Source organism: Eublepharis macularius, chromosome 5, assembly GCF_028583425.1.
Source record: "Eublepharis macularius isolate TG4126 chromosome 5, MPM_Emac_v1.0, whole genome shotgun sequence".
Taxonomy (NCBI): domain Eukaryota; kingdom Metazoa; phylum Chordata; class Lepidosauria; order Squamata; family Eublepharidae; genus Eublepharis; species Eublepharis macularius.
In genome coordinates this window covers 127900518-127955023 of record NC_072794.1, presented here as the reverse complement: position 1 = coordinate 127955023, position 54506 = coordinate 127900518, and the positions used below count along the sequence as shown (strand labels likewise).

Here is a 54506-nt window from a genome sequence, read left to right as displayed (position 1 = left end):
AGAGGTGGTCCAAAATGCTTTCCAATAGTCATCTGAAAATTCAATGCATCCCCTAGCTATTCCATGTCATTTCTTCTAGCATCATCCCTATATCCACATTCCCTCTCAGACAGGGGCATAGACTTTCTAATTTCCCCAGGGGCAGGGGTGGGGCTGGGGCCAGGCCAGAGGCATTGCTATATCCGGTCTTTAAAAGAACTGAGGCCCAGTGATATCATAGGGATGAGCCAATGACATCACAAGGAGGGGCTGCCATTGCCACCATCTATGGAGGTAGGGCCATGGGGAATTTAGGGAGGGGCTCCCCACAAATTTAGAGGGACCTGGGCATCCATGGGATTCCCCCCTTAACAATTCCCCTGGACTGGGGCCAAACCTAGGAAAAGGTGGGAGTTGGCCAGTGGTTACTGTGCTATCGCAGCAATCTCCTGCTGTGTCCTGTTTTTTAAATTCAATTTTAGGATAGTCACTTTAAGATCTACAAATATACATACCATGTGTATAGGACAAACTAGTGGTTACATATTTGACACTAAGAAAGGCAACACAGAAAAGCCTATAGGGGAACATTTTTAAAGTTTTCCTGTACATTCATTTACTGGAGTCTTGATTCTGCCTTATTCATAAGGGTGACTTACTACTGAAATTTACTAAATTGTGGCATCACAGATGCCTTCATTTGGTAAATGTGTGGTTGAAGTGTGAACCAGGACAGAATACAAAACAGTTGCTGTGCACTCAATTTCTGAGCAATGTACAGAGTTCAGAGTAGTAGCAATCTCCTTCTCATTTCAAACTCATATCCTATAAGTGAGTAGAAGCACATTTTGAGGCAATTTAGAACACTGCTAGTCACGACCCCAAAGAAAACACAGTTATACTACCTAGGATTGTATATACTTTGCTTTCTTAGCATACTGCTTAAAAACGCCATCTTAAAAACACAGACATTCAGAACACACTATTAATAAAATCACATAATTAAGTGCACATTCCTTGCCAATGTTCTCTCTGGGCTGCAAAAGGAAATTTTAAAAAGGCCTCTGATCAGCATCCCCCCCCCAAATCTTGTTCATGCAGATGGGCTTTCTCACTGCTTTAGAGAGACAGCACTCAAGATGCCACTTTAGGAATTGTCCTTTTCTGCAATAAATACCACCTCTCCATTTAAAAATGGAATGGAAATTGAAAGAGGATCTTAGGAGTGGCTGAAGTAGCCCCCCCCCACCATGAAAAAACTAACTGTTCTCCCACACCCAGCCCCCACCCCCACCCCCACAGCAAGCAAGCAAACAAACAAAGCTATTTCAACAAGGAAACATAGGGTCTACCCTTTCCCAGTCTTCCATTTCCAAAATACAATGTAATGATAAAGTAATTGAAAAGTAAAATAAAATAGAGACTCACCTTTTCCCTATTAAAAGGAACAGAAACTGCTCAACAGAGTAGCATTGATTGCAGAGAAAACGTGATGATGGGTGGTTGGAGCATGCTGGCCGGTGTGAGTGTGCATGAGAAAATAAACTTATACTTGCTTTAGTTTTAGAAAAGAAGTAAGAGTTCTTTACAGTAGGAATTCCATACTTTGAAAGGAAAGTGGGGAGATAGATTCCTATCTACCGATCTATTCTTGAGGAGGACGTCCTGAGATTAGCAATCTACACATCAAAGGATAGTTCAGGGCAGTAAAGGAGTAAACAGTAAACAGATGCCCTGACTTGTTTATCTTTCTAACTCTCTGGTTTCTCCCCCTCTGAAACCTGAGGAAAGGGACAGCGTTAGAAGTGGAGTCTTGTTGTTGTTATGCGCCGTCAAGTTGCCTCCAACCTATGGTGACCCTATGAATGAAAGGCCTCCAAAATGTCTGATCATTAACAGACTTGCTCAGATCCTGCAAACTGGAGAACATGGCTTCTTTTACTGAGTCAAGCCATCTCATTTTAGGTCTTCCTCTTTTCCTACTGCCGTCTACTTTTCCTAGCATTATTGACTTTTCCAGAGAATCTTGTTTTCTCATGATGTGACTGAAGTACAATAGCCTCAGTTTTGTCATTTTAGCTTCTAGGGAGAATTCAGGCTTGATTTGATCTAGTACCCACTTATTTGTCTTTCTGGCTGTCCATGGTATCCACAAAACTCTCCTCCAGCACCACATTTCAAATGAATCAATTTTCTTCCTGTCAGCTTTCTTCACTGTCCAACTTTCACATCTATACATAATAATGGGGAATACCACAGTTTGGATTATCTTGATTTTGGTTCCCAGGTGTCTTCTCTAGCTCCCTCACAGCTGCTCCTCCAAGTCTCAATCTTCTGATTTCTTCATTGCACTCTCCCTTTTAGTTGATGATTTGAGCCAAGGAATAGAAAATCTTGGACAATTTCAATTTCCTCATTCTCAGCTTTAAAATTGTGTAATTCTTCAGTAGTCATTACTTTTGTCTTCTTGATGTTCAGCTGTAATCCTGCTTTGGAGAACAAAATGGCTATTCCCTTGCAAAACAGCAAAATGGAGGAGGAAAAAATCCACAGGGAATACAATACTAATTTACAAAATTACAAAGCTGTATTCAGAGTGCAAAGGCTACAAAATTTCATCATTGTATTCAAATAAATAAATAACAATCTCTTGATGCAGTTTTCAGGCACACACATCAACAATACAATAATCTTTTACATAATCATACAGGGCAAGTTACAGTAGACACACACAATTCCCAACAGTCTTCTTGGAATAGTTATAACAATTCTTTCCAGGGCTCCCCTCAGCAGGTGAACGGTGAAGCCCAGCCGTGAAGCAAAGCTCCAACCCACGCTCAATCTGGGGCCGGCTATCTGTAGCAGATATCGGAATCCTTCATCAGGAGCATGTGGAATGCTTTACAGCAGAAAGGGAAATTTCCAGTGTGTTTAAATCTTACATGCCCAAAGCATAGCCTTGAAAATCTCTTATGCGTGTGTCAGATATCCGATATCTGCTACAGATAGCCGGCCCCAGATTGAGCGTGGGTTGGAGCTTTGCTTCACGGCTGGGCTTCACCGTTCACCTGCTGAGGGGAGCCCTGGAAAGAATTGTTATAACTATTCCAAGAAGACTGTTGGGAATTGTGTGTGTCTACTGTAACTTGCCCTGTATGATTATGTAAAAGATTATTGTATTGTTGATGTGTAATCCTGCTTTGGCATTTTCTCCTTTAACCTTTATCAGTAGTCGTTTAAGTCTTCCCTATTTTCTGCCAGTAATGTGGCGTCATCTGCATATCTCAGACTGTTAATTTTCCTTCCACCAATTTTCACTCCACCTTCTTCTAGCTCTAATCCAACTTTCCTTATGCTATGCTCTGCATAGAGGTTGAATAGGTAGGGAGAGAATCTGCATCCCTGTCTGACACCTTTGTCAATTGGAAACTATTCTGTTTCCCCATATTCTGTCCTGACAGTAGCCTCTTGTCCAGAGTAGAGGTTGTGCATCAAAACAATTATGTTGTGGCACTCCAATTTCTTTCAACAGTCTCCATAGCTATTCATGATCCACACAGACAAAAGCTTTGCTGTAATCTATAAAACACAGGCTGATTTAATTCTGAAATTCCCTGGTATGTCCCGTTAGCCACCGTAAATTTGCAGTGTGATCTCTGATGCCTCTTTCTTTTCTGAATCCAGCTTGAAATCTGGCATTTCTCAATCCATATATGGTAAGAGTCTTTGCTTTAGAATATTGAGCATCACTTTGCTTGCATGGGAAATTAACGAGATAGTTGCTGCACTCTTTGGCATCCCCTTCTGGAGGAACTGTAATGTAGGGTCAAACCACACAAGACAAAATACACTTGAATTACACACAAATTACACCCTAATACACTCGAATTACAAAATAAACTCAAATTCCCCGTTTAGTTAGGGTGTATTTTGTCTTGTGTGGTGAGACCCGTAGATTGAGCATTTCCAGTCTGTGGGCCATTGTTTTGTTTTACAAATGTAAATTGGAGCCTAATAATTATGTTGCTATTATGTCCAAGAGAGGCCTTGCAATCAGACTGTTGCTACATTGAAATTGAGCCAGCCAGGGTTGACTAAGCTACTTATTGTAGGCCATAGCCATAGGTATTTTAAGGCAGTGTATAAATTATTTTTTATATATATTTTTTTTTATAAATATAAGCAGAACAGAGAAAATAAAATAAAAACAATAGCACAATTATTACATCAAAAGAAAAAAAGGAAGAGTAAACATATAATAAACAATATAAATAACTCTGGGTTTATTTTTATATCCAGCATAAATCAATCCTTGAATGTGTTTGGTGTCTGTCAGAAAAGAAAATATAGTCTCCGTTATTTAGATTTTTGATCCTCCAAGCATCTTCCAATTGTAACATTTCCATATAATTAAACACATTTTTGGGAAGCTTGCCTTCTTTGGGTTTTTTACCTATCTTTTTAAAATATCCATGTCTCCAAACAGCATTATCTTCTTGCGAATTGAAAATTGATTGGAAAACATTTTCATAAACATTTTTCTCTTGCATTGTTTGGCATATATATTGTTGCTAGTGTGTAAATCTTGACTTCCAGGAGCCTGATTTTCAAAATCATGTATCTTCCGTCAGAGTCTCTTAATTCTTCTGTAACATTTATTTGTAAATTGTTTATATAAATTGCAACTCCTTTTAAAAAAATATAAATTCTTAATAAACACAGAAATACATAAGAGCAAAAAACAGGAACAAAGCCCTAAAGAATAGTGGAAATTGTAATATGATACAACAGGAAGGGTGGACAGTCCTGTGCTTCATCTGCCATTATAACGAAGTCCCTCATGTGAGTTTGTCACTGCTTGCCCACCGACCAAATCCGAGGGGGCTTGAGCCCCTCAGCCCCCCATGTAGTTCACCGGTTATCCGCCCCTCCCCGGCCAAATCCAGGGGGGGGGCTCGAGCCCCTCAGCCGCCCCCCCCCATGCTCTCAGACACGTGCGTTGGAAAGTAGAGGGATGCGGAAACGTGATTGTAAATTCAGCCACGTCCGAAGTGCCACTTTTCAACTCCTCCAGCTTGTAGCAACAGAAAAGCAGCTTTCAATCTGCTTCTGTCAAGAATCTGAACCTACGGATGATGCTCGTGCAGGAAAGCTGTTTGAAAGGTACATTTCAAAGCTTCCTGCACTTGACAATACGCGCGAGATTTCTCTCTCTCGCTCATCAAGCCATTCAGAAGCGCGGGACGAGAGCATTAGAATCGTAGCGTTTTTGGCTCGGCCCTTCTGACAGCCACGCGGCCAGCCCAGGACTGCGAGTCGTTTATTCCTCTGCCCCCCTGGAGTCGGCCCGTGGACTTGCTGAGCGGGGCGGCGAGTGGCCTCGGTGCTTCTGCGTCGCTCCCACGCCCAGCGGCCTCCTTGGGCGGGCACGCCCGCGGCTCGCCTCACTCGCTGCCTTGTTTTCTCTTGCGCCATCCTTATAGCGGGGCTGAGTGCAAATGAGCCCGGCCTCCCTGCGCTTGGGGCTGGCTGCGGGGTGGGACACGCCTTCTCCGGAGGAGAACAAAACAACCCCGCCGGGAGGGCTTGGCTAGCGAGGCCAGCTCTGGTAGGAGTCAGCCAGCCGGCGGTCGGTCACAGAGGCGCGCACAGCACCAGCCAGGTAAGCGGCCGCCCGGGGGCCCCGCCCTTCCCAGGCTGAGCCGGGGCTCGGGGACGGCGGCTGGGGCGCCAGGGACGGCGATGTCGCGTTGCCTGCCTCCTAGCAGGGGTGGAAGGGCACAGGGCCTTTCCCGCCCGCTCTGTCTGGAGAAAACTCTTCGGGGGCGCCCGCTCGAGTTTGAACCAAGCAGGCTTGATCTGAGCGCGCACAACTCTTGGTGCGTGCCGAGTGCCTCAGTTAATCAGCCGGAAACCTGGATCTCGATCCTTTACGTGGATCTTGGGACGGAAACAAGCCCGATGGGACTTCCTGACTCACAGATCAGAGGGGGTAGAATTGCAGCCCTGTTGGCCTCCCTTTGACAGTTGCTGACGGCTGTTTTTCTTATTATTTTAAAATGTGGACAATGGCAATTGTAGCCAAGCTATAACTCGGGCGGGGCTGGGGGAATACGTGCAGTAGTCACTGGTGGGATTAGGGAACTGGTATGATTTCAGTTTACTATGGAATAAAAAGATGCATGGCCCAGCACAAGCAGTTGTAGTAGTAAGTTGCTTATTCTTTCATACAAAACTGGATATTTCCTGTAAGCAGATTTGAATGTCCCATTTTTGAGTCATAGAAGAAAATGCAGCTCAAAAAACCCTTTAGAGCCATCATGATACTGTTTCAATGCTCCAAAGATAGCTTATTACTGAAGTTTGCCTCTCATTTTCCTCCCTGGCCTGGCATCAGAGCCAATGCACAGTGGCAGTTCCAAGTAATTTGCTGTACAGATGGCAACAGGTATTAGTCTGATGAAATCTTGTTGGCATTCCATGTTCAGCACCATGACAGTGTCTTGGGTAAGTGATCTGCATAAGAGAAGAATCTCTTCCTTTTCTTGATCAACACCCCGAGGCAAGCATTCTACACTTGTAATTATAAACTGCCAGATTTCTTCAATGACAGTTCCATCAGACATAAAACTACAGCCACACTTTCAAAAGAACTGAGCAGGCTGGGTACTGGGAGTATATAAGGCTTCTTTAATAACAAATGAGCCTAGCTGAGTGAGGAGACTTATGTGTATGGATGCAGTAAACTGCTGTTGCAAGGCATGCATGCAGAATGGGTACCATTCACTTCCTAATGAAGCTGGTAGTAAAATGCCCACTGATTTTAGCAAAGCTAAATTGTTCCTTTTGTGTTCTCTGCTGCTGTGCACTGTAGTTCAAAACCTGGATCTTCACAAGAGTGGGAATAAAACCTGGCATAATGTTGTACTCAGTTACAGCAGGCTTGCAGACCTGGTTTCCTGTGATTTCTTGATGCTTCCTTAGATTCAGAACTGGTAATGATGTTACATCCGGAGAAAAATAAACACATTTTAGCATATATACAGGCGCTACGGAGAATCATGGCATGCCAATTTACTGGGACGAGCTTGTGCTTCCCAGCAGAGTGTTTGTTTGCACAAAGTACAGAAGCTTGGATTAAAAATGCCTTAATTTACCCTGAAAGGGGGAAATCCATGTAGCATTTAAGTGTATTCCAGAAAGGTTTTACATCAGAGCAGGGTGTGGCACTACTGAGTGGAATTACTATTATCTTTCTTTGTCGAGTTGTAATACCTCCTTACTTAAGAATCTGACTGCTGTTTAGTACTAAAGAATGCCCATTTATGGTAAAGCATGCTATTACTCAGTGGTCTGATAATTACAGACTGTTGGTATTGCTACCCTAGTACACCAAGCATGGAACCTCTGACCACTCTATATATCTTGGCAAAACAGCTACAGAAAACTTTGCATTTCCTTTAAAACTAATTTTTCTACATGGATTGAGTCACCTCCTTATTTCTAACTGTGTTTCTATCTGTGGACAATTATATGCCTAGAAAGTGAGAACACTTGGATAGTGTGCAAAAAACCTTCCCAAGACAACAGTCTAAATCCACTCAAACCTAGTGCTTCTACCAACTCTGTAGTCATTGGATGCAATCATTCCTTTCCCAAATGGTTACTTAGGCCAAAACTACACATTATGATTTGTCACCTATAGGGACAGGGTTCGCCTGCTCTAACTGACACCAACAGTCAGAAGACTGGAGTGGAGGAGTGACTGGGGCCACTGTTCTGATAGAGACTGTGGTGTGGCAGGGTCCTCAGCTTTCCCCATGTGTGGTTTTTCTAACCCCAAACAGTCCAGGGAGGTGTTAATGGATCAAGAAAACTGTGTGTGTGAGGGGAGAATAAAATAGTGAATGAATAAATAAGCCCTGCCCTGGATAGGCCAGGAGAGTCAGATCTCAGAAGCTAAGCAGGGTCAGCCTTGGTTAGTAATTGGATGGGAGACTACCAACAAAGACCAGGTTTACAGAGGCAGGCAATGGCAAACCACCTCTGTTAGCCTCTTGCCATGAAAAACCCCACCGTGGGTCGCCACAAGTCAACTCTGACTTGAGGGCCAGATTTCATTTCATTTTCAAATAAGCCCCAGTTTCTCGTCTGTAATGTGAGAATATGAATAATTTGCTTTAGGTTTTGTGAAGAACCCCAAATTAAAGTCTGTAAGACAGCAAATTAAAGTATTTCTCATTTTATAAGTATAATAGTGTAGAGGGGGTATGCAGGGGGAGAGAAGGTGAAAAGGGACTGCCACACTAAACACACAATGGTGGCCTCCCTATGGCCAGAGGCAGCCTCCTATTTTAGGCTTTCACTTTGTTAAGGCTGCTTAAAGTTTATGCTTTGTGCCCTCTAGTAGGGGCAGCCATGTTAGTTTGTTTCAGTCAAAAGATCAATGAGTCTTGTGAAAACAGAGTTACCTTAAACTTGTAAGCCTTTAAGGTGCTGTGACCGTGTTCCTTCTGCCATATTTGTGTAGACTGCCTGATCCTCTAACTTTTATCTGTAACCTATGTTGCTTATATGACATACTGAATCCTATTAATGTTAATTGGACTAAACTGGTTAAATTTGATTACCTTAATGTGGTTATGGAAAGGATAGGAACACTCATTAGCTCTGGTTCTCTTAACAGCTGGTACTTTTCTGTGTTTACAAGAATCTACCATGTATGCTTATATTTACTGCTATTTTAACCCAGGTCAATGCTGAATTGTAGTTTATTTATTTGTATATGTTTATATATAAAGTTTCTTGTGGCCGTGTTTTGGTATTGTTGCAAAAAAAAAGTGCATGGATGCAACAGAAGCCACAACCTGGTCTGTGACTGCTGGCTGCAGCTTCATGACCTGTCACATGTTGCTTGCTTGTGGTATGAGTGCTTCTATTGCTTCCCCATCCTGAGAACTATTGCTGAGGAACAAGGGCTGCCTTTGAAAGCAGTATTATTGTTTCATTCATTAAGTGTGTGGGGGATGGGGAGAACTTAACATACAGTCACCACAACTTGATTCTGTGGTCCATGCAGCCCTACCAAGATGAGCTGTACTCCTCCAGTAGTGCCCAGTTCCAATTCCACTGTTCCTTCCTGAGACTTTCTATCCAGCAAAACTCTGCTCATGTTATTCAATAGAGTAGGATACTGGGTAGCTAAATCATCAGGCTGTTCTCTCATCCAGAAAAGCTGTGGCATCAATGGATTACATGCCATTTTTCATGGCCTAAGTAGATCATATCTCTGTAGGGTGACTTGCTTTTTATTCTGTGTAAGTCATTCACAACATGAGACAAAACTGAGTCATAGTTGACCAGATATTCAAAAGAACTTGCTACAATAAACAGGTCTGAAAATTGAGATCCTAACCAGCTCTTGAGCATCAGATCAGTTCTCCTCATTATCTTATTCCCTCTGCTCAATCTTCAAGGGGAAATTCTACCCCCTGTCCATATGTCAAAAGCATTCCTTGGCCATCTGTTTTAGGTTCCCTGATGCTACACCTAATTAAATTTTACAAAAATACTCTATATAGGTCTTCTTTTCATAATTATGGAAACTATTCTTTAGCCCTTTTCTGTGGTTTCCTAGGATCATTCTCTCTCTACCCGTCATATAGTTACTGGTTTTAATTTGGTGTCATTTTCCTGTTCATCAACACTATGAACCTGTATATAAAATTATATGACAAGCTAACAAACAATTTCAGGGAGTAGAACAAAAGTGGGCAAATTCATTCACACAGGCTTAGATGGGGCAGTAAGTAAAGCATTAGGCCTCTCTTTTCCTTATTTACCAAATATGGGGCAGAAAGGTCTTTTAATGCTCCTTCACACTATCTTAAAGAACACAGCAAACCTACCTTGGCGTTGTGCTGCAGCAGTCCACTTCCCTGATGGGTTTCATACTTGCAGTATTAGGCGCTAGGAGCTCAAGGGGACATCTTGGATGATGAAATGGGCAAGGACATTGCCAAGCAGACAAAAGCAGTGTGTATGGCACTGAGAGCTGACCTTTTGATCAGCTGCATAATAATGATGGACATGATGAAAATTCTACCTAGAAGGCAGGGTTTTTTTAGATCTTGAAAAATTACACATTGTACTTAGCATATTTACATGGGCACACACCCAGGACTAGCATTCAGCACTCAGCAGCACTACTGAAGCCTCGATAGAACACATGGATATGTATGATGGGGGGAAGAGTTGCATTGGAATGAAGCATTCCAGACTACCAGGCAGTAGTTGTAAAAGCACTGTTGGAGACTACACATTGGCTGAGCCTGCTAGAAACTAATCCAAGTGCTACTAAGGGAGCACTTTCAAGCTCATGCATTGCAATTAATTGCCACATAATCTTTAGCCATGTTACTGAGCATAGAAACTGCTTTAAACTTCTGGTCCAGCTAGCTCAATATGATGTATTCATAGAGTCAGTCCTGCTATTCAAGAGCCTTTAAGGATTTGCCAGGAACTGAACCTGGGATCTTCTGCATATAAAACTTGAGCTCTACCACTGTGTTGGAGACCATCACACTCACAAGCAAGGTTATAAAAGAGTGATTCCCGCCCCCCCCCACACACACCATTCTCCAGTGACGATTCATACAGAAAACAGCACTTACCCATTTCTAAATCATGTGTTCTGGTCATTCTTTATTGGAGAATTCAAGAACTGAAAGCAATGAATGAAAATCAAACATAAGCCTGCTCCCTAACACAGAGTAGGGAAAAGTCTGAGCACTTGCAATTTTTCACATTGTTTAAGGATATTGTGGGTAAGGTAGGAATGTCATATTTCCAGTTTATGAACAATTGCCCAGTATCCTATTTTATTTCTCTTGTTTTCTACCAGTTTTGTTGCAAAAAGGTTTTCAAGGATATAATTTTTAAAGTAAGATTTAATTTCTGACCTTCAGATTTAATAGTAGAAAAATTAGTCTTGCTTAGTCCATTTCCTGCTGAGACCATATCTCTGATGTGCGTGTTTGATTAATGGGTGGAAAGTTAATGCTACATCCGACTCACTGTTTTTGTTGCCCTTTTGTGGTTGTGCTTTCTTAATTGCACCAATATCCTGACCGTGTTTTCAGGTGTTTCCTATCTGTCAATTTCTGGGAAATTTAACATGTTTCTGCTCTCTGGTTACAGAGTCTTGACAACTATACATTATAAGAAAGAGTGTCACTGAAAGATTAACAGCTTGACAAATATAAAAACCATGCATCTATTATCTACACAGACCCTGAATCTGCTTCCTTAGTTTATGACATCTTAGTTTATGACATCTCTTCCCCCCATCATACATAGCCATTTGTCATACCAAACTGGTTTTAAGAATGAAACTTAATAAAGTCATTCATGTTTTTATTAAGAGGATGGATCACAAGGCTTTGCTTATGTGACCTTGTTTAGTTCCAGGATGTATAATTTATACAGGTGCCTCTCTGTCTCCATCCTCCAAGGGCAATATACTCAGAGACCTTGTGCAGATGCCAAACAAATGGTCCATGACCCAAACTATATGGCAGTATAAAACAGCTTTTGGGGAGAGGGTATAAATTGATGTCCTTGAAGCAGAAAGATGAAGCTTCCATCAAGGTCATTGTCTGACTGGCAGCAGCTCTCCAGGGTCTCATGCAGAGGTCTTTCACATGATCTGTGACCTGATCCTTTTAGGTGAAGATGCCAGGAATTGAACCTGGGACCTTTTGCATGCAAAGCTATCACTGCGCCAGGGCAATTCTCCAAGAAATAACTTCTGTTATTCTGGACTAATTTGAAGGCCTTGAAGGAAGCTTGATGTATAGTTGCTTTTCAACGTTTCCGTGTTTTATTATGTTAGTGTTATATCAGCTCAAGTGTCTGAGTTTCTCCGTGCATACTTCTTTTGTTTGTGTTTAAAGCCCTCATCCCAAATTTTGTCTACATGTTCCAGTTTTTAACTTAATTCTCTCAGCATATAACAGTTGCTGAATGAAGCCAATATCTAAGATTGATTACAAGTCTGGCTTGATTTTTCATATGTAATACTCTTATCAGTGCAATCCTAAGCAGAGATTGCACCCTACTAAGTCCTGTGGGGAGGGAGTGGAACTCTGCTTAGGTTTTCACTGTATAATTATTGAATATCCTCACTGTTCAATGCCTCACATGCAGAATTATTAGATCAATTATTTTTGTCTTTCACTTCTACATGGGCCGGTTTCCTGTATTAATTCTCAGAAAATCTGCAATAGTCCACTTACTTCCCTAATCATTCTGGTTAACAGTCTGTAGATGTATAACTTTAAAATTTAAACTTTGCAATCCTGAGCAGTTACACGCCCTTCTAAGTTCATTGACTTTAATAGATTTAGAAAGGTATAACTCTGTTACAGATGACACTGCAAGTTACATACATCTGATCCAGTTACATGCTTTTTTGCTGTTACTGAATTAGGCCTTTGAATTTAGTGATGCAATCAACATAGTGTAAAGACCTGGAAAATGAGGTCATATAGGTTCAAATGTGACTATGAACTTAAGTATCCTGGCCAGATAATTCTGTAATCTAGCAAACTGAGGGCTTCCCACTAACATGTCTCAATTCCCCATGTTCCCTTTGCTTCAATATCCAGCAACAATATTGATTCCATAGATTACTTGTGCTAGACATAAATTTTCAGTAGATGCCATCCCTTAATTTGTCTCTGGTCGGCAGTTTTTAGTGGCCTAAACCTCAAATACCCAGGGTTGAACATTGTTATTTGGCATGCCTCTAACTCCTGACAGCTATCAGCAGTTCACCCTTTACTTTTACAGTTCCTGGTTCTATCTTGAGCCTATGGTCTTCTTTAACCTGTTTAATATTGACAAGTCAACTTCTCTAATACATACAGTGGAATTATATCTGGCCCACACAGGGGCCCTGTTTTCTAGGCTAAACAAGTATACCTCTCGTCACTGGTATGCTTTTCTCAATTTGAGAAGGTCTTTGCAGAATATAGATCTAGTAATGTGGATCCTGTAATCCAGACACACAATGAACATGGCTCATTCCCATCTCTCCAATCCCCCCAAGCAGTCCTGTAGGCTTTATGCCGTTTATAGGATAAGACCACCCGTTGCCCATAAGCCCCTCCCAACATTAACTGAGTTTCTGTGACATTATGAGATAACCATAACCATTCTTAACTACACAGTATGAAGACATTTGATGCTAGAATGCTGATGTGCAAAGCAGCTTCTGAGAAGTAATAGAAAAGTCCATCTTAAAAATATCACAGAGTTCCCAAGAACAAGAGTTTACATGATAATGATAGGGAAAGAGTGGACAGGCAAGGAGTGGCAAAGGCAAATAGGTGTGTGGCTACTCTCAAATTAATATTAATCAAATAAATCCTTGGGTGCAGATCTCTAGTTTGTATTCCTTCTGCAAATACTAAGCCTAATATATCATGGGCATTATACAATGGCAATTTAGTGTTGATTCTTAATTTTGGGCAGTGTGTGTGGCATTTTCAGTGCCACCTTCCTGTGGTTTTCCTAATTTTTTTCTAATTAGGCACAGAATGCAGTTAGTGCTGGGTCAGCTCCACACTGGGTGGATTCAGTTTCAACTTGGGATCCCTGAAAACGTTGAACCTTGCTTCAACTCATAGTATGCTCTGTTTTGTGCATACTAATTACACATACATTCTCTGGCTAATAATGAATCTCCTCTCCATGATGAGTTTTGGTTAGACAAAGAAGGCTCACTTGGATTCTGTTTGCATCATGAATGTGTTCTGTGTAAAGTACACGTCAAGAATTTCCCACCTACCAAGTGCCTTTTACATGGCATATTTGTTATAATCCAGGCTGCTTCTCCAGAAAAATACTTTAGGGAGCTGGAGGATGCTCTGGGTTGCCAGTCAGCAGCTAGACCAGTCACAGTCTGAAGAGGAAATTCTGTCTAATGCAATTTACCATGAGAAGAGCTGTGCTTGAATGAAATGCTCTTTTTGGCACAACTATGGAAGATTGTAGGGGGGAAGCTGACCACCATGGTTCTGGAGTCGGTTTCTTCTGTGCCAATCTGTAGCAGTTGGGTTACTTTGGTATAGGTCCATAGTGGCTATTGTACATCTGAAACAAACTGTTCTTTAGGGACACTCCCTTCTCTTTGAAAGCCTGAGCTGGCCTCCCTCCTGCGTAATTTACTGGGCTCCTACCCCAACAGAAAAAAATGAGAGAGACTGAGCCACATCTCCTTTTAAGGAAATCCAAGATTCCCAGCTGGAATGGTTTGGCAGAGGGGGAGGGAATTCAGAGCACAGAAAGCTAATCTACAAGATACTGAGAAGGGGATGTTGTGGTGCAGGATGGCTGAGGAAAAGTGGGGATATTCTGATCACCAGATAGCAAATCCCCCAATCCTGAGTCCAGTCTACAGTTTTGAAGGGAAATTTCCTGAAATGGCTGAAATGCTCAGGCAAAACAATCACTTGGAGCTCTGCCAGTGCATTTCAGGCAGGGTTGGCAGTGCGCTATTGAGAAGGCATGCTTGTGAGTCAGTGTGGGCTACTGTGCTTGGGGCGATGTGACTGAAAACAACATTAGGCAGACAGTGAATGCATACATGGAGAGAGCTTCTGGGCCTTGAAGTTGAACAGAAGAGGGGGATCTCAATAGATGCAGTTTGTCACACTGGAATAGAGAATGCTGAATCTGTGAAGATTTTCTTTCCTACAGAAATATTCAGGGTCTGAGAGCTCTGTCCTTCTTGGTCCTGATTGCTGCAGATGCCCTGATTTACTTCATTTCAGACTTGCCTCACTCCTGCATGGCCTTGCTCCTTTTTTTTTCTTTTTTCTTTTGGAAGAGCATCTTGCCTTGACCACCCGCATAGTGGCCAGAATGCCAACCTTCTCCTAATATGGATGTATAAGGATAGAGATGTCTGCCTGTCACTCAGCTATTAAAGGCATGCAAGCCCTTCAAGGAAAGGAAGTGCCAGAGTTATTCACATAACCTTAGATGTTTTATGGTTTCTATTGGCTTTAGCTGTTGTATTTGAGTCAAATTGAGGTGACAAGAGATGAAGTTCTAGGACTACTAGACAAACTAAAAGCCAGTAAGTCTGCAGGTCCCAGTGGCATACATCCAAGGTTTCTTAAAGAACTCAGATATGGAATTGTTGATCTACTAACAAGTATATGTAACTTGTCACTAAAGTCGGCACTTCACTTTCCCTTCCATCCCCTCCCCATACTGTTTCCTCTTTTCCTTCTCCCAGCAGCCCCCATATTCCTGCCTTTCCCTGCTTCCTTTTATTCTTCCACCAACCCTCCTACCTTTTATCTTCTCTCCATCTTCAGCTATATTTATTATATACTTCATTTATATCCCACTTTTCTCTACAATGGGGGACCTAAATTAATTTACATCATTCTTCTCTCCTCCATCTTATCCTCACAAAAAACCTTGCATGATAGCTTAGGCTGAGTATATGTGACTGGACCAAGGGTATCCAGTGACCTTCCATGGCAGAGTGGGGGATTGGAGCCTGGTTCTCCCAGATCCTTCTCTGAAACTCTAACCATTACACACACTGGCTTTTGTGGGGTAGCTGCTGTTGAATAGTAGAAAACAGTTCATTCTGGGAGAGTCATGCAAGTCAGATGGTATCAAGTCATCTGGTATCTGCTGGTGGACCTGGCCCTGATAAGTCCTTCAATGGGCCCTCCCCCAGCTTTTTAATGACAGAAACCAAGGCTTGAAGACTGGCAATATTGTTGTGGTTGCCTAGTAGTAGCCACTGAGAGGGCTTTTACTTCTTAAAGCTGCAGGTGCTGCTTTTATTATGGGGGGGTATTTACCCACCCACCCCATATTTTTTAGACTTCAGATTTTTCTGCAAACCTGGGTCTTATCTCAAGTTTGTAGAAATATGTGTCTTGTTGGTCCATGGCCCTAATCTCCAGATTTAAGTATCCACATGAGGCCACATTGAGAATTAGATCTGTTGATTATAGTTGGATTGGTGTATGCATGCTTTAATTGTAGAACACACTCATTTGAAAGGTGCCGGAATCCTGCTGGGGGAAAAGTGGCAATTCTGTGTGTTACAATATCTCTTTCATAAAAAAAGGAATAAGGCAGGCTGCAGGTACTCTGCCTGGAGTCCCAGTTTGTGTGATTTTGTCCTCCTCACTTTTGGGGGAAGAAGAGAGAATGGAATTGTGCAAATAAAGCTTCTGAAGAGTGTCCCTTTTCCCCCCCTGAGGGACATAGTGGGAGCAAGGGTAACTGCTCATTCCTCTGCCATAGAGTTACTGGTTTACTAACTGGTCTTTTGCTTGAAGGCTGAGGATTTTTTTTAAACCTCTACCTAGAGAGATGTAAAGGCTATTCTGCATCTGGTACATACTGTCAGTTTGATTTATTACTCATTCAGGAGATGAGGGCCAGGCTTTCTGAGTTCTCAAGCCATGCGCTGCCTTGCTCAATGTTCCTTATCTAATTTTTTTTTTTTTTTGCTCTGGCTCCATCTGTCTAACCACACCTTCAGTTTCATTATCTCTTTTTTTATGGGGAACTGATGGATTTATGTGGACCATGGAAGGTAGACTGTTAGTGCAATACTGCTCTTGCACTCACATCCCAGGAGTTTACTGCAATTAAAGTTAGGCTTGTTAACACCTTGAATTCAAACTGGTTTCATTGGCTCTGTGCTACCTTGCTGCATCCAAAGTAAAGGAAGAGGCTAGTTATTTTGCAGAAAACTTAGTCCCCATGATGACTTTGGACACGTGTTGGATACAGTGAGCCCCAGATTTTGCAAAACTAAGTGAATAGATTTTTCCAGGTTGCCCTTTGCATTTTGCCTGTTCCTATGCATTTTGCCAATTCCTATGAAGGAGGAGAAGCAGCAGCTCCCATCCATTTTTCTCTGTCTTTTGTGTACACCTTCTTCCTCCCCTGGAGAAGTCCTGCTTGCTACAACAGGCATGAAAGGAAGATAGGCAAAAGGACCGAGTAAGAGAAGCCCTGCCTTATCTCCGCATCATTGGGGGTTTTAATTGCAACCTGGTACTCTTGCATCTTTCCCCTTAATCTTCATTCCCAAATACAAACGTCATGGAATGTGGGTATCTATAGAAATCCACTATTTCAAACATATTGTGAAATTCCTGCACTTTGCACAAAGCAACAATGTTCACATTATACAGAGTAGGTAACGCCCTTGATCCTGCCCCCCCCCCAATATCTACTAAATATCTCCTGCAGACAGAGAAAAGACACGTGGCATTTCATATTATCACACTATCAATGTTCTTCCTCTACTAAATTCTTAAAACAGAAGCTAGGCATGAAAAACAGGGAGCTGCATGAAGGTATCTTTGACCCCAAATGGGATGTGAATGTAACTCTGTCTATTGCATGCCTGCAGCCCACTAAACTCAACAGACCATAATATACTTGCCTACCTCTATAACAGATAAAGCATGTTAGGATTTGTAGAGTTAATGAGTAACTACCAGCTGACAGAGGGAGGGTACTACCAGGTAAGGACATGAGGCAACCTGCCATCTGATCCTTTTCTTATTCCAGGGCTTACCTTCCACTTGTGTTTTGAAATGCACACAGAAAATAACAGAAACAAGAAGGAAAATGAAGCAGAAAATGAAAGATAAGGAACAAACCAAAAGAGAATGTGAATAGTGTGGACATATACCAGATTATAGGGGTATGTGAGCTCTCTTTTCCAGCCACGGCCTACGCTACAGGAGTTTGATGTCACACCAGGAAGACATGCTGAGCTTTATTTTTTCCCAGGCTCTTGCAGGATGATGATGCCTCCTGTGCCTTTACAGGTTCTTTAATTGTTCTCTTGACAACTGGTACTTTGGTCCAATGTTCTTTTCCTGTCTTAATTTGTCTTTTGGCAATTACATTGTTCACACTTGTCCCTTTACAGGATGCCAAATTGGGGAGGAGGAAAAAAATGTGGCGTGTGCCAGAAAACAGTGTACTTTGCCGAAGAGGTACAATGCGAAGGCAACAGTTTCCACAAATCCTGCTTTTTGTGCAGTGAGTATCTCAGTCCATGGGGCAGCATCTCTGTTCTTTTCTGTTGTCACGGAAATATTTGCCAGAGAGTAACTGTGTTAAGTCTATTGTAGCAAAGTAAGACAGAAATCAAGTGGCATCTTTAAGACTAACTAAACTTATTTTAACATAAGCTTTCCTGAGTCACAGCTAGCTTCTTCAGACATGCAGTACCCAGATTTTTACTCTTGTCAACATGATCCATACTCCAGAGGGTTAGCTGTGTCCATCTGTTGGAGCAACCTCCCCCAAACCCACAAATTTTTATTCTATAAAATGTTCATTCTCATATAGTTTTGGGGACTAGAGCTCTTGCACCTTATGAAATGGACTCTAATTCAAGAAAATTTGTGCAAAAATAAAAACTAGGTAATCTTTAAAATGCCACAGGGCTCCTGTTTTAATGCAATAACAGACATCTACATAATTTAGATCCTATTTGTCTCTGGAATCATATGTACAATCATGTTTGTAGTACTACTCTTCCCATTCATCACACTGCAAGTAATCCCAATCTAGGTAAGTGTAGCATCGTGGTTAGAGGGTCAGACGAAAATTTGTGAGATCCTGCTTTGAATCTCCACTCTGCATGCTTGGTGACTGTGGGCAAGTATGAAGCCTTCAGGGTTAGGGGCCTCATTCTTCCAGTGGCAGGGGTGGGGTACCAGCTTCTTTCCCCAGTGAAAAAGACAAGTTAACGTACCAGAAATGTAACAGTTGCACTTTAATTGCTTAGCTTTACAGTGCTAGTTCTAGTAGTTAAAACCACCCTGTAGCCTAGCCAGTTCATATCTCATCATCTCCACCTGTTCACACCTAGGTGCTGGGGCAATTTCCCAGCATGAGTCCTCCTTCAGCCTCCTGTCCTAGCTGATACACCCTTTCTGCAGGGTTAAGCTAGGGAGGAGCCAGTCTACTTGATCAGGTGGGGAAAGTTCCTTCTGGTTTTCCTCTGGGCCAGGAATGGCACCTGAAGATTGGTCAGGTCACGTGTAAGCCTAACTGCCTGCTACTCCTTCCCAGATTACAACCAGCTGCCTCCCTTACCACCTTCTTCTGGGGCCTTTTATCCCTCTTCTCCAGGCCTCTCACAGTTCCATCTTTCCTGCTCCTACCTCTCTTCTCAAAGAGGCCTCCAAAGAAGTCCTTTTCTTCTTAGGGAGCTAGTACTGGGTGGCCTTCCCCCGACTGCTCTTCCATTGCTTTTGTTGGCTCTAACTGGGCTGCTGCCTTCCTTCTAGCTGTGCCCCTGCTCCATCTCTTCTCTCCCAGGGCGGGGTGCCCTGGACTGTAACAACCAGTTGCATACTGCCTGCCTAATGTACCTCACAGGTTTGTTGTGAGGCTAAAATAGAGGAGAGGAAAGTAATGTAAGGCACTTTGGGTCCTCATTGGGGAGAAAGGTGATGAGTTGCTCTTGCTCTCTCACTGTCACTCCTGTGTGATTTGACAGCAGATTCATAGCCAGACACTTGCCCTGGTCAGAAGGCTGCCTGTGAAGCTGCAGTTTGCACACAGCCTCTTTGGCCAGCTGGTGTTGAGTTGTTTTTGTTTTTCAATGAAAAGGCTTTTGTTGCTCTTGTGCGGCTGCTCCATACTGCATCCTACATTGGCTTATCTTGGTACAAGTGCTACATCCGTCTGTTTATATGGCATAGGCCTGCAGATTTCTCTCAATTCCATGTTCTCTCTTTGAGAATCTCATATGTGCTAATGCTTGTTTTGGTTCTTAGTAAACTAAACATTGACTAGTGAGAGGAGACCTTCTAATCTCTGAAAGTGCTGAAGAAACAGTCCCCTCTTAATTGAGCTCTTTGGTCCTAGTTCAACAGCAACTCTGGAATGTAAACCAGACTATTTAATTGCAGACATGAAGCAGTAAAAAAATTATGTTGTCCTTTAGTGCAGTCTGTTCTTATATGTACCAATTTCTGTTGCCTGAGTCTATATCTTAGGTCCTCAACTGAACTAGATGTGATGGGGACAAAGACAGTTATCATTCACCTGGGCTATCACAGGCAGGTACTGAGTCTACAAATGGTGCATTTAGGGGAACATCTAATTTTTGCAGCAAAAGTGAACTGGGATGGAACTGGGGGGGGGGGGGAGAGTGGAATGTTGAAAATAATGGAGCCTGGCCAGAAGGCAGGGTTTGGGTCTCCAGCCCTGCATGCATTTTTTGTACTAAAATTAGATTTTCTGTTCCCAACTGTCAGTATGTATGAGGCAGATACAAGAGTTAACATAGGTGGCTCCTCCTGGCTTATCTAGTTTGGCTCCAGTGAAACACTAAACCCTTCGTTCTCAAATGTCTGTGTTTATACCAGCTATTTTTTTCCCAATATTGGGTTAGGGAAATTCAGGTATGTGGCATGTAGCCAGCAGCAGAACTGCAATGCATTAGAAAAGGGCAGGTTTATACATTTAAAAAGGCATGTATAGTTTATAGTCAGTCAGTTTTTTATTACAAACCACAACAGAAGCAGGAAAAAAACAAGTATACAAATAATTAAATAATAAATAATTGTATTATTTATAGCAATTTTCTTCTGTGAATTCTGTGGCTGTTAGGAGAAGGGGGAAAAAAGGTAAAAGTAGTCCCCTGTGCAAGCACCGAGTCATTACTGACCCATGGGGGAACATCGCATCATGTTTTCTTGGCAGATTTTTGTTACGGGGTGGTTTGCCATTGCCTTTCCCAGTCATCTATACTTTACCCCCAGGAAACTGGGTATTCATTTTACCAACCTTGGAAGGATGGAAGGCTGAGTCAACCTTGAGCCAGCTATGTGAACCCGGCTTCTGCCAGGATCGAACTCAGGTCATGAGCAGAGCTTGGACTGCAGTACATAACTCTCTAAAATATGTACATGACCAGGAAGGGGCCAAGAACCTTTCATGCCTCTGCAATAACTTGGAAATGCATTGGAACAAACCTCTCTCTGCTTTCATGATGGGTCGATCTGTCTCGAGCTTGCAACTTCTTATCTTTGCCCCCTGAAACTGCCATTTTTTATTGTTCTAATTGTCAGTATAAACAGTTATGCATATTTAGCCTTTCAAAAAGTGTATTGCCCAAGGTGTACCAAAAAAATCTAAACCATAAGATCAGAATGTGATGCAAGCTAGAGAGGGATAACATTGTCCCATTACTTATTTATGAAATGTTTACGCTACCTGCTCCTCAATTCAAATATACAAAGTAGTATACAGTAATTAAAACAATGCAAACAATGTAGAATATCAAGTAAAGCCAAAGATAAAAACTACTCAGAATCTTCATAAATAATCAATTGTAAGAACTTAACAAAACAGGAAGGCCTTAATTAAATTTAAAAATGTATATAACTGTTACTAACTGTACAAATGTACAAAATGAGATTCAGACTCTGGCTTCTCATTGCACAGAGAAATTTCCTAAACTGATCAACTTTCCTGGGCAGTTACTGGAAATGGACCACATTCATGGTTGCCAAATTATAGACTGGCCCCTCTAGCTGTCCCTTTAATATCAATTTGAATTGCAAGCAGTTAGCACTTAATATTGTTTAACCAGCTTCATTTCCACTCATTAAACCTCTGTTAAAGGAACAGAACATTTTTTTTCCTGTCCACTTGGTAACCTTGATCACATTTACTCTGACCAAGAGTAATGGCAACATATCAGTGTTGAATCAGTTCTTAAGACAACAGGAACACAGTGCAGTAGTGACTCAGTTGTAGAAGACAGAAGTATAAATAAGTGGTAGATTGCAACACCAAATTCTTTTAGACCTAACAGCTGTCCTGGAGAGAGGTAGGCCTTTGAGATTTTCTGAGCTCTGATGTATGCATCACAGCTTTGTAGCTCAAGGCCTGCATTCAAAGGCACCAGTTTTCTAAGCAAAAAAAAAAATTGGCAGTGTCCTGACATTTGTAGAAAGGACTAGAGAAATCTTGTATTTTGTCAGAAGAGTGCAGGTGGGCAGGATTGTAATAAAAGATAATTGCCAGGCAAAATAAAATGAAATCTCTTTGATCAAAGCTTACCTCCCTTGGGTTGGTTAGGCTGGCCTAAGAGGCATCCCCACTGATTTAGTGGCACCTGAATGAAAGTGATTTACAAGGCATCTGCACTAAGCAATTGCAGAACCCTGTTCCAGATTGACTAGGAAAGTGTTAGCTAGTTCTTCTGGACAAGAGTTTTCAAGCAGTCTTCCTTTCATGACTGGGCATCCTCATTTCCTCCCATGTTAATTCTGTCATCAGAGGCATAAGCCAGTCAGAAAAGAAAAGCACCATATTGGGTAATAAGGAGAGGAAGTGCAGCCTTCAGTGTCCCATATTTGGTAACAAGGTAGAGCGCCTGTTGCTACTGTGGCATTCCTAAGGGAACATGCTGTGTTTGTTTGTGCATTTTTGAAGAGCAAGACATTTTTCTTCTAGCAATGAGGCATGCTGTCCTTTCTTGAGGCTTTAAAGGTTGAGCTGGATGAAGGTTTATTCTGTTGGCAGCCACAAGATCATTATTGAACGCAAAGACTTTTTGAAAAATCCTTTGAAAGTAGAAGGTACTGAAAATTAGAAGATGACTCTTGGCTGCTTGAACAGCTGGTTATAACTTCAGCCTGTCCCTCATCCATTATCATTGTCATCTTTATCCCACCCACCATCTGGGGCTATTATTTCTCTTGCTTACATCCTAGAGTCAGAGACTACACTAGGATAAACTCCATAACTATGCTCAAGCTGTAACATGTGTTTAAAGAGGACAGTGTGCTTGCATAGCCATGAAGACAGTAGCCTTGTTCACAAGTGACAGTGAACATATACAAACTGTGTACAACTTGATTTTTCTTTATATGTGCACTGAGTAATTCTTATTCAGGGCGTATACAGCTGGATGTGTGATTCAAGCCCCACATTTATCTTTGTACTGGTCCCTAGTTTCATTTGGAAAGTGGACGTGCATTGGCTCTTCTTTACAAACAGATGCACAGGCATTCACTGTAATGTGTGAACACGGTTAGTGATAATGCTAAGCACAGGATGATTCAAAAGATCTGCACTCCTGACAAACTTAATAATTTGATTAGGTAGCTGGATTTCTTGACAACTCTTTGCACCTTAAGCCCATGTCTGAGTGTGGTTACTGTCTGCCTGTGCATAAAATTTGTAAGGTATGTACTTTCTGGACTGACCAAATTATAAAGTCACCTTTAGTTATTGTATCCACTCTGAAATATTGCACCTGATGGGCTAATTACTGAAGACTGATTTTGACTGAATCTTTTATACCACCTATAAATTTTGCCTCGTGATTGTCTTAGCTGTTTCTTTTTTTTTGATCGGCAACTTGCTGATTTTGTGTATCCTCCCTGACAGCTTTTCTTTATGAAGAAGTTGTCACTTGAAAGGTCAGTGTATAAAAAAGGAAGATCTGGATGCAATGTTATTGAAACCCAACATTCAATTAACCCCATATGTGCTGAAGTTTAATGGCTACTCAGAAATCTTCCTAAGTCACCTATTTAGATATCACGTCTGTTCTCTGAACTCATGAATAAATGTTTGCGTGTCTCTTATTTTTGTAGTGGTTTGTAAGAAGAACTTGGACAGCACAACAGTGGCTGTACATGGAGAAGAGATCTACTGCAAGTCATGTTATGGCAAGAAGTATGGGCCTAAAGGTTATGGATTTGGACAGGGAGCAGGGACCTTAAGCATGGACAAGGGAGAAGGACTGGGGATCAAACATGAAGAGTGAGTTGACATCTTCATCTTTTTTTTTCTGCATCTTACTGAGAAAAAAAATTCTTCTGCCATAATTAGTAGACAAAGATTTTATTCATGCTTAGTCACAAAGTGGTGCTGCTACTAGAAAAATCCATGGAATTCAAAGTTTGTGCTGACCCCAAACTGCTTTTAAAATGAAAGTATGATTATCTAGAAAAAAATCCAGTTTAAAGCAAAACAATCTTGTAACACTTATTTGTTTCCAAGTTAATTCTGGGTCCCAAATGTCAGCTTAAACCAAAGCCCTATTACATTAAGATGCAAACCCATACAGATCTGGTACATAGTTGTAGGAAGTGGTTTTTAACAGTCAGAAGAGCTCGGCAGGGAAAGAGAGCTGAACTCTGTTGCTGCTTTTCTCCTCGTCACATTTTCCCCAGCCAAACGCCTAACACCTGAAGCAAGCTTCATCAGAAGATGTGTGGCTGGGGGTGTGGAAGACAGTTTGGGGGCAAAAGGAGGGAGGATTGTGCTGTCATCGCTTCTGGCTGGGGCCTAAGAGAGACTCAAATGCTTTGGAAACAACTTAAGGTTAGACCTTGAAAAGTGTATTCAATCAGTGTCTTGGACAATGCAGCCGCAGAACCAAGCCTATCCTTAGTCTACACCACCAGGAAAAATGACTCATGAATTTAGTTCCAGATACCTTCTGTAATGCAAGCTGTTTTTTTACAGAAAATGACTGGTTTGCATCCACTTTAGGCTTTTGTCTTTGATTGCTGCTGTGTGAACTTGCAGTTAGGATTATCTTGCTGAGTCCGTTGCAAATAGATTCAGTGGCTTCATTCAGATGATCATGGAGCTTTGTTTGAGCTTCCATTCAGTAATGAAAGATTAAGATCTCTCTCACCCTGAACCACTCAGGTATACCTTACTACCCTCAGTGTCTGGATAGATTTCTCCCACCCCCAGTTATAATTTAAACGGGCTGTCCCAAATACTCTCCTTGTCTGCAACAGCTCACGGAATGACTGTTTCCCTGTCTGGATTCCACAGGCAGCAGCCCCATTATCCCACCAACAACCCCAACACCTCCAAGATAGCACAGAAAGTGGGAGGTGCTGATGGCTGTCCCCGCTGTGGTCAGGCTGTGTATGCTGCCGAGAAGGTGGTTGGAGCTGGAAAGGTAAGGGCTTGGTGTTGGTGGGTAGCAGGAACTTTGGGGGGGGGGGTGGTTCTGAACACATGTTAAAAAGAGGTACAATTAATTGCAGTCTCCTCCCTCATTTCCCATTATTGTGTAGCTTGAGAAGAAAAAATGTGTTTCCTGGTTCTATTCCACCTTGAACTTGACTTGGGGGGAGGTCGTGGTACTGCAGTGATGTCATGCATTTTCCCCAACTATACATTAATTGGAAGATACATAAAATCAGTACTTTTTGGACTCAGATTTTGGAAACAGGTTTCATACTCGTATTCTGGAGTCTTTGGGGTGACACTGCTTTGGATTTTGGGGGGTGGGGGTAGAATTCTGAATTTTTTCTAGTCTGGGAGGACTTTGGTGGGGAGAGGGCTGGAGTGCCTATTTTTCAAGCAAAGGGCACAAAATTTCAGGGAATTTAGTAGAGGTATGCAAAAATTGGCTGATTTGGCTCATTAAAGCTGAATCGAGAAAAAAATCGGCATTCCCAATTTGGCTCAGCAATAGGAAGCAAAATTGGTAAAATTTGGCCATTGTTTCCAATGGAAAACATGGTTCGGGCCTTTCCAGGGGCCCAGGGGGGTCATTTTAAGGCCAAATTTTACCAAATTTACAGGGGACCTACTCTTACCTGTCCTCTCAAGACCTCCAAAGTTTCATGAAGATTGGACTTCAGAGGCACCATTTTATGCCCCACCCGAAAGAAGGTACCCCCAGCCACCTCCAATCTCCATTATTCCCTATGAGGAAAGCTAGGAGAGCTGTCTGGGGGTGGCATTTTGCAAGCAAAATGCACCAAATTTGGCAGGGACCTACTTCTACCTGTCCTCTCAAGACTCCCACCCCAGATTTTAGAGAGATTGCACCCCAAAAGGTGCACCAGCTTTCTCTGGGCAAAGAAGACAATAGCCAAATGCACAAGAGCAACTACTGGCCAGAAAAGCCTCCAAATGCAAACAGAACCAATAAGCCCAACAGAAGCAAACCAGAGAATCCATGTTAAAACCAAAGTAATGGCTTGCTTTTTATATACTGCAGTTTTTAATTGTAAGTTGCCTTGAGCAGGGCTCTGAAAAAGCAGCTTAGAAATATTCTAAATAAATAAATGTCAAACCAGAGAATCCAATTGGCATGACTGGACAGACTGCTGTAAAGCTCTACTTAAAATTAGACATGAGCACGGAATGGAAAAAAACTGAAACGTGAGGTTCATGTTTCGTCATGTTTCACAAATCACAAACCATGAATTTTCATGAAATTGACCTGTTTCACAAAATGATTCGTTAGTTTCGTGATTTGTCAGAACCAGAGGCATTTCGATGGCCCCCTTCACCCAGAGATGCCAAAGTTGCAGGGAGACTTCAGCAGGTTCTCCTCCACCCACCCTCCCAGTTTGGCCAAGTTGGTAATATGTTGACCAGGAGGCAAGTGCTGCCAGAGTGTTTGACTGAAACGGGGACCAGGAGTTGCTGGGTCAGGCACCCTCACCCAACAACCTTCCCATAGCAAGGCCAAGAGCTGGAAATAAGAGGCTTCTTTCAGTCTCCTTTAAAGCAGCAGCAGCCAAAAGCACAATTCAACACTCTCACTCCAATCCCAGCAACAGGTCCTCCCTCTCCCTCTGTCTACTGGGACTGAAAAGCACAAGGCAGAGAGAGTTGCCTTTTATAACAAACCCGGACATACAGCAGAACAGGAGGTCTGTAGCTGGCTGACGGACCTGCCTAACAGGGTTTGGAGGGGTGAGATTGGTGTGCCCATGGCTACAGAAGGCCCACCTCCTTGGTTGCCCATGGGATTAACCCCTTGTTCCTCACTGTATAGGGCAGAAAGGAAGCTCTCCAGATGGCTAGGAGAGCTGCCTATCAAGGGAAAGTAGCCTATGATTGGGGTTTCCAATAGCAACAAAAGGTCTGGGCCCATTGTTGTCTACAGAATCAATGGATTGGTGCCAGCCTGTCTGAAATTATAAATTGTTCACGAATCTAATGAAATGGGCCAAAAAGTAATAGATTTTGTGAAAACCGCAGCCCCACAAAACATGGCTTTGCAACACACAAAACGGCCTGATTTGTCACAAAAATTGCTTTGTATTTCGATTCGTACCCATTTTAAGTTAAAATCTGGTCCTAGCTTGGGATAGCTGCCTCCTTCCTCAGTCTCTTCTGTTGCCCAGGAAACTGGTTAAATGAAAGAAAACAGGCCTGGGGTCCTTAAAATATTGGTCTGGGGGTGGCAGGGAGAAATGTGGACTGAAAATATCTAAGTGCACCTTAGCTTCAGTTTCACGTCTTCCATTTTTTCTCTGAAAATAAATTCCATCAAATGCCATGCTAGTCTTTCATGGAAAGAAGACAGAGTCCTTTGGCACCTCAGCAGCTAACTGGCTCCTGTGGCACAATCTTTTTTAGATAAAAACCCAATTAATTATGTCTAGGTACTGAGGAGAGTTGTGGATCTATATATGTACTTAATTTGTATTATAAGGGCGACCTCTGGAACCCCTTGCAATAAGTTATGATGAAAGCAGTATAACTGGCACTAAGCAAATATATAGTATAGGAGATCCACCTACATGTGAATCCTTTAACTGATACTGCGTGCACTGTAATAACTGTTCCCTGTGTTGTCCTCAGTCATGGCACAAATCTTGTTTCCGATGTGCAAAGTGTGGCAAAGGCTTGGAGTCTACTACTTTGGCTGATAAGGATGGTGAAATCTACTGCAAAGGTATGTATTTTAGGATACCTTGCTTAGGTTGGTTGATAGGTTACCAGGCAGCTGCCAAGTGGGATGCAAATGCATAGATGCTTGCAGAGGGCTAAAATGCAAAATGGTTGCAAAGGATGCTGTTAGGTTCTGTGAACAGTTCCTTAGATACTCACTGGAGAACCTGAATTCTTATTCTATTCTTACCTATGCTATTGCCTTTCAATGTGATTGCAAAGCAGAGTGATCCCTTTCTTTTCTGATTTAGTGTGTCCACCTGGTGGTAATTTCTAATAGGACTTAGTCTAGTCATATGCAGTTACTCCACTCTCAGCCCTCAGAAATCACTGACACATTTTTATATCAGCTTTGTTACCTTGCATGTCTGAGGGCCAAATTACAACTTATCCTCAGTTTTCTTTTTCTAAAAACCTGTAGTGGAGGACAAAGTGGGGGCGGGGGGGGGGGAATTTTCCTTTTCCCCTCTGAATTTTTCTTCTAAGAATTCTTATTTTTCTACCCAGCAATTGCTGTAGATTGCAGTCTTTGGGGAAGAAAACAGGACTGTGAGGAAAATGTAACCTGTAATAGGCATTATGTGTGAAAGTTTTATTCTGAAGTAGGAGTCCAAGTCTTGGTGGGAGCCAATATACTTGTTCAGTGATACTTAAAGGCCCTTTAAATGCTCTGGTTCCTCCCTGAGCCCACACTCTGTGACAGCCACTCTTTGCACAAATACTAATTGTTTCTCTCCACCTCTCTCCTATAGGCTGCTACGCCAAGAATTTTGGACCCAAGGGCTTTGGCTTTGGGCAGGGGGCTGGAGCGCTTGTCCATTCTCAGTAAAGAGGTGGATTAGTCACTCTGAAGTCTTCATTCCAGCAGTGAATGCTTTACCAAGTGCTGAGCTTATCCAGACTGACCCAAAAGATAATTTCACCAGTTCCTGCAAGTGTATTATATTAATGCAGTACCAGTACCTGCTGCTTTCCAGTGTTATCACTGGTCCACCTCCTTGTTTGCTAACTGGCCAAACAAGCATGGCCCTATTCTAAAGGCTCTTGAAAGACACTAAAAGGTTTCAAATTGCTGCAGTTTGCTCAGACGCACCATAGATCGCATCAACACAATGGCCTCCTTTAGATTCATGCTTACAGCCACAGTGGAAGCTAGAACTAGCAAAGAGCATAGCTCTGTCTGTCTAGAAAATGCTGCAACAGTTTTCTCAGATGCTTTTCCACCACTGGGTTGGCAGTTATATTCTCTCTTTAAGGAACAATAATGTAGTGGGATAAAGAAACATGTTAACATAGTCTTAACAAAAATTAACATGCAAAATATTGAAGCTGATCAAAAGTTATTTTGGCTTGCAAGAATGAAAAGCGGAAAAGGATGAAATTAGTTGGATGTGCAAGAGGTACAGACAGAGAAGGTGAAAATATTTAAGCCATGTAAATAAAGCACATTTCTTAAACTTAGAGGAATTAACAGAATATATTTTAATAGTCTTTAATTTACTGTTACTAGGTTGATGTGTTCTGTAGTAGCTACTGCTTTAGGCTTCTTTGGGAGAACACGAAGTGTCCAGGAGTGATGCTACGCAGCTGCCTTTTCCAGTGACATTGCTACCATTCCTAGAAGGCATGCAAGCCCAGAAGGGGCCAGCAAAAGTTGCTGCCTTTGATTCCATCTAGCTGTAGCTCTCTTACAGCAACAGGGAACATTTAAGGATCTAAAAATCCAATTTGCTTTTTATATATGTTTGTCATTGTTCTTGTCTGTGTCACTTCCTCCTTGAGCAATAGAAGTGTTTGATGAGTTTCACTTTTCTCAGTGCAGAGAAATGGTTATTCTCTTGTCCATCATGGAGGCTTCAGGATAATAGGAAAAGCTTTGTCAGTATTACATCAGCATCAGAGCTGCTGGCACTTGAGCTATCCTTTCCAAACCCAGCCTGCAAAACAGGATCCATCCCATTTCCAGCAAATGATTAGCATACTAGAAGAATCAAGCTAGTAATTACACCAAACTACAGCATACTATTAGCAGAGAAAAGGATTTAAGATGGATTAGAACCTCCTTTTAAACTACAAAAATTTTGTGATAGTTAGAAAGTAATCTAAATAAATTTGTCCAAGGTATGTTGACACCCTCAGTCCTGTTATTACAGTTACATTTGTAAGGCTCCAGGCAAGATTTGAGCTTTAGGGGCCTTGTTTTCTTTAAAGAGAGGAACTACTCTAATTGTTTGTTTCTTAAATTAACATGGGTTCATGCAGTGCTAAACCAATCTGTTGTTAACTGAATACACACATCTCTTCCTGTAGGATGCAGCCTGAATAGTGTTTTAATCTCTTCCTTCCTCCTGAGGTGATTAGCATGGAATTAGATTAAAATGCTGTTCTTCTGCACACATCTGTTACAAGCATGTCAGAGAAATGTTTCTTACAAGAATCATTCAAAGATTATTCTATATATTCAATAAAGCTATCAGCAGGAATCAGTTTTTCTGGTCACCTCTGTAATAAGGAAACGTACCATCCATGAATATGTTTGCAGAAGATCTTGCAGCCTTGGAAGACCTAAACAGAAGTAAAACAATCTAAGGGAACTTTTTAAATCTATCATTGCTGGGAAGTATATGGATCATGAAGCAAATTCTGGTTGGCAGTTTTGGTAAAATTAGACTGAGCCTGCCAAGAATTTTAGATGTGGCTTTGAAGATGATTTGGTATCTTCCACAGGAGGAAAGAAGACCAGTCTGGGGGGTTTGCAGCACTTCTACTTCTGGAAAAGGCCTACTTTCTTTAGAGAGATGAGGAGAGGTGAGCACACACTTGGTCTCTCTGGATCTGACATATCACTAGGTACTTTTTTTCACTGGTTCCCACGTCTGCTTTATAGCAGATGGGACCAGTTTGTGCTATATTGTCACACAGTCCACAGTTGGATGTCCACGGGGTTTTTTCCTCATGCTACATGTACTTTTAGATGCTTCGCTCTCCTCACCCTAAAGGGAGCAACCATTTAAAAGTGTATGAATGTTTCATACCAAAGGACATTCTGTCCGTGTCCCACCTTTTCCTTCTCCCACTGCACTATGTCCATTTTTTACTTCTCTGCTGCTCCCTTTGGCAGCCTACTTCCCACAGAGCCAGCGGTGGTGTAGTGGATAGAGCGCCGGGCAAGGATCTGGGAGAACCAGGTTCGAGTCTGCGCTTCTGCCATGGAAGCTCGCTGGGCGACCTTGGGCCCGTCGCACACTCTCAGCTCAACCTACCTCACAGGGTCGTTGTTGTGGGAAAATGGAGGGAGAATGATGTTCTAAGCTGCTTTGAATGTCCTGACTGAGGGAGAAAAGCAGAATATAAATTTTAAAAGGCAAAAAAACCCCTCTCCCATGCCCATACCTCTTCAGTCAGCCAACTGTCACTAATTCTAGCCTGCCAGTTTTTCTTTCAACTGTCACATAAGGGACATCTCAAGTAATAAATTTTTGGGGGGGGGGGACTTCACCCCATAATAACTTTTCAACATTTACATGCCAGAGATTTATCTTCTGACTTGGCACTGAAGTGGAAGTAGTGGAAGTTTCCATTCAGGCACACTGGAAGGCCACGCTGGAGCCAGTTCTGCCTTTCACTGAACTCTACTAAGCTGTTTGCTGCCCTCTGCTGATAGTGTTCTAAGTACCTCATATATCAGATTGACGTGGGCATGGAAGGTTACCATTTACAAGCTACAGCTGAAATGTTAGATTTCTTATCAACATCTTGGAAAGAGAAGTTCTTTACGCTCAGCCTTTAGGGTAGATTATTTATTTAGAACACTTCTAAGTCTGTTTTTCTCCCAGAAAGCTGGGACCTAAAGCAAGAAATAATAGAATAAATGCACCAAAGCATATGCTAAGAACAGAGTTATAACAACTGGGAAAATACTTCATTTTTAAATCTAGCAGAAATGGTTCTCCTTCAAGATACACAAAAAAACACCCACCAAGAATCAAAAAGCTCTTTTTAAAAAGTTCAGTTTTGCAATCACTCTAGAATTGCAGGAGAGATGGAGACCTAATTTTCTCTAGAAGACTAATCTGCAGCATTGGAGTGCCCACAGAAAAAGCCATTGTGTGGGCAGCTAGCCCTTCTCATGGGGGTTGGAATGACCAAAAGACATTGTTGCACTAAGCAAAGCTGCCAGCTTGTATTGGGAGATTAACAGTCAACAACCGCAATTAAAAGCAATAGCCAGGGCTGGGCTGCTAGCTCTAGCCAGCAGACATAGCAACCCACTGGAATGTATGAAGTATGATAGGCATTTCACGCTGTGGCCTGTACTTAGCTCCAGTGCACTGACCTACATGCGACATTCTTGTGATTAAACCAATGGAGATTCTTAAGTTTTTAGGTCAGGCCTGCATAATATAAGATTGGGAGCCAATTGTAACCCCTTCCCTCCTTGCAGCCTCATGGAAGAATTACAATACAAAGCAAGAAAGGAGGTAGTGCAAACCAAGAGGCAAAGTGGTGAACAATGAAAGTTGAAAAACAATTCTTACAAAAGGAAAAGAAACTCCGCATCTAGGAGATTATAAAGAAATCACCACTTGTCTCTGATAATTATTTGGGGCATGTGGGTAAATAAAACAACTTAGTATAGCACCTTTTGAGGTTTGAGTCTTCATTTGGAATTTCAGGTGCCCATTGTTTAAAGCCCACTCCCATCTCTGTGGGAGCATTTAATGCCCATCCCAGCCCATGGAAAATGGGAATGGTGGTAAGAATATCTTTGTCTATGTTGCTTCTCCTCTCCCTGCCTTCAGAGGCACGTGGTGTCATGCTAGTTTTCCAGCCTGTTGGAGTCAGTCAACCATACTGCATGGTCCACTTGAATCAAACTTCTCCAATAGTATGAACTGTGTTACCGTCATCAAACTCAGTCAAGAGGAGACGGCTGTTGAATGAAGAAAAGTGAATTTGAGAGAGCTGCAAAGAGTTGGGAGGTGGGGACCAAAGAAGAGGAGTATAACAAGTTGAGATGAAAACCTGTGATCAGGCAGCAAGGAATAAAAGAGAGCATGTATTATGGTGTGCAAAGGCAAAAAAACAGCCATGTGATGTGGCCAAAGAAAAGGAGAGAACTGCTCAGAGAGTTCTGTAGCAATGCAGAGAGAGGGGAGGAGTTGCTCCAGAGACAAAAAAGGACATCAGTAGAGAATGAGTTCAGAATAGAATTGCATTAAAATAAATGTAATAAAAATGCTTTTCTGAGGCCCTCTTGAGTGCAGCTAGCCTTCAAAGTGACATCTCCACCTGTAGGCCATAGTTATATCGACAGAAGATAACAAAGCCCAACCCTTCATAACAGTAAGAGTGGTGTGCATACAGCAGAGTCCGACTCCCAGTCATTAACAATGGTAGGTTGGAGGCAGACAATAGCTGTTGGTGCCTATTCCAGACAGTTAAATGGAAATATAATAGATTGGACTATCAAGATTTTTTTTTGGAGTCCTAAACTGTTCTTAGCACAAGCTCCCCCTTCACATGTATCCTTAAGACGTGTGTGGACTCTATAACCTGGGTTTGGTTCACTTGCCCGGAAGCATGACCAATTTGAGAAAATTAAGCTCAGTGTCAGGGGAAACCACTTCTCATTTCTCATGGCATTCTCATGGCTAGCTTGAAAACTGATACACTTGTCAATCAGGGAGAGTAGAACATGTGATTTAGGAATCTTTACCTGGAACAGTGTGCAAGCAAGTTCAAAGCATCCCAATAGGCTTCCAGTGACCACACACACAACCACCCCCGAGACATTTCCTAAAACAAGGTTTTAGGGAAATATAGGGCATGAGAATTGACAGGTCCTTATATATAAGAACAGTGAAATGGTGGTGGTCAGAAGGACATGCATATGAAGAGTTAAATGAGAGGAGAAAGTGAAAGAGCCATGACTGAGAATTTTGCACCAGGGAACAGCCATAAGGATGAGAGGGAGAGGGAGGGATTTAAAAGTTGAAAGGAGAGTTTCAAGAGAAAAGGAATGACAAGTCCATCTTGTGAAAGCAGAGGAGTTTATGTATCCTTAGTTTATTGAGCTGGGTAGGGTAGGATATTCATCTTGATGATCCAAAAATTGAGGCTAGGGGACTTAGGCAGAGTGTCCAAAGACTCTAAGGAAATAATGAGAAAGTAAGGCAGTGGAGAAATACTCCCAGGTGTTAAGGAAACATCCCAGAATCCCAAAGAAAGAAACGCGGATTTGGCAAACCCAGAGGAAGACACTACCTCCACACTTTGGCTGGCAGAGTAGCAATAGATATAGGAAGGGGTGTGCAACAACAACAATAACAAAAAAACCCTAGTAATTTGGATCTGGGTTTCAGATACACCAAAAAATCTGGTATCCCTGAAATCCAGATCAGATCCTCTGATCTGTGTTAGAAAATCCTGGATTTAACTGGCCATTATTCCCTATGGGGAAAATTTCTGGGGGGTGGGGGTGGGTGGGAGGTATTTTTAAGCAAACTTGACCAAATTTGCAGGGTACCTATTCCTGACTGTCCACTAAAGGACCATCCAATTTCAGAAGGTCCAGTTCTCTGGGCCCCTGATCAAGCTGCCCCCAACCACTCTCTGTTGCTTCCTATGGGGAAACATTTCCGAGGCTTTTAATTTCTGCGACTCCCCCCTCCCTTGCTTGGGATTCTCTGTTTCACCATTACTCCCTTTCAAGCTTAACCAATAAAGCCCAACAGAATCAAACTGCAGCAAGGGAACCAATGCTGAACAAAGGGGAACTTGCGGAGTTTAAAGGTGGCCAATGTTAGCAGCTTGAAGGGCTCTTTCAGTGGAGAGGCAGAATGGGATGGGAATCCACTCTGTCTGCTGCCTCCTCCCCCTCCCTGACAGCCTTGCCTGGGTCTCCTGCCACGGCACCACTGTCCTAAGCCCAACAGAACCAAAGGGAACCAAGAGAACCAATGTCAAACCAGAGAATCCCAATAGAATCCCTTTGCTGAAACAAGGGGGTGAGGCTTGGTGAGCCACAAACTTTAAAAGGTAGCCAGCGGTAGCTTGAAGGGCTTTTTTGGAGCTTGGCCAGGGGGCAAGGGGGGAACGAAATGAGAATCCACTCTGCCGGGTGCCTCCTCCCCTGCGCCACCAGCCTCGTGCCATCGTCCTGCAGCAGCAAGGAGCTTGGCTTCATTCACACCGTTGCTCACTTGCTGCCACTGCCCTCTCACTCCAAACTGCATGGCTGTGCTGCAACTGCCTGTGGTGGCTGCCTACAGCCAAATAATTTGACCCAGCAGAATTCAGCTGCCCAGATCACATCCAGGGTTCTTTCTGGGGAACCAGCATAGTTGGATTATGCTGAACTGGTATAAATCTGGCTATTCTGCTGGTTCCCAAACTCAGAGTGCACCTCCTAAATTATAGGAGCCAGTACAAAAATATATCAAATAAATTATTGTAAAATACAGGAATTTGGGGTGAGTCCAAGATAACCATCTGTGGATTTCCTAGCCCTGAATGAATTAAGAGGGGAGATCATCTCAGGAGGGAAGCAAAATATGACTGCAACTAGGCAGGGGAATATCCTAAGTGGACAAAAGGGCCTGGCAGCATAGAAGCTTCACCGGGGCCTAGAGTTGCCATCCCCCTACTGAGGGCAGGGGTCTCCTATCCCCACCTCCTGACCCTGTGTGTGTGTGTGTGTGTGTGGTAAAGACACTTGAGGGAGGCACATGTACATATCATGTGTGTACTTCCTTGTTGTACAGGAAAACGATGTGATGTTCTTGTGCAATGGGTGGGCATATGTGGGGGTAAGTGCCCTGCTGCCCCAACTCACCTACTCCTATTGAGAGAGAAAGGCCAAACTAAGCCAGAAGCCACTGTCATAACTCACCGAGTTTCTCATGTACTACTGAGGGAGCCTGCTTGGATTGTCTCTTTTCCATGCTGACTAGTTTGTTCAAGTCAAATTGCTGCTCTTAGGCCTAGATGCTAAGGAGATTATGAAAGCCCCACCCCCATTCTCCATGAAAGACAGAATTTTACTGGGAGATAGTGCTGGGGTTACTGAAAGATGATGTCTCTGCATTTGGCAAAATTTCACTTCTATGAAACTCTTAAAATGACAGGAAATTTTTCAGACAGTGGTGTCTGCAAGCCTATGCTTGCATGGCTCCCTAACACAATGCTCCACCCTCCAAGGCTGCCTTGCCTTTCTGTAGCACTTTCTAACCATTCATCTTCTATTTTCTTGACTCCTTTTTTCAGGCAAATGGCTCCACTGGACACCATCTCTTCAACCATCTGCATACGCTTTTCTGCCCACTTCTCAGTTCCTGCCAATAGCCTGTAGCCTCCCATAATCTTTTGACCCCAAGCCCTTTACCGCACAGGTATCCTTGTTTGGTTTAACTATCCCATTTATTGTCCTTTCCCACAAGCTTCTCGACTCTAACCATCATACCTTCAACTGCCCGCTTCTCAGTCCACTGTATATTCTATTCCCATGTCCAGCTGCCCTGCCAGTGGTAGTGGTAGGAGTTAAATAACCTTTCCTCCTTCTCCCACAGCTTACTTACATGCTATGAACTTGACTGCAACAATATACTACATTATTACTGTGGGAGTAAACTATTGCTGTTGCTCAGACAGAAGTGGCACACCTAACTTCACAATTAAAGGTTGCAGAAACAATATAACCACAACGGTGCAGCAGCCCCTACCTCCACTACTGGACAATTCAGGTTCTAACCTACATAGGATCCAGGATATCCTTGGTGGTGGAGAGCACCATCAATTCATACTTGACTTATGGTGACCCCTGGTGGGGTTTTCGTGGCAAGAGACTAAACAGAGGTGGTTTGCTATTGTGCCTTTGCAACCCTGGTCTTCATTGGAGGTCGCCCATCCAATTACTAACCAAGGCCACTCTTGCTTAGCTTCTGAGATCTGGCAAGATTGGGCTTGCCTGGACTATCCAGGTTAGATTCTAGCCCTATATTTTATAAGTTTCACCTATAGGACAGACTATGAAACTAGAATAGCAGTGACACTGAGAGATCTCTGTCTTTTGGTGCTACACCTCTGAAGATGCCTGCCACAGCTGCTGGCGAAACGTCAGGAACTACAATGCCAAGACCATGGCAATACAGCCCGGAAAATCCACAACAACCACAGAATAGCAGTTTGTACATCTCTATTCTGCTAGATGTTATCTGCTGTTAAAAAAAAAAGGAACTGAGCCGGTTCTCAGGTTAGCACCATGAGGGCAACATTCACTTTCACACCTCTGTTATTATTCTAAGACATACACATGCTTTTTCTGACTCACTGTTTCTCAGACTGTCTTTGGAGGTTTAATTGATTCCTCTGGCGTTTGAATTGTGCTCTGTTTCCAAGGTTCTGTAGTCCCTGGCCTCAGTGCTTCTTTGAGCAAAAGAGCCAAAACGCCTTCTCAAATACACTTGATTTCTCAGTACCTGTGGCAGTGAATGGCAGATACACAATCCCAAGATTTCTACCTTTAAAATGTTGACTTAAAGGAAAGGGGAAAAGACAAAATCAAATGAGAGATGTCACAACCGAAATTAGGATAACAATTGGATAGGTTCCTTTATATGACCAGCCTATCCCAAACTTACAGTAACCACCCCAAACTTCCTAGCATGTTGGGGAAAAGCAGTTTAAGACATTTTCTTTAAAATCGTAGCTTCTTTCAGCAGAACTCTCTTCCCACCACACACCTAGGATATTAAACAGTTCAGAACCGTAGAGTTCCATCTCGTCAACACAGGCACTATCCTGTTCCTATCCCGACTCAATCTTAATGCCCTCAAGAATTTCTTGCTTCTCAATTACATCTTCAGCACTTTGGAATACTCACACCACCCTTCCCCACCAGGGGATTACTCCATAAAGCTTTTTCAATTAAAGTGTTTTGCAGATACTTTCCTTGCTGTGTGAATCTCTTTTTCCAAAGGAAACTGAAAAGTTCATTTGTGTACACATGTTCATTCAAGCCAATCATCCTTTCATTGCCTACAAGCCTCTGCAACTGAAACTCAAACCAAGTAGTTAGTCAATTCAACCACCAGATGATTTGATATGCCTACATAACTGACATACATATTTATTGAGATGTAACCCAGTGGTAATGTTTAGGAGTTAACTCATAGAGACACCTGCATTTCATTCAGTGCAAAGTATACTTGCCAAACTTCCCTGTCAGCATAGTCAGTAGCAACCTGTGAGCTTTTTTTGCCCTTGTAAAGAAGAAGAGGGGTAAGATGTGCAGAGAAATCAGGAGGACTGATAATGAGAACCCATATTCTTTCTCAGACAATATGAGGTTTTCCTTTTGCCTCTGTCTCTAGTAGTCACTGTTTTAAAAATAAATGCAGGGAAAATTCTTCTCCAAACTGGCTGGGATCTACATGAAAATGGCTGTTTATTTATGTCATTTCATTTACATGAAAACTGCCCCCCCAACCTCCCTTCATAGGTTTGGGTCTTCTCAGGCAGGTAAGAGCCAGTCACCACACACTACCTGTCTAGCCTCTGATTTAGCAGGCAGAGCTCTGGCCCAAATCCTCACAGGGTCCCCTCTCTCCTTTTCCCAAGGCTCCGCCAGACAGGCAGCCCATTCCCTGTATTTACCTCCCCTCACCTAGTTACTGTCCAGGGCTATTGCAGAAAGGGAATCTAGAGATTATTTTCTCTATATACATCACCACCGTTTACTAAACTTGGCCCATTTAACATGAACAGAGCGTTTGAAGTCTGTTTCCCCTCGGCCAACAACTTCAAACCAGGCAGAGTTAAATAAAACAAAAAGAAACTTTATTTACAAGATGGAACATAAGAGAGAATGGTTTTAACTCATAAATATATTGGGGTTAAACAGGGACTGCTTCAATGTAACAAACAGGTTTGAAATCAGCCAGCATATATCTCTGCTGCCTTCTCTCAGCAGAGTCCAAAACCCTTCTCTTAGCCTCTCACTCTCTCCAATGAACTCAATCTCTCCCTGGCCCAACATTCTGCCCACTCTCATTGGTTGTTCTCAGGGGAGGCAGAGCTGGAGTCAGTCCTGTCTGTCATACCATGTTACAAAACATCCATGCATTACAGAGATGTGATTAAATATCAAGTGTTTGGGAGCCTAAATACACGTCAGAGGGAATCCCATCGAAGTTTTCTCCCAAGTGTCTTCTTCAAATGAAAAGCAGCTGTAAAAAGCTGCAGCCACGAGCGAAGGACAAACAGTTGCAAAGGAGAGCAGAACACTTCTCTTACTAGGTGGTTTTCTTCTTAAAATCTCCCCAGCTATTTCCCCTCAGAATATATATATATATATATCTTTTCCTCAAGTGGGGAAAAGCAGCTGTGAGGGGTTGGGCAGAAGAGAAGTGATCTTTTCCCACTCCTGCTTTCAGCATCCAGACACTGCTTTTCATGATTAAAAAAGGGGGGGAAATTTACATGGCCCTTTAGGTAATGAAGAGATGATGTAAGTACATGCAGAGTTCTGCTGTTCCAAAAGACTGTTGGTGAAAGGTAGTGATTACAGTTTTTTGGACTAGGATCTCAGAGACCCAGGTTCAAATCCCCACTCTGCCATGGAAGCTTGATGGGTGACCTTGGGCCAATCACACTCTCTCAGCCAAACCTACCTAACCATGCTGTTGTTGAGAGGATAAAATGGAGGAGGGGAGAATGATGTTGTAAGGCACTTCAGGTCCACCGGGGAGAAAAGCAGGCATAAATATCTAAACAAACATTGTTTGGCCTTCAGTCTTCCACTTTCAAAGAGCCAAGATCCAGTTCGTTCTTTGGGGGGAAGACGAGCAATTTCTTGTTTGTGTGGAGAGGCGAGGGGTAACCCTTCCTTCATCTTTTACAACTTCCTCCAGCCATCTTCCAGATGAAAGTCTGTGAGGCAAACCACACCACTTAAACATTCCCCTGCTCCCTTCATCCTGCAAATTATTCCCTCCCGAAGCTACTCTGTCTGTTAGCATTATATTACATGTATTTGCATGCAATGTGTATTTTGGCTGGAAGGGTCAAACCACACCAAAAGATCCAGAGTCAGAATCTCCCTGCCTTTTTTCTAGACAAAAAGTCATAGGGACCCTCCTAAGATTTGAGCAGCAGCACAAACAAGAAGGGGTTTTTAATCCTGTCATTTGCTGGTTACGAATTTCAAGCTCCCCCCTCCCCCGCCTCACACTATCTGGGACTGGGGCAGTAATACATGTACTATCATAGAATCATAGAGTTGGAAGGGGCCATACAGACCATCTAGTCCAACCCCCTGCCCAGTGCAGGATCAGCCTAAAGCATCTCTGACAAGTATTCATCCAGCCTCATCTTGAAAACTGCCAGTGAGGGGGAGCTCACCACCTCCCTAGCAGCTGATTCCACTTTTGAACTACTCTGATGGTGAAAAGTTTTTCCTAATATCCAGTCGGTACCTTTGTGCATGTAGTTTTAGCCCATTGCTTCGCGTCCTACCCTCTGCTGCCAACTGGAACAGCTCTTTGCCGTCCTCCAAATGACAGCCTTTCAAATATTTAAAGAGAGCAACCATGTCCCCCCTCAACCTCCTCTTCTCCAAACTAAACATTTCCAAGGCCCTCAGCCTTTCCTCGTAGGGCTCAGTCTCCAGACCCCTGATCATCCTCGTCGCTCTCCTCTGCACCCTCTCGATTTTGTTTGTGCAGGACATAAAAATATTTTTCTCTTGTGAAACTTGGGCCAAACTTAAACTGAAGCTGACTGGCAAGGGGAACTTACCCATGTGATGATGCCCAGCCAGAGATCAGATTTAAACTGGACCACACACAATCCTGCTACAAGCCCAACATTAGCAGGCCCGTTTAACATCCACCCAGGCTGCAGATCTCGGGCGCATTAACAGTAGGTGCCTCCTAGCTGAGGGCAGTTTACATTTAAATGAGATGTGGGCACATGGACTGCTGCTCGGGTAACTCAGGTAACAAGCGCCATCTAAATGTGCAGCTGACGACGAGGCCAAAGAGTTTCCGCACATGACTTTGTTCGGTGGGACGCCGCGCGACCAACCTTTGCAAAGCATCTATCTACACGTGCTTAGTTTGCATGCCCGAGACCCGAGGCAGCGCTCGCATTTTGTGGCCTTCGCAGGGGCTTCGGATTCGTACCTCTGCTTTCTAAAACACGCCGCTCTCCCCGCTGCAGGTGCCCGCTAGCCCGTGGATGCCCGCCGAGCAGCAACCCCTGGCCCTCGCCGTCCGCCCAGCAGCAGGAGGGCGTTCTCCTCGCCGGGCCCGGCGGCCCCTCAGGCTGCCAGCAGCGCCTGGGCTTGAGCGGTGCCTGACGGGCAAAACTCCGGGGCGAGGCTCCGGCAGAGCAGGAAAGGAATGCGAGTGGGCAGGAGAGCGAGCGAGGCAGGAGCAAGGCGAGGAGCGGGCATGTAGCGACACATCCCGCCAGCAGAGAGGCGAGGGCGGCCTCCGCCGGGCTCACGCGGCAGGCAGAGGGCGGGCTCTCCGCGGAAGCCGAGCGAGGAGGGCGCTCCCCGGCCAGCCGCGGCCAGACCACGCGGCGACCGCCCCGGCCAGAGGCCCCTCGCCAGCGCCCGGCCCCATGACGCCCGAGAAGGTGCTGCGGGAGGGCGTGCTGGAGAAGCGCAGCGGCGGGCTGCTGCAGCTCTGGAAGAGGAAGCGTTGCCTGCTGAGCGAGAAGGGCTTGCGGCTCTTCGAGGCCAGCAGCCGCGGCTCGACGCGCTGCAAGGAGCTCAGCTTCGCGCACGTCAAGGCTGTGGAGTGCGTGGAGTGGAAGCAGCGGCACATCTACTTCACCGTGGTGACCGACGGCGGCGCCGAGATCGACTTCCGCTGCCCCCAGGAGGAGCCCAGCTGGAACGCCGACATCACCATGGCGCTGGTGCGCTTCAAGAACCAGCAGGCGGTGCAGATGGTGCGCGCCAGGCACAGCTGCAGGGCCGGTAAGCCCGCCCAGCCCGCGGAGAGGGGCGCAGCCTGCCGCGAACTAGCCTGGAGTCAGACCTGTGGCAGGGGCCTAGAGCATCTAACGTCTCACGCCCTCCTTCCCAGGCGCTCAGAGCAGGGTCCATCCCCCCCACCCCCTCATAATTGCCCTCTCCTGTAGGAAAAGAAAACGGGAGTCCAGTGGCACTTCGGAAACTAACGATTCATTCCAGCCTAAGACTCCATGAGTCAGAACTCACTTCGTCAAGTGCATGAAGTGTACATCCCCCTGAGCTCAATGCATTTATATATACAACAGAGGTTACAATGTGATAGGTCTGGTTGAGTGATGGGCTCAGGTTGAGTGACTGGCTGCAGATCACTTATGAGCTTCAATCCTGAGTGGGGATTTGAACCCGAGGCCTGCCTAGCCCTAGTCTGACATTAAACCAGACTGGCTCTCTCATGTGGGCTTTGTATACAAAGTCAGCCCTTGGCATCCCCTGTTAAAAGTATCCCAGCTAGCAGGACAAGGAAAGTTATCTGCTCGAGAACTTGGAAAACTGCTGCTAATTGGAAATAAACACCAATGATCTGACATAACATAAGGCAGTTTCCTATAATCATTTTTATTTAAGGGTCTCTCCCGTTCACTATTTGCAGTTGCAAATGTAAATTGAAATAATTGTGTAATTGACAAAGTGGGGCTGTTAATCCTTCTAGCACCCTTTAACCATTCTGGATATGATGGTAGCCAGAGATGATTAAAGGATAACCCATCTACCTTGAATGTTGATGGATATGGGCCCTTGGAATTTCTGGAGGACTGTAGCCCAAGGGAAGATTAGTGGCCACAGAGAATGTCCACCAAATCATATTTACCCAAGAGGTAAAGCCAGCATGACAGTGCCTATAGCGTTGGGCTGGGATCTCAGAGACCCACATTCAAATCTGCCCTGCACCATAGAAGCTTGTTGGGTCACACACGCTCAGCCTAACCTATCCCAGAGGGTTGTTGGGAGGATATTTGGAGAAGAACTATGTAAGTCACTTTGGGTTTCCACTGGGAGAAGAGCAGGATATAAATAAAGTAAAAAATATAAAAAGCAAATATCAAGCCATTTTGGTGCCTGAGGCAGAAAATCGAAATGAGCCGAGTTGGACTTCCCTCCCTTTCATGGGATTGCTCAGAGTGCAACTGCAGTGCTTCCCTTCTCTTCCAGTGGCTTCTTCTTCTAAGGAACAAAATTTATCTGCTTAGTTGTCAGGAGGCCTTTTTGTATGTGTTGAAACACTTGATTTAAAATTGAACTGAAGAGAATGGGGGGGGGACGACAAATTGCAGCATCTCCTGTCCCATTGACCATGGTGCCTTTAGATTGGTATTGTCTCCGTATTCCCTTTTTTCACCCCTCCACATCCCTCCATGGAATTTTACTCAATTCTGTTCAAATGTATTCTGTTGGCGTGGCTGATCTTTCATTGTCAGTTCTGTGAAGGCCAAACTAGAGGTGATGGATCAGTTCTCTGTGCTCACAGAATTGCTCCAGTCCGGTAAAGAGGGGGGCAAGGGACTGTTTTGTAAAGCAAAAAGAGTGTGTAGGTGAGGAGTGCAGAACCTTACCCATCCTCTGCACCCATGGCTCATCTTCGCTCAGCTTTTCTCCCTGAGCACTTTTGTCCACAGTCTAACGCCAGTATTGGAAGTGACAGCAGAGAGAAAAGCGCTTAGGAAGAAGAAGTGCAGGGAGAAAAGCCACAGGTGGGTGGGAAGGTTCTGGCCCTTCATCTGCATGCACCCCACTTTTCCTTCTATAATTGGACCCCAGCCCTTTTTCTGTGAAGATGGGGCCATTGCACGCCACCACGTTGCCTACTTTGGTCTAACTGTGACGGTCTGCTAAGAACTCTGTATTGTCTACCTCCCTTCTTGTCCACCAGCACAAATTGCTACTGTGTTTGCCATACTTGCCAAGTTCAAAGTTGTGTGGTTTCCCCATCCCTTGGGGATATGCTGGCCCTGCTTCTGCCTCCTTTATCTTGCTCAGACTTGCCATGCTACAAAGCCCCATCACAACTAGGAGGACATTGTTCACAGCATGCCCAGGCCAGTAAGTCGGAGGCAGCTTGCTCTATCCAACAAGTCTCTGATAGAAGTCGGGATTTTTGGCGGAAAATTTCCAATAGAGCTGTACAGGTTGAGGTGGACCAGAGTCCTATAGAGTTTACAAGGAAGTATTCCCTTTACAGTGCTTGGACAACTACCCCACTTCTCATGGGTAGCTGAGAAGGCTTGGTTTTGATGGGGAAAGGAAGAGGACCAACAGAAGCTGGGACATTCTGGAATATTGTATGACCCACTTACTAATTTTTCCTCTCACAAGTCTGTGCTATGTCCAGTTTTCTTTTTTGCTTTGAAACATGAAAGGGGTGGTGGAATATATAGAACTATTTCTTCTGGAAAACTGTTGTGGAGCGTAAGAGTTCACCCACTTCTTCCATGCCATGGCACCATTCCAAACTGGGCAGCTGCCTTTTGGTATTAAAAATACTTTGGGAGTGCCACACACAGACTTACCGTACAGTTCAGTTCTCAGACTTTTGCCAAGATGAAATAGGAACTTTATCAATATGCAGTAGTAATTAAAACTCTACCAGGAACCACGGAGCACACAGATGTTCCTTATGAGAGAATTTTTTGTTGGCTGCCCAGATAATCACTGTAATCAGGGAGGATGTGTGTATGTGTTTGTCAAATTGTTATCTGAGGTACTCGACAGATTCTGTCCATCTAAATTTCTCAGGAAGAAACTATTTATGATTTGTAAGTCTAACTTTTAGTTTATGGGAATTACATAGCAACAACAACGATGGTGACGATGATGTCATCATCATCATCCCCTTCCACTGAAAAAAGCCTCTTCCAATAATTTATATTGCAACAACCTTGGGAGGATTGGGCAATTTCACTCGACTGTGAATTCTCTTGGCTACTTCAACACTGCTGTCCTACAAAATTCTGATCATTTGCCTGACTGTCTTCCAGTCTAACTGATGGGTTTCTCCTTCTCTCCCCAGCATTTCAACATGAAACAGCCCCAGCTGGCCAGATTCTGGCAAACGGGCCAAAGGAGCCAGATCCTCAGCTCAGTTTGGGAAGAGTGGAGGAGCTAATGGCCGCGAATTCACCTGCCAATGGACAGAAGGCAATTCCCAGTTGCCACTGACTGTAGACTGGTTAGTTCTGTACTGTGGCATCATTGCTGGGAAATGACGTGGTGCCTGAAGTATCCAGGGAAACCTGGAGTACAAATATAGCCGGAATGGGCTTCTGTTTTCTGCTGTGTCTTTACTAGCTGGGACTTCTTGGTAAAGTCCAGCCGCCAACTACTGCGGCCTTATAGAGTGGCCTTTTTACTTTCATTAGCCTTCTCTGTGGTGGTACATATCCATCTATGAATGTTTAGGCTAGATTGAAGACACAGGTACAGTGGTTATGGCAAGAGAAAAACATTCCCCCGCAAGGTTTGGCAGGTATGCTGAACTGAACCAAGCCATGAGGACTAAGGAGAAGGAACTCAGTTTATGCAAACTGAGTATGCCAGGTACTAACTGATGTCTCTGTAGGCGAAAGAGAACATCCTTCTTCCGTATGCCCAGTGGCTGATGTGGAAGAATCCACTGTGAACCTGCCACTTTGGTCTGAGTGTTGACCAGAAAGATGCTTGCCATCTAGAAGTGGAGCCTGAATATAACTATAAGCACCTTAAGAAAAAGCCCATGTGGGATGTTTGGGTTTTGAGACTCTATAAACAATTTGCCTGTCTATGACATCTGGGTGTTTTGTGCTTAGAACAAACAAAAAGGGACATTGTTGGCCGAGCCGACATCCTGCCCTAACAACTCAGAGCTCCAGCTCACTCAATCATACTAATGTCCTGTATTGTGCAATGTTGAATCCCTTGTTGATCCTTTATGTTAGAAAGTGTATCCATGGTGTATAATCTTTTATTAATAATGTTTCAGGACTGTCAATAATGTACACATTTGTGTTGTTTATCATTTTGTTCTTCTAGTTGGATTCATCACTCTTGTATCTTACCTGACTTTTTGTATGTACCTGACTTTTGTGGAGAGTGTGGGCATAAATGCTGTAAAAACAATAGAGGATTATGCATTGGGATCACTTACAGTGGACAGATTAGCCAAGCATCAAAGTATGAGGATGGTGTACACATTTGGATGCATATTGGTCAAAATGAACCAGGCCTTGGCACACTGGGTGAAGAGAGTGTATTGTAGTAATAAGTGACTGGTGCATCCATTCAATCTACTTTGCATTGCTGGAGTAATCCATTGGAAGGAAGGAGAACAGTGGTAGAGAGCAAGCCCTACTATGGTCTTTGTTCTGTAGTACCATGTTACAATGTGGCCTAGTCCAGAGGTAGGCAACCACTAGCATGCTGGCCAAATAGTGGCACACTAGGCCACTTTTCTTGGCATGTAGGGTTGGTTCTCTGGCCTCGAGATGCTGGCAGTGCTTCTGGGGCCAGAAGCATGGGAGAAGATGATAGGCATCATCATTTCTTCCTGGACCTCTACAGTTGCCAGCTGAGTTTGAGGCACTGGCAGTGCTGCTGAGGTTTGGCTTGCTCCTGGTATGTCTAGGCAATGTGATCTCCCCAGCATCCTTTTGTTTGTTGGTACACTGACATTTTCACAGGTCAACACTGCATTTTTCATCAGTTGCCCACAGAAGTCATCTTGTCCCTTCTTAAAACTGTAATTTAGATGACTTGGACTCAGTTTCCTGCTCATTATGCAATACCGAAGATGTTAGAGAAGGGACTGCAATGAAAATCATGCTTGAATATTGAAAGAACGGGGCAATGTGTTAGGAAGGTTGTGCAGCCTCAATGGCCTAAGCCATTTTTCAGCGAGTAGTCTATAAGCTCATGCTCTCAAACCAAATTAGTCTTTAAGGTCCTACAAATACCATCTTTTTATCTTAAAATAAACAACCAAGATTAACACAGTCCCATAAGTGCATTTTATAAATGGCCTAAGCCAATGGCCTTTAATTTTTCTACATACAAAGAGCCTTTGTTGTTTTCCAAGGAATCTCTGGGTGCAACGAAGTCCCCTGTGCATTGCAGAAGGGTCAGGGAGCATGTTTTCACATGAAATTGCCTTGTATTGAATGAGTTCATTGGTCTATCAAGGTCAGTATTGTTTACTCAGGCTGTCAGCCAGAGATCTTTCACATCACCTCCTACCTGATCCTTTTTTTTAAAAAAAAAACTGGAGATGTTGAGAATTGAACTGGGGACCTTTTGCATGCAAAGCAGAAGTTCTACTAGTGAGACATCACCTGTAACAAGTTTTACAATTTCCAATTAGCATCGGGCTGGTCTTTCGGCTGCATAGTTCTATCATGTGAACTGAGAGTGTATTCTAGAACACGCCCAACATTCCCCTGGGGCTATACATTACAGCAGAAGCTAATTAGTGGTGAATAAGCTGCCTTTCTGGAAAGCTTGGCCACCGTGACTGATCTTCTCATTGAAGAACCACTGATAAGCTTGCAAGTAATCCGGGGTTCCCAGAAACTAGTTCAGCCTTCTATCTCAAGATAAAAGCTTACCAATGGCAGGACTCAGAAGAAGGTAAGGACAACATGCAGATACTCATAAGAAGACAACGGTTGGTAGTTTTCTTACTATCTCATCTCAATGGAGCCCTGACCTGGATAGCCCAGGTGAGCCTGATCTTGTCAGATCTCAGAAGCCAAGTAGGGTTGGTCCTGATTAGTAATTGGATGGGAGACCTCCAACGAAGACCAGGGTTGCAGAGGCAGGTTGTGGCAAACCACCTCTGTTAGTCTCTTGTCTTGAAAACCCCACCAGGTCGCCATAAGTCAGCTATGACTTGAAGGTACTCCCCACCACCACTATCTCAGCAGAAGGCCAAATCAAGGATTAGGTCTCACAAAACCAGCAGAATGAATCTCTGATACAGTTGGAATAACCCCTAAATTTCTTCGAGCAAGTTGAGCAGAATAGAACCCCTACTCTCCATGAGATTCAAGAAACCTCCTGCCACTGTCTGTTCCTTTTGACTGACTGATGAGGCAGGAGCCTGACTCAGGTTCCATCTCTGGCAGTTCTGGTAGATCTGAGGTGGCTAATGTTGGGCAAAACTCCTCTCTGTCTTACGCTGAGCAGCCGCTGCCTGTCTGAGTAGACCTCAATGAGTTAAATGGACCAATGGTGTGACTTCATATTAAGTAGATTCATATATTCATGTTCAAATGTGGTAGCTTTTCTACCTGAAGAATGCTGCACAGATTTGCTGTGCTTTAAATTGCTTATACCCTATACAGGTCTGAATGCTTTCTGCTGTGTGAGGATTATTTGGCACATATTATCTCCTGAATGTGGCTCTATGCATGGCCATTTCCCCCTCTAGGGTAATACTATGCTTGGACAGGAGGCATTCTCCATGAAGTTAAACAAATATGCTCAGATATGCAAATATATGTTGGATTTTGTTAATTTGCATAAACGGACCCAGTAGTGACATGTGGATTGCACAGAATGCAACACATGTTGATGAGGATTGGTGTGTGAAAGAGCAAGAAGGGAGAGAAAGAATACAATTGGTAAGGGGGGAAAGTAAGGACAGGGAATTGAGGATGAGGCGCCCCAAAATATGCAGCCAAGAAACAAAGGGCTGCATGGGGAGCAGATACTAACTACTAGTGGTCCTCCTTATGTTTCAGCTTTGGATGTCCTGCCTGTTCCAAGAACATGTTGGAATGTGTTAGCAGGGCAGCCATCTCTGTTTGAAGCGGCTGGCTCTAAACTTGCCAAATGCCCCTCGCTCTCCACCCACGCCCTGTTATTTCAGACCTAAGCATTATGTGCTCTGCTCTTTCAGTGTTCTTCATTCTCAGGACTGCTTCTCAGATTAATTTAAGATATGAGGAAATGTAACATGGTAAGGTTAGCAAATGCTTCAGCTTCTGGGAGCTCAGGAGCTGCCTTTGAAGTTTTGCCCTTTGTAAGTCTTCCTTTGCAAGCAGAAGCACACATTGTTTTTCTCACATTCAGGCATCTTAAGTCAAGATTGGGCTGACCTGTGGGCATGCCTTAGTTTTCGCACTTCCAGCTATTCCTGCCTACAATTCCCATTCTGAGCAGCTACCATGTTCGTCCCCTCCCCAGCCTGAAGCAGCCCCTAACATAGATTAATCCTCATGCCTGGAAATAGATCAAGATGGGTAGCTGTGTTCGTCTGTCTGTAGCAGTAGAAAAGAGTAAGAGTCCAGTAGCACCTATTAGACTAACAAAATTTGTAGTAGGGTATCTGAAGAAGTGAACTGTGGCTCACGAAAGCTCAAACCCTACCACAAATTTTGTTAGCCTTATAGGTGCTACTGGACTCTTGCTTGGAAATGTTGTCGAATGATCAGAACAAACACCTAAAGGTATTTTACCTAACCAAGCTTGTTTATTTCTGGTTGGGTCTTATCTAGGGCATGTGTGAGTGTGTGCATGCGCCACACATGCATGTGTTAACATTACCACCATTTTGTATGAACTGAAAAGCTGGGTGGTGGTGATAATCAGTTTTCTCTCTGCTTTCCGGGATAAGTTTTAAATAAAGCTACAAAGGGCATAGTCACTGAGCCTTTCAGTAAAGGAAAGAAAGAGGAGATGAGTGTGGTTTGCCACCAAATCAACACAAACTGGATTTTGTTTTGCCACTGCCATGTTACTGTGTTCATAAATGGATGGGGTAGTGTTTAGACGCCTCAGCGGGATCCATTGTGTGTGCATACACTTGCACTGGAAAATAGTTTCTTCCCTAACAAAATCCAAAAACAAGCTTAGGTATGGAGATAAAAATAATAAAACAGGAATCCAGTGGCACCTAAAAGCCTAAAAACATTTATTCCAGCATAAGGTTTTGTGGGCCAGAGTTCTCTTCCTCAGATGCATGGAGTGTGCATCCATAGCAGTTATTCATACTTAGAGTTACAAGCAACCGATGGATGGGAGATACAAAGAGATGGTATTCCCTTCTGTAGGGCCAGTTCTGGGTTTAAATAGATGCAAGTTTTTGATAGCACATTTTTCATCAGACTTCGTCATCAAGACTGCATGATGATGGTGAGATTTATCTAACACATGCTTGCACGCTCCTTTATCTATACATATTGGAAACAAAAGTTTTCTGTGCACAGCATGGCAAAACTATCTGCATAAGACCCTTTCTAGATGAATTTGATTCCTTCCTTTCCCTTGTTTATCACTTTATTAGTTCCAGTTCTTTATGTTCCCATAGCAAGGCCAGCATGAGGTCATGGTTAGGAGTGTCAGACCAGGATTTGGGAGACCCAGGTTGAAATCCCTACTATGCCATCGAAGCTTGCTGGGTGACCTTGGGCCACACTCTTTCAGCCTAACCTACCTTACAGAGTTGTTGTTGTGAGAATAAAATTGGGAGGAGAGAATGATGTTATAAAGCATTTGGGACCCCCACTTGGGAGAAAATTGGAGTATAAATATCTAAATAAACGAAGCCCCCCCCCAGTAACCTGCACTTTTTAGTGCAATCCTAGACACTTTCCTGGGACTAAGCCCCACTGAATAGACTTGAGTAGGCCTTTGAGTAAGCCTGCTTAGGAAGCCTGTCTTATGTCTTTTCATATTAATTGTGTCATATGATTTTATGTACTGGAACCTACTTTGTCAGATATATCAAAAGAAGCAAGCTCTAGCACACCAAAGCCTGAATGTGTTGGTCTTTCTGGTGCCACAAGAAGATTTGTTGTCATGTACGAAGCTGACCCGAATGAGTAGATCCACTGAGAAGAATGAAGTTCACAGCCTCAGACCTGGAACTGGAGAAATAAGAATATTAAAGGTGTAGAGAACATTTTGATTATTTTTGTTTTGGGTTCATATTGTTCTTTAGAATTATTTGTGGGGGGGATAATTACCTGTAGTCACTTTCATTATTCAATATTTGCATTTTAACTGGAAACACTTTACTTGCTATAACTTTTTTATTGCTTGTCCAATGGGAATGGACATTTCAACGTCTGCACCTGTCTGCCACACTTTAGCCAAATAAGATACAGCATCTTCATTTCATAAGCAATTAAAATACTCACTTGCAGAGTAGGCACAGGGAAACATCTGATGGCCACAAGGCATGCAGAAGGAAAGAGCTCAGCCCTCCAAGAAAGCATGAAAGAGCAGGCAGAAGAATTTATTCTGCACCCCAAGAAAGGCAAGCAGTGTTGCAGAGTGAGCACAGCAGCTGTCATTATTCAGACAGGGCTGATACAAATATTATAAAGCCGTCATGGCAGGCACATGGACTGTCTAATAGACATGCACTGGGAATTCTATGCAGGAATTTAATTCTTAGACGTGTGGGTCCAATTTATATTGGTACCACAATGTGCATGAAAATGGGGTGTAAGCCTCCCAGCCTAAAACAACCCCTGGAATGGCTACTTATTTGCCTTGCTGGGTAACCTTTCATGAGTAAGTTTTATCAATACAGCAAAGAGTGGCTCCCTGGGACTTTAAGTGTGTTTACACTTTGGTAGAGAGACCTACAAGCCCTGACCTGGATCAGCCAGGCTAGCCAGAACTCTGGAAGCTAAGTTGGGTCTGTTTTAATTAATTCTTGGATGGGAGACAACCGGGGAAGTCCAGGGTTGCAATGCAGAAGCAGGCAATGGTGAACCCCCTTTGCATGTCTCTTACCTTGAAAACCTTCGGCTACAACTTGATGGTACTTTCCACCAGAGTCCTATAAATAGCCATAGAAAGACTGTTGAAATATCTTCCTTCTGGTGTGAGCAAAATACAAGGTTTCTGTACACTGCGAACAGAATTGATGCTAACAACCCACACAGTGACTGTAACAAATTAATATAAATAAAGCATACTAAGGTTATACATATAATAGGAGGAAGCCTCATGATCTATCAAACAGCAACATGTTCTTATTAATGCCACAGAAAATCACGCACAGCTTAGCAAATGTGAAGTACAAGCAAAGAAAATGACAGTGAATCCTGGAAAAGGCATTGTCTCTTAGGGCACAAATGGACTTGAGGAAGATAATGAATGTCCATTCCTTCTGCAGTGCTAGAATAACGAACATAAAGAACAGGTGCATACAGGCCCAAGTTAGGGTTGTTGGGGGGGAGGATTTAGTCTTTAGCCCTCACATTTAAAAACCCAATTGGAGCCATGCATGCCTGTTTACTCTTTAAAGATGGAAGATGGATAGTCTTTATTACATCTGTTTAGACCTTCAGAAAAAGTACTCAGCAAGGACAAGAATATGGTGCTCCTGCTAAGGCATTTACAGAATCAGAAAAGCCCAGTCCCACCCAGGGAGAGAGTGCCATTGTAAGCAGTCGGCCCAGCCTCTGCCTAGGGTTGCCAGTCCTTCTTAACCTCCCGGTAGGAGACTGACTCCGTGCACTTTACCTCTTGGGGTGGGGGTGCATGTGCACAAAGTGCGTGTGCACACTCCCACAAGCGCAATGATGTCACTTCCAGGAAGTGACATCATCACACATAGGGGTGCCAGACCCCTGGTGGGGGCAGGGGATTCCCCGCCCTCGCCCTCCACACCCCACCCCCACTTACCTGGCCAGCAGGCGGGGTCGCACCCTCTGTGCGCGCTCCCCTGCAGAGCTGCACGCTCCCGTGGATCGGGCCCATTTTGAGGGGCTGTGGAGCACTCCTGCGCTCCACCCCCCTCAAAACAGAGGTAAGAGCCAGGCCCCGATCCCCCACTGGGAGATTGAGGGGACCTGGCAACCCTAATCACATAGCCCCCTGGGAGTGCGTCCACACTCTGCAGGGGCTCAGATTGAGTCCGCTGTGGAGCACGGGAGTGCTCCTGCATTCCAGAGTGGAGTGCGGGAGTGCTCCTGCGCTACGCAGTGGCCAAAAAATGGGTCCGTTTTGGCCCAAATCAGGCTCATTTTGGGCCCGTTCTGGTGCGGATCGGGCCCATTTTGGCCCTGATTGGGGCCGCTGTGGAGCGTGGGCTAATCAAATGACGTTCATAATTAGTGCGGGCTAATCAAATGACATTGAGGAGCTAATCAAATGACATTCATAAGTATTTACAGTTCATTCCTGGGCAGGTACATTCCCCAACTAAATTCATCAACTTAGCTCCGGTGGACTTCATTAACTTATTGCCCCCTTGTGCAGTGCTAGAACAAATTTTGCATTCTCTTTCACACACCCCGGCAACTACCAATCAAGGTTATCAAACTTTTTGTTGCTCCCAGGAACTGACCATTGGAGTCTTTGTTCTAACAATTAGGTGGGTTCTCCCACCTCAGGGCATGTTTTACCTATAAAGGTAGTGCCCTGGCCCCATTCAAATTGTACACGCTTATTGGATCCAAAGCACTGTTCCCTTGAGGTTTGCCCTAAGCCACTTGCTCTCCTGGCCGAGAACGCTGGCATTTGAAGCTCTCCCTCCACAGACTTTCCTGCTCTCCGGGTAGGTAATTATCCCCTTTCAACCCCCAGATCTATTCCACCTTCACCACTGCTTTTCCTAGGCCTCTTGTGTGTTTGCTTGTAATTTTGTGTGTATGCATTTACCCCTCAAATAAAACAATGATCCTTTAATTAAGGACACCAGCTTTGTGTGTGTATGCTTGGGAAAGGACTCCGTAAATTATTGGTGAGAAAGATCCCATGATTACCGGCCTCTCGCATAGCTGTCTTCCTTGCTTGCTAATTCTCCCACTCTATTTACTCACAAGGAGACCATTCCAGGTAACACCATGTTTGGTGATGGAAATGCTGTGCCCAGAAACTTACCATCACAATGCTCTTTGGTAGTGAAATCGTGATATCTGCTCTGCTGGTTGGGCAAAGTATCTGTGACATTATCTACGACTCTGCCGTTTCTATTCAGTGAGTTGAAACTGCGCCTGCACGGGAGAAGAATAATCAGCACTAACCTTTTCCAGTCATTTCCAAAGGTTATTTATTGTTTAGATTTGGATTTGTTATGATTATGATAACTATATTAAAGAACAGTGTATATTAGGTTTGGGTTAATACCTGATTATACATCCTTAAGAAGCATTATTTATCAGTATTATTGAGTAAGTTTGCTCTAGGGATTTTGGGATTTTGCCCAAGGAAAACAAGGATAAACTTTTGCCTCCCTAAAGGAATCTCTCCCTCCACAACACACGCAAACATACACCCCCTCTTCTCCTTCCTTCTTGCTGGAGGAATCTGCTCCTGACTCAGCTGCTAGTCTCTAAATCTCCCACCCACGCAGACAGATGCACCCAATCTCTTGCTGCCAATGCCTCCACTTTGTTCTGAGTGCTGTTTCAGAAGCAAAACTTGAATAGACCCTTCCCCCTCTATTGGAATGGGATTTCTTTCTCACTGGATGTAACACAAGGGCCTTGTGCTAGCAAAAAAAGGGAAGAATCTGTGCACTGGAGCCCCTCCAGTTCTGGGATTTGAACTGATGCCAGCTTTTTGAAATGAGAAGTTGCTGGTGTTGGGTTAGGAATGTTCAATATCATGTGTGCATGCATGTGTGTAGACCAAGAGTAGCAAAATGTTGCTGTACATTTGGTCAGTCCAGGAGCCATAGCTGGCAAAATGGCAAGTTGTTCAGGAAAGAAAGACTCCTCTGGGTTGGAAGAAAATAAAAAGCCTCAGTGGCATTTTGTTCTGTTCTTTTGGAAGATAAATCCTTCTT

The 54506-nt window shown here is 43.6% G+C and overlaps 2 protein-coding genes and 1 long non-coding RNA gene across 3 annotated transcripts; 2 read left to right on the top strand and 1 right to left on the bottom strand.

Moving 5' to 3' along the window:
• The first annotated feature begins 5423 nt into the window (after positions 1-5423).
• On the top strand, positions 5424-30230 carry CSRP1 (cysteine and glycine rich protein 1). Its single transcript, XM_054979725.1, has 6 exons — positions 5424-5641; positions 17972-18084; positions 23676-23844; positions 24874-25003; positions 27655-27748; positions 28497-30230. Exons 2-6 carry the CDS (start codon positions 17973-17975, stop codon positions 28571-28573), a joined length of 582 nt encoding a protein of 193 aa, XP_054835700.1. The 5' UTR covers positions 5424-5641; position 17972; the 3' UTR covers positions 28574-30230.
• Positions 30231-38561: 8331 nt separating this feature from the next.
• LOC129329959 (uncharacterized) lies at positions 38562-41064 on the bottom strand. The gene is made up of 2 exons (XR_008597039.1): positions 40929-41064; positions 38562-39675 (listed from the first exon to the last, which is right to left on the bottom strand). It is a non-coding gene; the product is annotated as an uncharacterized LOC129329959 (long non-coding RNA).
• Positions 41065-41220: 156 nt separating this feature from the next.
• On the top strand, positions 41221-45880 carry PHLDA3 (pleckstrin homology like domain family A member 3). Its single transcript, XM_054980667.1, has 2 exons — positions 41221-41734; positions 44796-45880. Exons 1-2 carry the CDS (start codon positions 41374-41376, stop codon positions 44942-44944), a joined length of 510 nt encoding a protein of 169 aa, XP_054836642.1. The 5' UTR covers positions 41221-41373; the 3' UTR covers positions 44945-45880.
• Positions 45881-54506: the final 8626 nt, after the last annotated feature.

Excerpts from the sequence above, each read along its gene's own strand:
- CSRP1 (XM_054979725.1), top strand. The coding sequence starts at position 17,973 with ATGCCAAATTGGGGAGGAGGAAAAAAATGTGGCGTGTGCCAGAAAACA. Across the intron at positions 18,085-23,675 it reads CAAATCCTGCTTTTTGTGCA|TGGTTTGTAAGAAGAACTTG; the intron begins GTGAGTATCTCA and ends TTATTTTTGTAG. Across the intron at positions 23,845-24,873 it reads CTGGGGATCAAACATGAAGA|GCAGCAGCCCCATTATCCCA; the intron begins GTGAGTTGACAT and ends TGGATTCCACAG.
- PHLDA3 (XM_054980667.1), top strand. The coding sequence starts at position 41,374 with ATGACGCCCGAGAAGGTGCTGCGGGAGGGCGTGCTGGAGAAGCGCAGC. Across the intron at positions 41,735-44,795 it reads CAGGCACAGCTGCAGGGCCG|CATTTCAACATGAAACAGCC; the intron begins GTAAGCCCGCCC and ends TTCTCTCCCCAG.